At 34.5% G+C, this 72,089-nt stretch overlaps 2 protein-coding genes and 2 long non-coding RNA genes across 4 annotated transcripts in view; 2 read left to right on the forward strand and 2 right to left on the reverse strand.

Annotated features, from left to right (window-relative positions):
- The window catches only part of LOC109183545 (bifunctional dTDP-4-dehydrorhamnose 3,5-epimerase/dTDP-4-dehydrorhamnose reductase-like), a 2,742-nt gene extending 25 nt beyond the window's left edge, over positions 1–2,717 (reverse strand). Inside the window, exons 1-2 of the mRNA XM_019333650.1 lie at positions 2,185–2,717; positions 1–622 (exon numbers count right to left, since the gene is read on the reverse strand). The exon at positions 1–622 is cut by the window's left edge and continues 25 nt beyond it. Coding sequence (XP_019189195.1) covers positions 170–622; positions 2,185–2,634 — 903 coding nt within the window. The 5' untranslated portion in view covers positions 2,635–2,717 and the 3' untranslated portion in view covers positions 1–169. The remainder of the gene's footprint in view (positions 623–2,184) is intronic.
- An 8,737-nt stretch (positions 2,718–11,454) lies between these two features.
- On the forward strand, positions 11,455–34,101 carry LOC109183510. The gene is made up of 3 exons (XR_002054556.1): positions 11,455–11,471; positions 29,668–29,786; positions 34,091–34,101. It is a non-coding gene; the product is annotated as an uncharacterized LOC109183510 (long non-coding RNA).
- Positions 34,102–36,158: 2,057 nt separating this feature from the next.
- LOC109183544 lies at positions 36,159–57,925 on the forward strand. The gene is made up of 3 exons (XR_002054570.1): positions 36,159–36,223; positions 44,138–44,146; positions 57,914–57,925. It is a non-coding gene; the product is annotated as an uncharacterized LOC109183544 (long non-coding RNA).
- An 11,451-nt stretch (positions 57,926–69,376) lies between these two features.
- Positions 69,377–72,089, reverse strand: part of LOC109183543 (homeobox protein HD1) — a 5,926-nt gene continuing 3,213 nt past the window's right edge. Inside the window, exons 3-5 of the mRNA XM_019333649.1 lie at positions 71,342–71,538; positions 70,145–70,276; positions 69,377–69,987 (exon numbers count right to left, since the gene is read on the reverse strand). Of these exons, the coding sequence (XP_019189194.1) occupies positions 69,847–69,987; positions 70,145–70,276; positions 71,342–71,538 (470 nt within the window). The 3' untranslated portion in view covers positions 69,377–69,846. The remainder of the gene's footprint in view (positions 69,988–70,144; positions 70,277–71,341; positions 71,539–72,089) is intronic.

Consider the following 72,089-nt stretch of genomic DNA (forward strand, 5'->3'; position numbering starts at 1 on the left):
CCAAATTATTCATATTGAAATATGAGAGAAGATACAACATTCAATACACAACAAGCCTACATTTGGATAAACAGAACCTGTGAAATGTAGACTTCACACCGATCAACATTGTACCAAAATCAGAAAAAAATATAAATTCTTGAAATAAAATTCAAACCACTTATAAGGTTCAAGCAACGGGGGTCTTACGATTTGGCTTGAACACGTATTGTATGAGGGACTCCTTGATCGACATGAGTTCCGGGAATTCCTTCTTTAGCTTGGTAGCGTCAAGCTCATTGTTGCTTCTTGGAGCAACTATAACCTTTGCCTGCTCCTCGAGGGTAAAGTTCTTCCACGTAAAACATGGATCAATGTATTCCCTGTACATCTCCAGAATCTCGTTATGGCTGACCACTCCAGGGTTCGTGAAGTTCCATATCCCGGTGAGGTTTCTCTTTGCCATCTCGATGGATATAGGGAGGAGCTCGTCTAATATTGTCATCGAGTTTGGAATGTTAACCACCTTCTCGTAGCGAGCGATCTTGGTGATGAAGTTACGAGGGTTGGATAGATCAGATGAGATAGGCATCCTCACTCGTAATGTGCAGACATTCTCATAGTTCTTGAGCAAATCCTCCACCTAATAAAGATAATCCAAACACATTTAATATGCAACTATGATTCTCCCATATGCAGCCCAACATTTTCTAATTACAACTGTAAAAGATTAACAAATATTCCGAGGAAAACAAATATAACTTTGCTTTAGTTTTATACTTGCCCCAAAAGGTTGAATCCCCAATCCCAATGGCCTCCTACACCCCCGGCCTGACAGAGCATTTGGGAAGATGTAAATCACGGTAACTCAGTGGCTCAGCAAATCGGGCCAAATTGCCGGTGTGGACAAGAGATCTGCCCACTTTGGGCTTTAGTTTTATGCTTCTTTCTAGGTTTGGTTGTGCATTATCACTCGACAAGAAGTCCATCAACAACAAATTATCGTTCTTATGATCAGGTGGTAATAAAACAGGAATGATGAACCACCATGAATTTAGCCCCATTAATCAGTAAAAAGTTCAAGATGGATAAAAGAAACCATGGGCAAGAACTACATAAGCAAAAATGTGGTTTTGATCATTACTTTCATGCTTGCAGTCCCAAATCAATTCATGTTATTAGACTCCTAAAAACCAGAATCAATCTGAATACATTGAAGTAACTTCACTAACATAGATTGATATGAACACAAGACCAAGGGCAAAGCGATACTACCAGACTAGATTATCTAAAATTATAGGCAAAGTAACCAAAACCAAGAACTACGTTTGCAGTCCCAGATCACCCCATGTTATGACTCCTAAAAACCAGAATATGAACACATTGGGGGTAATCCCAGCCAAGATGACTAAGGATACAAACTTGTGGTGTCACGAGTTCAAATCCTAGCCTTCTTGGTTTGAGCCGTTCAGCTATGGGCAACCTAGTCTGGTTTACCTCCTGGTGGTCCTTTGCCGACTAGAGTCACAAGACGACATTTATCCTGCACACCCTCGAATAGTTTCTGCGTGTTTCCCTCATCACCCCAGAATATGAACACATTGGGGGTAATCATCCCAGCCAAGATGGCTAAGGATACAAACTTGTAACCACAAGGTCATGTTCGAATCCCAGGCTTCTTGGTTTGAGCCGTTCAGCTATGGGCAACCTAGCCTGGTTTAGGACCTTTGCCGGCTAGGATCACAAAGGCAGGATTTATCTCGTGCACACCCTCGAATAGTGGCTGCCTGTTTCTCTCGTCAACACAGAATATGAACACATTGAAGTAGAGTTCACTAACAAAGATTGATATGGCAACTGAAGACCAAACAAACACAAGGGAATACAATCAGACTAGATTATCTAAATTAAATTGCATCACCTCAAAGCAACCAACCAACCTAGTACCCTACTAGGATCACCTGGATAATAAGCTCCACATTACCTAAAAAGACATGCCCTTTCCGACTACCCACATTAAACAGATTAGATCACAGAAAGAATTGAAGCTCACATTGGAAATGCATTCAAAATGTAATCAATAACTAAACAGCAGATCTTGAATTTCAACAGCTTAGTGCGCATTGTAGCATACTGGATCTTAACCACACAAATATACTCACAGGATAAGGAAATGGGCAAGAAACGAAACAAAAAGAAACTCACCATGGCTTTGGTCTTGGAATAGAAGGACCCAATGAAATTAGGAGTGTCCTCCTCCTTGAAGCCGACGCCGGATCCGAGAACGTGGCCGGAATCGTACTCGAAAATGCAGCCGGTGGCGAAGTTAATGAGCACCAGCCCCTTCTCCCTGCAGACGTCGGCGAGCGTGAGCGTGCCCACAACGTTGGCCCGGATGGTCTCCACCTTGTGGGACTCGCACCAGTCGACGTTCGGGCGGCCGGTGACTCCGGCGGCGTTGAATACGTGGGTCGGGTTGACGGATGCGATGTCGGACTCCAAAGATACCCGGTTCTCCAACCGCCCAGACCCGTAAGCGTAGTGGATCCCCTGAGCCTCGCACAGTTTGCCCAGCACACCGCCAATCCACCCGGTGCGGCCATAGATCAAGAACTTATACTGCTTGGTTTCTGAGCCACTAACCGGGAAACCCATTGCGCCAAAAGCTGCTCAAATCAAATGGAAAACGTATGTTCAATATAGACTATACTGCATACACCTAGCTAGCTCTTCGTGCGTATATATGTATATATATATATATATATATATATAATATGGCAGTGGGGGCGAATGTTCCTAGATTGGATCTATAAAAGCTTGCTGACACTATTTTTCTCCTCTCAACTATTGCGTTTAACCTTCGCAAGAACACAGCGCATTAATAATAAATTATAATTAAGAATGATAGATTATCCATATCCGTGGGGTAGGTTTAATTATTTAAACCTCTTTGGGGAATAAAACTTTCAGGGGGGGGGGGGGGGGGGTGGGGGGGGATTACAATTTACAACTCCTTTGGTGAGTTGGTCCCAAATTTTATAAAATTAAATTTTTCATACATTGATTGTGATAGAATTGTTTTTTTAATGAAATTGTTTTTTTTTTTTTTTTTCATTTTGAGCAATTAAGATCCCTAAAGTCTCATCGGAATTGTAATTTCATGAAAGATGAGGAAAAAAAAAAAGAAGTTAAACATGTTAGAAAAAAAAATTATAATTTTTGAAAATGTGAGAAATTCGCAAATATTAGTCGAGAGTATACATAGGATAACTTATACTTCTATGTAATAGTTCACAACCCACAGAAGAGTATTCATCACTTTTTTTTTTTTTTTTGTGCAAGAGATTTAATCACATTAAGAAAATCTTGTGCGACAAAGTTTGACTGAAAAAAGTGTTGGCAAGAATAAAATATTACCTTAAGGGGGCGTTTGATTCATGTTATATAAGATAACCAAAGTTATATTTGCTTGGTAATATAAGATTATCATATTTGGTTCAGGTTATGTAACTTTCCTAGGGAATGTCTTCATTAAGTTTTTAGCTATTGAAAGGGAATGTGATATACCCTACAATTTCTTAGGTAATCTCACATTCCATTGTCTTATTATTATTTATTACTAATGTTAGGCTTTAGACGTTTTAATCAATTTATCTTATTACCGTTGTCTTATTTACATATCTTAATTTTAAACCAAACACGAGAATATAACATTCCCAGCAATCTAACATACATATATACATATTGGACCTTAAAGAGATTGAGAAGGCAACTAGACCCTAATCTTGGTTCCAAGAATTGAAGAGATTAGAGGGGATGGAATTTCACCAACTCCCTCTTACTCATGTAATTTAATTACAGAGTTAATTCTCAAAATGGTCCTTCGACTATAGCATTTTTTTTAAATTGGTTCCTTAACTTTTAATTGCACCCAAAGTGATCCTCTGACTATTGAATTTTAAGTCAAAATGGTCATCTGTTAGCTTTGGCGTGAAGTATGTGTTAAAATGAAGGGTAAAATGTGTAGTTCGGGTTTAGCATTCCAATTTAATGAATTTACGACTCCCTTTAATTTGTGAAATCTTTGTCTTGGGAAGTTTGTAGATGAAGTTGAAGATTAACTTTTTTGACCTTCTAGCTGATTATCCCACATTTTAATCATAGATTAAGGAGATCAAAAACCTAATTTGAAGAAAATCGTGCGCAGACTGTTGAAAGGGAGTTACAAATTCATTAATTTGAAGTGCAAAACCTGAATTACCCATTTTACCCTTCATTATAACACTCACTTATAGAATACAATAAAGAGGATATATGTTGAATTATAATAGCTTTGTGTTTTTTCTCTTTCTTTTGGAGACTTTTATATTGTAGTATCTGTTCATCTATACTTTTTCAACCGGAGTCAGTACATGCCATCTGAGCACAAGATGCTTGGCTATGTATAAATACACGTATATGTTACAAATATTATTATTATGGACATTATTGTATATATGGTAGTAGTTGTAATTGATAGGTTACTACCTTTTATATGTATAGTTATTGCCTTATATTTGATGTGATACCTTTGTATATTGATTCTAATGATGAATGAGAAATGGGCTGATCTTCCTCTTTCTTCTCTTCTCTGTCTATTCCTTCTCCCTAATTTTTGTATAACACGTTATCAGCACGAGATGCTCTAACCATCCAGATCCTCGGTGAACAGCCGATAGTGAATCAGGCTAACTCCATGTCTGTCCATTGTTTAGAGAAGGAATACTGATAAGCGCAAAAGACCAATTCTGCTTCGATCTCTAAAATCAGTGCCGCCTTCGCCGTTTCTACTCGTCATAGCGCTAGGTCCTCCGTCTCGCCTGACTAAATGACGCCGCGTCACCACCCCCGTTCGCTGAACAATAATGGAGAGGTTATTGACCTGCAAGGTGCCAATCTCCATGGATGAAGGAGACTCCGAGGAGTTCACTGTCGAGGAGCGAAACCACCGCATCCACCGCGAAACTACCGCCGGTTTGGCCATGGCTTCCTGCCCAACCGATTTGAGCTCAGTTCGACGATCCCCTCACGATTCCTTTGCTCCGGGCGCAGATGATTCTTCGACCGTGGATGCCAAGGAAAGCTGCCTGTCGTCCAGAAGGCTGGAGACTTCTGTTGTTAATGGAGAATCCGGCCTGCCGATACTTGCAAAAGATCGATCAGAACATCAGATCGAGATAGTGATGGTTTCGATTATATTCCATCCTCTTCATGCGTATAATAAAAGGTTTGGGTCGTGGGCCGCAAGTGATACCAAGGAGACCTGTGAAGAGAAGAGCCCTGAGATTAGCGCTAATAATAAGCTGATGAGCACGGCTTTCGCGGTGGCGTGGAAGAACATGACCGGACGCCATTTCCCAGTCGGATGCTCCATTGATGATCTTCCGATCCGATCAACCAAATCCCTCCTCCATTGATGATCTTCAATTCAATTCGATGAAAATTCTTATATTAGGTATGCAACTATACGTTTGCTCCACTGTACTGGACGTGTCAAGCATGCATACTAGCAACGATCCAAAAACCGCGTACGTGTTAAAGGAGATCCCAAAATGTACGTACGTGTACAAACAATTGCAGATCAAAGAATCGAAGCTGCAAAATTTTTGACAACCGTTAATACTACAAATCCCACCAGGTTTTATCTTGTCATCATCTCATAATGCGATTTAGTTTTCCTAACTAATACGTGCCATGATGCTTATTCTTATGTGCTATACTCTCTGATATATATTTGACTACTCTATTTAATATAACTTTTGTTTTTAACCTTACAAACAAAAGCAATGTGTTAGAGGTTTAATTTATGTCAGATATATACCACTAATATCAGCTTGAGTTATATGCACCATTTTCATCATGGGTAATTGTCACAATGATTTTATCTCATTGCATGAGAAGATTTTATACAGCGGCCTATTTATATTTGAAATTTATAAATTTGTGAGGCTAGATATTATGTTAGGATGATCTAGTTGGGTTATGCATCCAAGTATTATACTCATGATTCAAAATGCAAGACTCGATCGAATAGTACTAAACCCCTTTAGAAGTCGAGTCTAAATAGCCACGGTAAAACCTCTGGTGGCTAGAAACCTCACTGCATGAATATGCATATTTGAAGCTATGTTGGATCTCTTCTCATCGGACTATATATTGCTGTTTTCATGGTCATTATAAATGCAAATTAAAGTTTTAATGAACATGAGATGACCTTCATAATCCCAAATAAGCTGAGGTGAGGTGCATGACTCAATTGAGATTTTGGTGTCCAAGACATAAGAGACAATTATATCACATTAGGCTCATATAAGAGAATTTATTATTTTTTTTGCTGGCAATTAATTATTTGCTATAGGCCACTGAAACATGATTTTGTTAGGTTGCACCTGTTGTTGCTAAACCTTAACTTGTTCTTGTTATAACAATTACATGACATGCATGATATGAGCCTGAATGTTGTGATATAACTCACATCCTACGTTTTAAGAGAGATTATAGCTTCAATTTTTAGACATAGCATTGCCCAGAAGGCGACAAGTCATAACACTAATTAGAATATAACAGCACTAGGACAATCTCTTAATGAAAATTGACTTGGTATTTATTTAGAAGTCAATTGATTATTTGTCCAAGTTTAAGCTTATTTATGGTGCTAGTCTTTATTTTAGAAATCTATATATACGAGTCTCAGACATTGAAATAAATCTCAAATCCGAATATCCAAACAAGATGATAGTGCTTAATCTTTAATATAGTTTTGCCCTGAAGGGAAACACTAAGAGTACTAATTTTTATTTGTCACCTTTATTTTGGCCTAAACCCACGGTTATGAATATTTGATCGAAAAAGATCCATAGAGCCTAAGTTGATCCCTGAAGGATCGTATGACCCTACGATCAATAAATTATTGTGATCCATTAATGTATAAAATGGACGCATGATCTGAGAAGTTAATTCTCGTGGGTCACCCTGAATTATTTGACAATTCAGAATTTACTTCTCTATGTTTAATTTTTTTTGGACGGGTTTTACTTCCCATATGGTATATTTCGGATGGTACATGAATCCGTTGTACTCCAGTAGAAGTACATAACTAAATTTATCTTAAAATAGTGTGGGTCTCATTGTCATATGTGATAGTCACCTTGTACTTCTGCAGTAGTACATGACCAGATTATAATAAGTATTTTTGAATGTCATTGATTTTTTTAAAGAGACATCAACATTTTAGTTTTTGTAGGAATGTACTTTATGAGTTCCGAGCCTTTCCTACTTAGTAATGTGCCTGGTCATTGAATTTTTTTAATAAAAGTCTGGACGATCTTATATGAAATTGATTTTTGAACTAACAATGACTCATGAAAAAGTATTGAATCTCTATCATTAGTGTCATGCTATTCAGTACAAAATATTTTATGATCATTTCACATAGTGATCATGATATAGTTATTTAAAACGCTATGTGTTTGAAAGCTGGAAATAAATTATGTCATGATAATTTGCCTGAAGCAAATTAGTTGTAAAATATTTCATAATGATCACTCCTCATAAGTTGAGAACATGTTTTTAGAGATCCTGAATGGTCTCACTATTTAGACTTCTTTTGGCTCTTCACCCCCTAAGATGGTTGCGTACTCGTATTTTTTTTTTCATTTAATTAATATGTATGTTCTCTCTATTTGGACATATATGATTGCATATACCTTTGAGTATTTATATTTTGCGATTTTTTAAAAATTTTAAAGGCCCATTTTTTTTAAATTATGGCATGAGCGATTGGGTCGTTTTGGGTAAACATAATGAGTTAGAGATTATAATTTCTTATCCACATGAGTATTTTATAGAGCATGTGTGAAGGAGAAATATTGAATTATATGTTTTGGGGATATACTTTTGTTTGAAATCCAAATCTAACTCACTGCATATCACAAACCAATCCCTCAAGGATTGTTATACCTAGTACATGGTTTCAAAATAAACATTTCCATATCTGCGTTATTATTTATAGTGCGCAGTCTATTTCAATACATCACCACCTCAGCGTATACCTCTAAAAAGGCTGCCAAAAAAGCCTTAGTCTCTTGATTAATTAATGTGCCAACAGCACATGATAGGAGACTAATATACATATCCTTAGGTACGCTGACTGCATACTTAATTAATGAAGATTGTTTCTCGGCATTAGGGGGAGATAAGAGTTCAAATTTAATAGAATGCCAAGAAATTCCATAGAATAAAAGTATCTTCATTATTTAATCCATGTACTAGTTAGACTGAACTGAAAGTTCAGAAGATGATATATTTGCGATATTAGCAAATAATCTGCCAAATACATCTATTGATCATACTGATCATAAAAGAGTGACTAGGTCCATATATCATCCCCAATTTGGACCAAATATATCTATCGATACTTCTTGATGTCAGAAGTGTAGGAGATCTATCGGTGTAAGAGATAAGAATCATTATACTAGATCTAGTAAATAAACATTGTCACTCTTGTTATACATTGAATAATTATGTCTTGGAGACGTTCGTCCAGATGACGAAAAACCCTAGTCAATTTATAGGTGCACCAAACAAACATAATACTAGGGATGCGGGACAACCAGATGTGAACTGAATAAGTTCTGGGAAATGTCTAGAATCTGGTTGACTTAAATATTGCCATAAACAATTATAAATATGGGAGAGATTTATGAAAGTATTATAGTTGTCGACAACACAATAGTCTGTACAAATTGCTCCATTATATGATAATCTGGATCCAGAGTTATGCACCGGAAGTGCCATGACTATTTATTTAACGTATAAAAGAGCAATTAAGGCATAGATCGACTCGCTAATTATTAATAATTCTCTTTATAACCATACACCATTGAGAGTTAACCCCGAAGGTTACAAGTGGGTGTGTGCACGAAAGAGAAATAAGAATAATGAGGTGATATGATATAAAGCAAGTTTGTAGTCTTATGGGTTCACGCAGATACCCTTGATTGATTTTAATCAAACATATCTTCCCACGATAAATGGCATTAAGTTCCGCTACATCATTGGTAGAATAATAAATTAGATATGCAACTAATATTAAATTCAAGAGTTCCCGAAGGATTTTAAGTTCTCAAAATGAGAAAAAGTGAAAATCGCACATTAAAATATTAAGGTCTTTATAGGACCTAAAATAGTTAATATTTATTTTGAGAAATCTCTGATGGATTTATAATTCCCGAAATGAGAATTTAAGTGTCATTATATTTACTCTTTAAAGGGTTACGAATGGAGTTAATATCCTCATTGAAGGAATAATATGTACCATTGTGTGCTCGATAAAGAGTTGATAATGAACTTACTTATTATTTATTCTCTAAGTCAATATTGATGGTGGAAAACATCAATGAAATATATAAAGGGTTTGATGATGTCAGCCCATATCTAAAGACGGAGATTTTGAAACAAAAGCTTGAGAAAGCCAAGTATTATCTCAACTCCAGAAGATAGAGTTTTTCCTTGAAGAAATTTTATACACCAGTTAGTCAGTATATGATATATGATTTTGATTGGATACTTAGACAAACAAATATATAATGGCTACTTGGGTACTGGCCATTACTTTTGTAACTCCATAATGCCAGGTTCCAAAATTGGTTGTACTATTTTTACCTCATTGTCCCATAGAGGGTCAATAAAAGGATATATAATGAAATCCTTTTGACTAGATACTATGATATTAATATTATACCACGTGAACTCCAGAAGAGTCACAAGATTATTATAGAGTATATTTATTCAAATGACAGTTGTATATATTTATTTACAAAATCCCTCTATACCCGTACAGTTTGGAAATTTAATGTATGGGACTTAAAGATTGTTATCTTGAGGGGGAGTATCATTTTGCATGAATCAATCCTGAAGATTGGGTCTTGAAGACTAACAGATGTACTCGTTTCCTTAGTTAAGTTTTCCCTACGGGGTTTTATCTTAAATCTAAAGTTTTTAATGAGGCAGCTAATCTAAAACAAGAATACGCATACATCATGCACTCTTTTCCTCAACTAATTTTTCCCACTGGGTTTTCTAGTGAGGTTTTTAACGAGACATGAGTATGATATAGTAATGTAAATGGGGAAAAGTTGCAAAATAATTGCTTAAGTAGACAAACCCCAAAAATCCTGAAGATTATGTCGATTGTGCCCTGAAGGTTTTGGTTGTACTCTTTTTCCCTTAACTAAGTTTTTCCCATAGGGTTTTTTTTAAGTTAAGGTTTTTAACGAGGCAATCAGTACAATATATGTTCTTACAAATATCATGTACTCTTTTCTTCAACTAGGTTTTTTCCCACGAGGTTTTCCTAGTGAAGTTTTTAACGAGGCATGAATATATACATATATACTTTTTGTCTAGGTTTTTCCCACAGGGTTTTCCTAGCAAGTTTTGAAGAGGCAGGATCATGTCAAATAATGTCCAAGGGGGAGTGTTACAAATATTATTATTATGGACATTATTGTATATATGGTAGTAGTTGTAATTGATAGGTTACTACCTTTTATATGTATAGTTATTGCCTTATATTTGATGTGATACCTTTGTATATTGATTCTAATGATGAATGAGAAATGGGCTGATCTTCCTCTTTCTTCTCTTCTCTGTCTATTCCTTCTCCCTAATTTTTGTATAACAGTATATGTATAATTAATTTAAGGAGCAAATACTCATGGTATATTATAATATAAGATAATGAGATCAATCTCTTTTTTTTTTCCCCTCTAAGAATCTTGGATGATTCTTTTCTTAATTATCTCATAAAGATGGAACACAAACAGCACACATCAATGTAATCCTACAGACAAACCCTTATACTATAATGACATTATTAATTACAGAGAATATCATAATATTTTATTATTTTATAGGATTATGGTTGATTTTGTGTCTTGTTGGATTGATATGGAAATCAAATCGTGTGGAGTAATGCTTTCCTTTTTTTTTTTTTTTGTCTAGATTTACGTAACTAATCTCTTCACTTTGGGAGATACGAAAACTGACCTAAAGAAAATCTTCACTTATGAGAATCGAACCGGGATTATAACGAAATTTCCTCCAACAATACTTTCGGTAGTTTTGCATGTGCCCAAAAATTCCTTTTCTTTTCACTTATTACATGTGATAATTTTAGCATATCAAATCATTACTATTGACAAAACCAAATCACAACGGCACCACCCACTCAACATAATCCCTTGTTTCGTATGCGCCTACTTAATTATTATGGATATTAACAATTTGAAAAAGATAACGAAAATTATAATGGTAGAGATATTTTTATTAAAAAAAATTTATAATACAATTCTAAAAGTACAATGTATAAAAATATCAACACTAAAAATATGGATATATATATATATATATATATATATATATATATATATATATAGAGAGAGAGAGAGAGAGTTAATACCACAAATGGTCCTCTGACTATTGGGATAGTACTCATTTTAGTCCTCGACTTTCAATTCGACCAAAACACATATCTCGACTTTTATTTTTTACCACAAATAGTCCTCCGTTAATCTTTTTATTAAGTGAGAGTTAAATTTAAGGGTATTATCGTCAAAATAAAAAAAATAGGTAACAACAAATAAAAAAGAAGCCTCAATTCCTACTACCCATTCGGTTATCACATGGATCAATTTCAAATATATTCTTACATAAAGATTGGAATGGAAAAGTAAAACACGCCATTGCACCAACCACCATCCCCTCCCAACAAAAGAAAAATAAAGAAAGCAAACAACTACATGAACAGATGTCAAATTTCATGGCAAGTAAGCTTCAAGTTCCCTCAATTTCCCAACACAATAAACACACATTCAATATCAAGCAAGCCATAGAGTTCCCCCTCAACCATGAAATAACTATGCTACTGTTTTTCATTATTTTGGCATAGTAAAAATGAATTAAAATGAAACTTCTACTAATTCATCAATTGCAGCAAAGCTTGAATAATCGAGCCTATTGATGGAAATACATCTGTTTAGTTTGCCCCAAGCTTTCCATGGGAGTGAAACTTGAGCTTTCTAGAATGCTTGAAATGGTTTCATGTTAACCTCTCCATTTGAACCATATGCCCCGTATAAAAGAGCCCCTTTCTCAGCTTTCCTACCGCATTTTCGAATTGCAACATCAAGAAAGGTAGCTCAGATCATCAAATGGACTTGTTAACTATTTTATTTTTTTCTTTATTTTGACGATTATACTCTTAAATTTAACTCTCACTTAACATAAAGACTAACGGAGGACCATTTGTTATCAAAAATGAAAGTCGAGGTATGTGTTTTTGTCGAATTGAAAGTCGAAGACTAAAAGGAGTACTACCCCAATAGTCAGAGACTCAGAGGGCTTAGATTCTTTGGGCTAAAAATGTTTAAGAAAGTAAAATGTTTGAAAAAATATAGAACAAATATTATCTTGTAAAGAATCATGAGTATATATATATATATATATAATGGTGCTTTTCAGTATTCAGTAACCAAATGCTGGAACAAAGACAAATAAATAAGTAAAATTCAGTTGGTTATGCCTCGTTACTCGTTAGGACTAAAATAAAAAATTCAGTTGGTTCTGCCTAAGATCATCTAAAGTGAGATGAATTTTAAATATATAATACTGTATATTTTAGTAAAATTGTAATATTTTTATGAGTAAAAAGGTATTATATTTTTCCTATAAATATTACAATTAATACATTTTTAAGTGAGAAATCGGAGTAGTAGCAAGGCCCGGGCTTGCCAAAATGACATCGTGTGCAAGGCGATGAGGCATCCCAAAGTCCTCGTAGGCGAGAGAGATCCCGACCTCAATTCGTCCAAATGGAGTTACAAATCCTGGCATCGCCTATTGCTACGCAAAAAAAGGATTAATTCTTAGCCGAGGTCAAAGCGCGCCAACCTTGAATTTGATTATCCTTATGGGCATTATGAGGTTAAACGTCACCTAGTGACGAATGAAGAATTGGGAGGGGCCATAGATCGTGGCAGCCGTGGTCCGACCTAGCATCTATGAGTTAAAGACCCAAAAGGGAAAGCTAGTAGATAGGGTTTGGAACCCCGAGCACCTGCTCAAAATTTTTTAGTGATTTATTTTGTAAGGTGGTCCGACCACTTCATGCTCATTATCCTTAATAAAATAGCAAAATTAAATCTCGTCATGGAACTCATTTTACTACTTGAAAGGGCGAGGTAGGGGAAGTGGCCGACCTCTAAGGTGGCCTAAGAAACCCCTAACCGACCTCACACTAATTCCCTAGGTGCGTAACGGGGCCCGACCTCATTGGCGCTGAACGGGAGAATATTCTCTAGGGGTGATACGAGGCTCAACCTCGTTCATCACTGAACGGAATAGCTCGTTCTTTGCCAAGGTAACCCTTGACCATGAAAAAGTTAAGCTTTCCCTAAGGACGTTAGTACGGGGTCCGACCTCGCTAGCACTGAACGGGAAAATATTCCCTAGGGGTGGTACGATATCTGACCTCGCTCATCACTGAACGAAAGAGCTAGTTCATGGCCAAGGCAACCCTTGATCGAGAAAAAGCTAAGCTTTCCCAATGGGCGTTACACGGTCCGACCTCGTTGGCACTGAATGGGAAAGTATTCCCTAGGGTTTGTACAAGGTTCGACCTCACTCTTGAAGAGCTCGTTCTTGGACAAGGGAACCCTTGATCGAGAAAAAGCTAAGCTTTCCATAGGGGAATTACCGGATCCGACCTCGCTAACGCCGAACGTGAGAGTATTTCCTAGGGGTGATACGAGACTCGACCTCGCCTATCACCGAACGGAAGAGTCTTTTGGTTCGAGGTTAAAACCTTGCCCAAGAACGACTAACTCATACAAAAAAAAAAAAAAAAAAAAAAATAAAAAAAATAAAAAACTTGCCCATAAACCATGACGCAAACTAAACCATCGAACTACAAAAAAATGTCCACATTAGACCTCACACTCTTTAAAAAAAATACAATTAGAGCTTTTATATATGTAAGTTACCAACTGGAATTAATACCATATGAGGTCCTTCCATTCGAATATAGTGGTTTTATCATATTTAGTCTTTCGACTTTCAAATTGACTATTTTTGGTCATTCGACTTTTTAAATTGCTACCATCTATGCTAATGTAAATTATGTTGATGTAACTTCCACATTTTTTTTTTCATTTCACACATGAAAATTTCTTTCTATATAAGGATGTTACGTATTAATTATGTCAATATAAATAGTAATTTTCTTTAAATAAAGAAAGATGTTTTTAAGAAATTAAAATAATTTATGTGGTGTCTATGCATACAAAGAAAAATATACATTGAAGTCACACCAATATAACATGCAATAGCAAGTAAACTAATTTAAGGTACCTTTAAAAAAAAAGTAATTTAAGGTAAAAATATTTTAATTGTACAATTTTTTAGAGGTTTTTTATTTTTTAAGAAAATTTTTTAGAGGTTGATAATTAATATGAATTTTTTTTGTAATTTGATGGGACAATGAACTGCTCTTAAATGGTTTGCCACTTTGCCCTAAATATGATACGGAGTATATTTTATTTACATTAGGCATTCCGAGTGGGCCACATTGGAAACAATGCTATGTACTAAATATATGGCAAGTATAAATTATATCAAATATACTTGCAAGTTACTAAAACCTTTAACACTCCATTTGTCCAACTTGATTTGTATGGTTATAACTCATAATTTAAAAAAAAAATTCCTAAAATATTATTTATTACTTAAAAAGTATTAGTTGAAATAATGAAATGTATTTATATTAGTTCAAATTCATATATATTTTCCATGTTGACAAAGGCTTATACAAAGTCTGAGAAAATTTCAATTTTGGTCCATTGACTATTAGGGTAGTGTTAATTGCAACACTTGACTTTCAAAAATGTTAATTTAATACCTTGACTATGCAATTTCTATCAATTTTGGTCACGCCAGCCAAATTATCGGCAAATTGTGACCGGAAAATCTTAACTCATTAAAAAAAAGGGCAAGAGCGTCATTCCATGTTATTCAAACCTCCTTTGGCTTCCTTCTCTTCTCCGACCTCGTTCCCCTCCTTGCCGTCAGCGCCTTCATGAAGAGCCGTTTTCAGAAATCGAAATTACATTGCTGCCGGTTTCTGAGTCTTAAAACCAACTCAGAACCCAGTTCAAATAACAATTCTAAAAGATAGCATTTGCAGCACTGCGATCCTAGGCCAAAAGTCAGCACATTCCTTCCAAATAGGTCCAGTAATGGCAGATCCTTTCATTTCACCCTTAGGATTCACAATGACACCAGCATTATCTTCGAAATACATAAAAACGCCATCCTTTCGGCGCCATGGCTTGCGTTCACAGAGACCATGTCTTCTACGCAAGCATCATGAACTTGTTCCCGGCGGAACCTCCGCGTCCTCGCTTCGACATCGTGAATCCTCTGCTCTCCAAAAACTAAAGATTAAAAATTATTACATTTTCTCCCTAAACCAAATACTCACTCTCCGATATTCTCTGCAAAGATTAGCCACCCCATTCTCTGCAAAACCAAATACTCACTCTCCGATATTCCCGACTTCCGCCCAGCGGCGAAGCTCACCAAGAACTGACGTCCACGCGCATCATCATAACCATTGTCGCCTCCTCCAAGCTCCCGTTCAAACACGATGACCACATGTCAGCTCCTCCGCTTGATACGCAGGTCCAAGCTCACCCCACTCTGCCATTATGTTCTCCGGTCTCGTGCCAAGCTTCAGCTACGTCGTTCACTGTGACTCCACAAACGGAATCGACTTTCAAGTGTCGAGGTCCAATGAAGCCGTGACTCCAATGATCCAATATCGAAAGTGCAGATGACTGTACTTGCGTTTCCGGAAGAAGAAGCAAAGAAGGAGAAAGAAAATGGCGATTTCTTCTCCGAGCTTCTCTCAATTTCCTGAATCTGCCCCTGCGGCCCAGTATTATTTTCGTTGAGAGATAGAGGTCTAATGTGTTTTGGCAGTGATACCAAATGTTTCAAATTTGAAGCAACTAATTGCAACCAGATTATTGACCTTCACCGTATGCATGAGATTCGAATTTTAAAGCGAGTTTGGAAGCACGCGATTCAAATTTTAAAGCTAGTTTGTGTAAAGAGTGAAAGCCGTCGATGAGTATTGACGTACCTGCGAAGAAGAAATCCTGAACTTTCCTTCGGAAGTCGCAAAACACAAGCTTCAGATGGCGACGCAGGCCGCCATAGACGGTGCGATGAAGCACCGGTGAAGAAATCGTCAAGCTGAAAGAGAAAATGGAGTGAAATGACTAAACTACCCTTATTATTTGACCAATTTAATTTTGACCAAAATTGATAGAAATTACATAGTCAAGGTACTAAATTATCATTTTTGAAAGTCAAGTGTTGCAATTAAAACAACCATAATAGCCCCCCACACTCCGACCCGACAGAGCATTGTGGGAAGTTGTAAATCACGGTGACTCAATGGTTCAGCAGACAGGGCCAAATGCTGATACGCACAAGGAATCTGCCCACTTTGGACATAATTCCCGCATTGCCGCCGCCGAGGTTCAAACCTTCGTCTCTTCTCCCAAATACTACCCACTAAACCATTGAGCTAAGCCCGTGCAGGTTAAATAGGTAATTCTAAGTTTACAAATGCAAGATAATATAGTCAAGATTGATTATAATTGTCAATAAAATAATTGTATAGGTATGGTTGAAACCAAATACGGGACATAAGGGAGAACAAATAAAAATTAGGACATAGAATATTAAATATATACTAATATTGTTTGAAGAGATTCCGACATTAGGATTTGTGGTTAAGTTATATTAAGACTTTAATATTAGAATTAGATTAATGGTGTAGTTATAATTCTATATTAGACTTTAATATTAGAATTAGACTAACGGTGAATTAACGGAAAAGTTAAATGGATAATCATATAATTAAGGATAAATTAGAGAATCTTAAAAGAAAAAATTAAAACTTGAACAATATGAACCATTCATTTGATTTAATAATTTGGCGGTCATTTTTTCTACCCAATGTTAATAATTAAATAAATTCGCTGGTCAAATCCGCTAGTATAATCCGCTAACGCTAACCGCTAACTGCTGATTGTCAAACAAGGACATTGCGAGGTAGTTCTCACTTCAATTTGTTGTGTGATTTGAATACTCTCGTTGTCACAAAATCTCTCAAGTAGTTAATATGGTTGGCTTTATTAATTATATTTTTTTAATTTTTTCATGGTATTAATAAAATACTTGGTAAATAAATATATAGCATTATTTTGTATTATAACTTTGATATTTAATTAGAAAAATAGTGCACAAAAAAGATAATAGATAATGTAGTGAATATAATCAATTGATGAATTTGAATTAAAAATTTTTACATTTGAGAAAAATAAAGACAATATAACTAATGAAAATATTTCTTTTAATTAATTTATTGATAATTAATAAAAATTTTTTCACTGAATAAAGACATTGTAAGGATAATGTAGCGAATATAATCAATTAATAAATTTGAATATAAAGAATTTTTATATTGAAGAAAAATAAAGACAATATAACTAATAAAATTATTTCTCTTATTTAATTGATTGATAATGAATAATTTTTTTTTTTTTGAATAAAGGCATTGTGGACACATAATTCTAAATTAAAGAAATGCATATATATTATTTTTTGTTGTAACTACTAAATTATTATTTATATAATTTAATAAGAGTAAAATAGAGTACTAATTATGCCAACTTTGATTGGGATGAGGTTCGAACCTAAGACCTTTTTTTATTGAAATCAATGAGTAAGTTAACGGTGAACTAACGGCAATTCTTAAAATTTTAACGGAATTAGTAACGGTGTGTGGGTATTTTAGGAAATTTTAGTGTAAAATTTAAATCTGATCAATCTTTTAATTAATCTAAGCCATTCATTTGATTAAAATCTGTGACCGCCATTTTTTCTACCCATTATAGACCTAACTCTCTTGGGCTCTTATTAGTATACTAGTTTTTTTACGCGCTTTGCGCGAATGGGATAATGCCCAATGATTATTTTTAAATAAATATTTTAAAGTATATCAACGCAATATTATATCAGAGATGGTCATGCATATGTAAATAAATATTGAATTTGTTTATTTAAATCGGTAATTCAAAATATATAGATGCAAGATAATATTTATTAAATTTTCTAATCGATATTTGGTAGTGGTAGTTTTCCCCTACATGTTTTATGCATTGTGAGATGTGTGTCGTAGGTTATCATGTAAAAGTATTGAACAAAACATTAATATTTATTATATTTGTATTAAATACTTGGTAAATAAATATATATAATGTATTTTGTATTCTAACTTTGATATTTAATTACAAGATAATGTAAAAAGAAGACAATGGACAATGCAGTAAATATAATAAATTAATAAATTTGAAGGTAATGAAACTTTGAATTGTAGAAAATAAAGATAATATAACTAATGAAATTATATCTACTTTTAAATTTTTTATAATGAATAATTTTTTTTTTAAAATAAAAGCATTATAGACATCTAATTCTAAATTAATTAAATGCATATGTATTATTTTTTGTTGTAGCTACTACTTTATTTAGTTTAAGAGCAATAAAGTGGGCAAATTATGCTATGGAACCGTGTCCACCTTGCAAGGTGGACATGCATATCGGAGATGTTCATGCATATGTAAATAAATATTGAATTTGTTTATTTAAATCGGTAATTCAAAATATATAAATGCAAGATAATATTTATTGAATTTTCTAATCAATATTTTGTAGTGGTAGTTTTCCCCTACATGTTTCATGCATTGTGAGATGTGTGTCGTAGGTTATCATGTGAAAATATTGAACAAAATATTAATATTTATTATATTTGTATAAAATACTTGGTAAATAAATATATATAATATAACTTTGATATTTAATTACAAGATAATGTAAAAAGAAGACAATGGACAATGCAGTGAATATAATAAATTGATAAATTTGAAGGTAATGAATCTTTGAATTGTAGAAAATAAAGATAATATAACTAATGAAATTATATGTATTTTTAAATTTTTTATAATGAATATTTTTTTTTTAAATAAAGGCATTATAGACATCTAATTCTAAATTGATTTAATGCATATGTATTATTTTTTGTTGTAGCTACTACTTTATTTAATTTAATAAGAGTAATAAAGTGGCTATATACTTTTCATCAACAATAATGCAATCATTGATTTAAAAAAAAAATACATACAAAAAATATTAATGTAAAAGTATAATTGAAATATTAAGTTTTTTTCTGATCTAAATAATCAAAAGAATGTTAAGTTTTTTTCTGATCAAATGATTTTTAAAATTCTTGATTTATAATCTTTGATGCTTAACTTTGAATGTCATGTATTTAGTCAGACTAATTATTTGAACAAAGTTTATGTTAAATTTTAATTATATATATTTTAACATATTCGTAGTATATGTTTAACAATTATGCCAACTCTAATTGGGACGTGGTTCGAAACTAAGACTTTTCTTATAGAAATTAATGTGTAAGTTAAAATAATAAATACTTAACGGAATATTCCGTTACTAAAGTTTATGCTAACGGAATTTAGGTTATTTAAGGGAAGAAAATAATATAATAGAGGGTAAATAAGGAAAATCAATAAAAAAATACTAAAATAAAAATAATATGAACCATTCATTTTAAGAAACAATAGTATAATATGAACCATTCATTTTAAGAAACAATAAGACCGACATTTTTTTGTTCCAGTTAAGGGCCTAACATTATTGGCTCTTATTAGAATTGTAGATGTAGATGTAGATGTAGATATAGTATAGTAGATAGTAGATTTTGATAAACAAAATTTAATACATTTAATATTTATTTTGAATGTATAAATATATGAAATTTATCTTTTCACATAAGAGAACTCGAACCCACTTCAATTTGATTTCAATTTGGTATTGAATCTCATTCAAAATAAATCTCAAAATGCCAATTTAATGCATATTTTCCAATATTCTTTTATTTACTAGTTATAATACACATGTCACACATTTAATTAAATGCCCAAGAATAAAATTATATGATCAAATAAATGAAGAACTACATACACTCAACTCTTTCTCGACGATATTTAATTTTTGGATTTCTCACACGCACTCAACTCTTTCTCTCTCTTTAAGTGGTGTCAAATAATTAAGATAGTTAGTCCATCATATGCTCGGTTCCTATTAGGAGTGGACCAAACTTGCCAAATTAAAATTTAGATCATGTTGGACCCAAAAAAAAAAAATCTAGTCCGCTTGGCTCATAGTCTTTTTCTTTTTTTTTTTTTTTTTTTTTTTTTTTTTTATTAATTTTTTTTTTTCAATTTCTTTAATTAGTCAATCCGGGGTCGTGATGGACCAAACTAAACAATAAAGTCTGTTTACTAACTAGAGAATTTCTCTAATTTTCTAGAAAACTAGAGAATTAGAGAATAGAAAACAAAAAATATGTTTAATAGCAGAATTTCAATTTTGAAAATTGGAAACATTTTTCAATATATTTAGAAAATTGAAAAACTTTTAAAAACTGTTTTCTAAATCAAAAATAGAATCATCTATCGATCATTTATTTGGCTATATATATATATATATATATATATATATATATATATATATATATATATATATATATATATATATATATATATTTATATATATACATACATACATATATATATATATATACATACATATATATATATACATACATACATACATACATACATACATACATACATACATACATATATATATATATATATATATATATATATATATATATATATATATATATATATATATATATATATATATATATATATATACACACACATACATACATACATACATATATATATATATATATATATATATATATATATATATGTATGTATGTATGTATGTATGTATGTATGTATGTATGTATGTATGCATGTATGCATGTATGTATGTATGTATGTAATCATAGTAAAGAATAAATATGTAAGTAGATAATGGTGAGAATGTGGTTATAGTGATATATATATATATATATATATATATATATATATATATATATATATATATATATATATATATATATATATCACTATAACCACATTCTCACCATTATCTACTTACATATTTATTCTTTACTATGATTACATTTATCTTCTTTTACTTATCACCATCTTTTATCTTTTGTACTCGCATTTAACTTATATAAACATAACTTATTTGCTTAAACTTAAAATTAGACATTATTCACATTATCAAAATTAAAACTTAAACTCTACACCAAATTTTAGATTTTGATTAAACACAATAGATTATTGGTTCAGATATTATTAGTTATATTACATCATAATACAAGTTTGGTCCGGATATCGGATATTGAAATTTCACATATATTATATTAGATTTCAAAGTAACACACACACACACACACACACACACACACACACACACACACACACACACACACACACACATATATATATAGTTTTGATATCAAATGTAAAAATCTTACATTTATTAGACTTAAAGGAAAAAAATTATATTTATTCCATTTAAACTAAACCTATCCGTTTTCAAAAAATTAAAATTAAATTAAACTAAACTAAACCTATCCAAAAGTATTTTAATATAAGGTCTAAAAATCACCCAAAATTAAACTTGTGTTAATTTTATAACATTAGTTTAAAAAAAAATTAAAAAAAAAAGTGTTAGTAAACAAGTTTTCTAAATAGAAAAACAAAAAATGAAAACTGAAAAATTAGAAAATAGAAAACATAAAACAATTTCCTGAAGTAAACGAGCCCTTAAAGTCTAGGTCCAGCCCAACCCATAGCTTAAATTAAAGAAAAAGAAATTATGTTTTTATATATATATATTTTTTTTATTTCTTTAGTTTTGAGTTCATAGTTTATCAATTTTCATTTTATTTGTATTTATATAACTAGTAATTCACCCGCGCGATGCACGGGAAAAATTTATGTTATTATAAATATAAATAAAAAATAAAAAAACTAAAATATTTTAAATTGTTTAATATAATAATATTTTTGAGCTTTCATCGGTCAAGTATTTATTATATTTATAGAATACAAAATTAAAATTAAAATTTTGTATGGTTAATATAATCTATATTTATGTGCATATTCAAATAAACTTATAGAGAGAATTTTCAAAATTACATCGATTTATTCTTAATTGTATTTCATCTATATTATAATTTTAACAATACGAATAATAACTAAGATAATTTGTAAAGCAAATTTCAAATTTTGTATGAGTAAATTTAAACTCTAATTGAACACATTTTTTATATGATTATATAATATATAGCTATTTTATTTTTCAAAAGTACATTTTTTATATGATTATATAATATATAGCTATTTTATTTTTCAAATGTTGTCATTTTTTTTTTTAATAAAGGATGTTGTGGCATTAATTGTAACATTAATTATTTCCCAAACCATATAGCTTTATTATAGTTAAGATAAGATGAGTTACAACTTAAAAATTTTTTATTTACATCTATTTATTATATTTATTGTTAGTTTTTATAACTAGCTAATATATAAACTTTAATTTATAACTATTTTAATAAAAATCAAATCATAACATAATACAAAGATAAAAAAAAAAAGTTTAATTTCTTAGAATAATAAATACTTATTGAATTAATAATTATTTATTTTACAAATTAATTAAAATAACTTACAAAAAGTTTTACAACGAATAAATAATGTAGTTAACTATTAACTAGTAATTGTAAGTTAACAAAAAACAAATACTAAGGGGGTGTATTCAATCATGACTTTTGTAGAGTTTTAAAGACTTTTAAAATGATAGGTTTTAATAAACTTTGATTGACTTTCATAGAGTTGTTCAAAACTTTTTAAAACTTTATAAGACTCTATAAAAGTCTATATAAAAAGACATTCATATATAGACTTTTATCAACTTTTTATTTTAAAAAGTCTACAAAAGTCATTGAAATAATTCTAAATTGAATACATCCTTACAAACTTTCAATGATTTTGATTTTTATCATTTATAATTTTCTTACAAAACATTTATAATATATCATAAAATTCTTCTTATTATATTGTTCTTCACCCACATCAACATTCTCAACATTATTATTTTTATCCATAGTAACATTATTATTTTGATCCATAGTATGCTGAGACTTATATGCTAATTACTTATATATATTATTAATAAACATCAACAAAAAAAATTATTTCATTAGAAATTCATAACAATATTGAACAATAAAATTTATAATAAAAGACTTGATCAAATAAAATATTTAAAAATAATATTCAAAAAAATAAAATATTTAAAAATATAATTACAAGTTGCATAAAATAAAAAAATAAAAATCTAATATTAATAATATATATAAAATTATCCTTGATATATTGCTAGGCATCACGCAAAGAACTATTATTTGCAATAGCAATTTAAGACTGCAAACAACAACAATGTGCTACTGTTTGTAACTCCAAATTGTTGTTGCGAATAGTAATTCGCTATACATAGTAACCTGTTGTTAGAAAAAAAATGGAAAAATATATATTACGAATATAAACATAAAAATAATAAAAAAATCAAAATATATAAGTATTTATATGAATATTATGAAACATATACTAAAATTTGACGATGAAAAAATTTGCTTTGTTCATGTATTTAGGAAGAATTAGAGAAAGTTAGGGATAAAAAATTCATAGAAAAAAATAAGAACCAATATAAGCAAGCAATAATGAAGTAAAAATATTATTATTTCGAATTTTTAGATGAAGATTTTAAAGTTTATGAGAGAGAGAAAAATTGGTAGAGTTTAGGTATGAGGAAAATATAGGATAATGAATAAAAAAATAATTTTATTGAATTTAGATAGGTTTATAGAGTTTAAATAGGGAGAAAAAAAATAGAGTTTAAACAGAGAGAGAAAACATTCAAAGTTGTTAGAAAGAAAATTTGAAATCTTGGGGTTGATGGTTGGATTTCAACTATTTATATTTGAGAAGGAAAAGTCTACAAAAGTCTTAAAATTAAAAAGTCTACAAAAGTTCATAAATTTTTGAATACCACATAACTTTTAAAGACTCTTTAAAAGTCTTAATTGAATACCTCACGACTTTTAAAGACTCTTTAAAAATCTTGATTGAATACCGCATGATTTTTAAAGACTCTCTAAAAGTTTGAATTGAATACCTCCAAACTTTTAAAGTTCATAAAAGTCTTTAAAATTCTATGAAAGTCATGATTGAATACACCCTAAGTATTAATAGAAGTTACAATTTAAAATAAATAAATAAATTTTGTAACTATAAAATATTTTTCAATCTTCATTTAAATCATTTTATTACTTATGGCTATGGTAATGAGACTTTATTAATTGGGAAAAAGTGTCAAATTGGCACCCTAAGTCGAGTGGATACTGTAATTGGGTCTCCTAAGTAAAAAAAAAAAAATAAATTCATTCAAGTCGCTTAAATCAGTAAAATTGTTCAATTAAGTTTAAATTGACTTGTTTATCAGGTTAAACCTATGTAGCGGGTTGACACCTGCCCTTTTAATTTTATTTTATTTTTAATTAATTTATTTATTTATTAAAATTAAAAATATTATTATTATAAATAAATTTAAAAAAAACAACCACCAGTTTTTCGCGCCGAACAATCGGTGGCTATCGGACAGAGGAAGACGGCCACAGCCGTCTAAGGAAGACGGCCATGACCGTCTTCTAGATTTGGAACGAGGGCGGCGACCAAGCCTTCATCGGCCAGGGCCGTCCTGCCGGACAACCACGGCTGTCCGTGAAGAAGACAGCCACCGGCTGTCCGACGCGGACAACCAGTGGCTATTTTTATTTTTTATTTTTTTTATATAATTATAATAACTAATGTTTTTAATTTTAGTAAATAAAAAAAACATTTTAAAAAAAATAAAATAAAAAGGACACGTGTCAACGCCGCATAGGTTTAACCTGATAAACAAGTCAATTTGGACTTGATTGAACAATTTTACTGGTTTAGGGGACTTGAATGAAGTTTTTTTTTTTGTTTTTTTTTTTTTCTATTACAAGGTAATATGTGTTATATACTTTCTTTAACTAGTGCAGCTTAAAGAGTCAATACCCCATCACCAAGGTTCGATCCTGTGACATTCCCTCAAGGGGAACCACAGAGGTGTCATCTGAGTAAAGGGTACTTGGCAAGCCTTCTTTATTTAGTTGAGCAAGAAAGTTTATTAGTTATGTTAGAGAATGAATTTAATTTTATTGTATTAAATTCTAATATATAGTTATAAATTTTTATTTGTGATTGGTTTATCTAATTAATATTACCATGTCCCCGAAGGGATTAAAGGGGTGTTTGATAAATAACTGTTAGTTGATTGGGTTAGTGAATTTGACTAATTGATAACATTAGCTGATTGTAAATTAGCTGATAACTGATTAAATGTAAAATTATTTTCTCAAAAAGCTTATCGAAAAAGCTGTTTTGAATAGTTTTTTGAATTTTTGTATTTTGGAGTGATAAGTCATTACAAAAATACTAATTAATCAAGCACTCATATTGATATTTAACCAAGTCAAACAACTAATACTTACCAAATAAGTTAAAATTAACTAATAAGTTAACTATGTTACCAAACAAGGTGCATTCAAAAAAAATAAAAATGTTACCAAACAAGGTCAAAATTGAAAACGCAGAACCCATGCCCGGTAGTCAATACTCAATAGTGGGAATGGGATTGGAAATGTGATACTTCGTTGGGCGAAGTTTCGTATTGTTCAGACATGCTTGTACACTTGTACGTATTATTATTTATTATCTATTTATATTTTAACAAGTAACATTATATTACATTTATTGTTACTTTTGACCTTTAAAAGAAAAAAACCCTGATATGTCCAGATTGATTAAGAAATATAGTAGTGGATCCCGTGTTATTACTTTACTATTTTATCTGACCATTTTATATATTAGACAATCTGTCAAACGGAAAAAGCTTCATCTGGCTGGCGCCGTCCCATTATACTATTTCATTAGATAAAAAATTTGACACATGGTCAATATATAAGTGTTATATATTAGTGGTGAACTATAACATGACATACCATTATAAAAGAAAAAAAAAGTGACAAATAAACTTTTAATTGTCAATACGATAGTGGACAAATTATACTATGGACCATGACTCAAATTGTGAATAATTGATAAATGTTTTTTTTTAATATACTGAAGATTCATTTTTATTACGTTGAATGTTCATTTTTCAAGTAATACACTAAAAATGAATCTTTAATATATTAAAAATAAATTGTATGTTTTAGTCCACCTTGTAAGGTAGATCATAATCCATGACATAATGATTGCAATAGTTATATCATGAACTAGGATGCACGTAGTAAAATGCACTCAAACACATCCCTATTTTTTTCTTTATGCATTTCTTTCAACTTAAATTTATTTTAATCTTTTTCTCTTTATACAAATAAAATTATGTTGAGAGAATATCTAGAATAGAGATAAGGGATAGAATGAGGATCATTTTCTTATTCGTCATCATAGTACAATGATGATATATATACAAGATACAATAAAGACATACAATAATGAAGAATAATTACATCCGTTACAGACGTTACAAAGCTATTATTAATGTCCACCATAACTCTATTTATAATACTTTTCCTTGGACATTATTTGACCATGATCTTGCCTCGTTAAAAACTTGCTAGGAAAACTTTGTGGGAAAAACCTAGACAAGAAAAGAGTATAATAGATAATATATTTAAATATATTCATGCCTCATTTAAAAATTTCACTAGGAAAATCACGTGGGGAAAAACCTAGTTGAAGAAAATAGTACATGATATATGTAAAAACATATATTGTATTGGCCGCCTCATTAAAAACCTTAACTTAAGAAAAACCCTGTGGGAAAAAAACTTACTTAAGGGAAAAATAGTATAATCATAAGCCTTCAAGGCATAATCGGCATAATCTTTAGGATTTTTGGAGTTTGTCTACTTAAGCAACTATTTTGCAACATTTCCCAATTGTCATTACTATATCATACTCATGCCTCGTTAAAAACCTCACTAGAAAACCCAGTGGAAAAAACTAGTTGAGGAAAAAAGAGTGCATGATGTATGTGTATTCTTGTTTTAGATTAGCTGCCTCATTAAAAACCTTAGATTTAAGGAAAAACCTTGTGGGAAAAAACTTAACTAAGGAAAAGAGTACAACTGTTAGTCGTCAAGACCCAATCTTCAGGATTGATTCATGTAAAATGATACTTCCTCTCAAGATAACAATCTTTAAGTCTCATACATTAAATTTCCAAAATGTATAGAGGAATTTTGTAAATAAATATGTACAACTGTCAATGGAATGAATATACTCTATAATAATCTCGTGACTCTTCTGGAGTTCACGTGAGTATAATATTGACATCATAATATCTAGTCAAAGAGATTTCATTATATATCATTTTATCTTTTGTCCAACTCAATCTTTATTCTCCCTTTATAGAACAATGAGGGTAAATATAGTACAACCAGTTTTGAAACTTGGCATTATGGGGATACAAAAATAATAGCCAGTACCCAATTAAGTAGCCATTATATATTGGTTTGTCTAAGGGTCAAATCAAAATCATATATTGGCTAACTGGTGTATAAAAATTCGATCTTCAAGTCGAGATAATACTTAGCTTTCACAAGTTTTTTATTTTGAAATCTCCATCTTTAGACATGGACTGACATCATCAAGCTCTTTATATATTTCATTGATGTTTACACCATCAATATTGACTGAGATAATAAATAATAAATAAGTTCATTATCAACTCTTTATTGAGCACATAATGGTACATATTATTCCTTCTTCATGAGGATAATAACTCCATTCGCAACTCTTTAAAGAGTACATAATGACACATAATAAATGCATCTTCGTTCTTCAAGAGGAAAAATAACCCAGTCAATTATTAACTTTTCAGGTCATATAAAGACCTTAATATTTTTAATGTTGCAATTTTCACTTTTTCTAATTTTGAGAACTTAAAATCCTTCAGGGACTTTTGAAAAATTAATATTAGTTGCACATTTAAGTTTACTATTTTGCTAATAATATTATGTAGTGGAACTTAATGACATTTACCGTGGGAGAATATATTTGATTAGAATCAATCAAGGGTATTTGTGTGAACCCATAGGCTACAAACTCGCTTTATATCCTATCACCTCGTTATTCTTATTTCTCTTTTGTGCACACACCCATTTGTAACCTTCGGGGTTAACACTCAATGGTGCATTGTTATAAAGAGAATATATATATTTTAGCGAGTTGAGCTATGCCTTAATTACTCCTTTATACGTTAAATAGTCATGACACTTTCGGTGCCTAACTCTGGATCCAGATTATCATATAATGGAGTAATTTGTAAAGGCAATTGTGTTGTCGACAACTATAATACTTTCATAAATCTCTCCTATATTTATAATTGTTTATGGCAATATTTGAGTCAACCAGATTCTATACATTTCCCAAAACTATTTAGATCACATCTGGTTATCCCGCATCCCTAGTATTATGTTTGTTTGGTGCACCTATGAATTGACTAGGGTTTCTCGTCATCTGGACGAGTGTCTCCAGGACTAAATTATTCAAGATTTTCCATGACAATGTTTATTTACTAGATCTAGTATAATGATTCTTATCTCTTATACCGATGGATCTCCTATACTTCTGGCGTCAAGGAGTATCAGTCGATTTAATAAGCAATATTACTGGTATATTGCATTATGCTCAAAATTTGAGAACTTCTATTTGCTCAAATTTGCTTTGTAGCTATGTGAACCATACAACAGAGAGAGTTTGCTGTTTTTCTCTTGTTGGTAACAATTATTCGCTATAGGCCATAACTGCTACAACATGAAGTAAACTTTTAGGACAAATATTGTTAAAAGCATAGTATGTGGTATCTTATTATTGAGTTTTAAACCACAAAATTCTGACATGGTTCTGATTTATTTTGGGGACATCTGTTTTGATATACTGATATACTATACTCCAAATCTGATTCACTGCATATCACAAATCAATCCCTCAAGAATTGCTATACCCCATTTTTCACCTAGTACGTGATTTCGGAATTTTCCTATTTGTGTCATTATTTTTAGTGCGCAGTCTATTTTTATATATCACCACCACAACGTACCTCTAAAAGTGCTATCAAAGAAACCTCCGTCTATCGATTAAATACCAAAAGCCCATTATAGGGGATCAATACATATAATTGGGTACGTTGACTGCATTCCCAACGAAGATTATTTCTTGGCATTAGGGGGAGATAATATACTAACTTTTAATGGAATGCCAAGAAATTTCATAGAATGAAAATATCTTCATTATTTAAATCCATGTACTAGTTAGATTGAACCAAAAGTTCAAAAGATATCAATTTGCTATTTTAGCAAATAATCTGCCAAATATATCTATTGATAATACTAATCATAAAAAGAAGAGTTAATTCCAGCAATGGTCCCCCGAGTATGTTGATTTTCCACATTTAGTTCCCGTCTTTTAATTTGGACAATTTAACCATCTGACTATTAAATTTTTTCTAATTGAGGTCCTTCCGTCAAGTGCGGGTTAAGTGGTGTCAATTCGAGGGATAAAATCATCCTTTTCTTACCCAACGTATAAATCCTCTTCGTTCCCATTATGTATGCGAAATAAATACACATACAATTTCTGTTCTCCAAATTCTTGATATTCAACCAAATTTTGGGCATGGATTTTCTTAAATCAGCTCAGATAACCCAAATTCGTAAGTTTTTTTTTTTTTTTTTTTGGTTGATTTCTCACCCAATTTCTAGGGTTGTTTAGTCAACCCGACCCTCGTCGAGAACGTGTAATTGAGCCAACTGGGTGAGTCCGAACCCAGTCGTTATATTATAGACCGCGGTGCATGTGCACCGCGATAAAAAACGGCGCCGTTTCTTTAAGTAAAGAAACGGCCCGTCGTTAGAGAGTTAACGGAGTCCGCTTGTTTGGTGTATTAAATACCAACTGACACTAGTATATCTAAACCGACACTGCAGTTATATCAAAATGATACTGTAGTTATAGTGAAATGAAACTGCAGTGTATATAAAATGAAACTGAATAACATTTCACATATTTGAGTGTATATTGTACAATGAAGCTGTAATTATATCAAAATGATCATGTAGTTGTGTTTTAATGAAACTATAGTGTATATAAAATAAAATTAAATAACATTTTCACATATTTGAGTCTATAAATATCAAATGAAACTATAGTTATATCGAAATGAAACTGTAGTTGTGTTGAACTGAAACTGCAGTGTATACAAAATGACACTGAATAACAGAGTTACTTTTTGCAAAAGGGTGCGAAACGGCGGAAACAAACACTGTTTATTTTCATTTAAAAAAAAAGATGCGCGGTGCATAATCTTTAAAAAAAAAGACGCGCGGTGCATAATCGATTATGTACTGCGGTGCATAATATAATTTGCCGTCCGAACCGTACAAAACTTGGTTAGAAAGCAATATGGATCCTCAAAAGGAGGCTCTACTGTGTCAACTCACCGAGTTAATCTCGGCCATTTCGTCGTTGCCCGAGTGCCAGACAGTCTCCAAAAAGATGTGCAGTAATTTGGTGCGCAGGGTGAAGCTTTGAGTCCTCTGTTTAAGGATTTGAAGGATAGTGATGAGGGAGATAAGCTCGGAGATGACGTCGTTTACGGGCTTGAGTTGGAACTGCTGCAAAGGAATTATTTAAATCAAAAGACTTTGTAAATTGAGAAAGAAAAATTAGGAAAATTACGATGTCCAGGAATTCTAGGCTTCACGTACCAACATTATAAGAATTATTTTGGTTTGATAGAAAAGAGTACATATTAAAATGTAAAGTTTTTCAAACTTTGGTTTTTTTTGTGTGATTGAGAATGAAAAGAGAATTTTCAGAAAATAGAATGGACCAATGAATTAAATAAATGAGCAAGCTTAAAAAGGAAAAACAAACGAAATAATAAGAAAGAGATAGCATTAAAGAATCAAGCAGTTAAGAAATGAGAAAATTAAATAAAAAGAATAACGAAAGCAAAAACAAATATAAAGCAGTTTTTAAATGGACGAATAACTTAAATAAAATGTAAGATTAAAAACGAAGAAGATGACAATAATGAAAGGATAGCGAAAAATAAAATAAAAAAAATCAAGCAATTAAAGAAAGAAAAAGAACACAGCAAATTAAATTGCAAAATAAACAATTCCCCGGCAACGGCGAAAAAATTGATGGACATTAAAGGAATTACAACTTTTGCTTGTAATTAGCAAATAGGAATTTAAGAAACCATAAAGCCAGATAATTCAAGAAAAGAGAAAAGAACCAGAAAGTATCTGCTAGGATTAATTCGCCTGAGACTGAACAAAGGACTGCGCCTAGTACCGAAGCTATCGCCGTTGTGGTAACGCCGGCGAACAAGAATTGAAATTGCTGAACAGAAAATCTGAGCTCACCGTCTCCGGAACGTTGTCGCAGGACGCCGAACCGCCAGAGCAGACTCGGCCGTTGTTCCGAATGGAATCGTTGTTGCCACCGCCAAACACCAGAAACAGACCGCCACCTATCGGAAGCCTCCAGAAGTGGTCCGGAGCCAAATTGATGAAGCCTTCTCTGATTTTGCCGGCATTTATACTGCTTGAACTCCAATAATTTTTCCATGTTCTGCGCTCCTCCTAAGCTTTGCATCATTTGCGATCTTCTTTCTCGTTCATTGGTTGTTGACTGACTTTGTTGAATGAGTTTCGACCAAAGTGAAAAAAATAACTATTTTCTTTAATTAAATAAAACACATCTAAAAACATAAGCAAATTAGAACCCAATAAAATCCTACCATTATTAAAACTCTATACTGACCAAGTATAACTATACTACTACTATTATTAGTTTTATTATAAAAATTATTACAAAAATATAATGTAAATAAAAGTGTAATAATTTAATAAAATAAGATAAAAATATAACTAATTAATAAGAATTATTAAATCAAACATTATGAAATAAAATATAAAAATTGCACTTATCAAATTTCCCCACACTTGTCCTCAAGCAAAGGCATTATTAAAAAGGAAAAGATAAAGAAGTTTGAAATAAAACCAAAAATAAAACCAACATTAAACTGAGCTTTACCCGAATAGCTTTTCAAATTTATTACCACCAATGCAAAGTTAGTGCCAACTGAAAGAATGTATAAAACATTTCACTAGAAATTAAAAACTTTAACAACTAAAATAAATATAAAACTTGTGCTCGTGTGCTGACACCCCTTATATGAGCTATACAAAATCTCAATAAACAAATATGAAAATTTCACCAAATTCAACATAAACCAAATTCAGAAATATTCTATCACTGTGCAGGTGCAAAACATGAAGGAAATAAGGATCAAGACATTTATTAAAATTGAAATGGAATTGCTCGTCTCTTCTAAAATTCACTCATTATTTTTCTATTTTGACTTTTTCAAAGAGAACTTCCCCAAAAACCTCGCCATTTTACGCCAGACTTGTTTGGGTTTTCAATTTTTTGTGTACTCATAAACCAGACCACGACACTTATTTATTTATGGTACATGTGTATAGGTGACTGATTCAGAGGAGTAGAATCTCTGAATTATTGCAAATAAATAAATAAAACACTCATTTTTATTTTTAAATATTTTTTAAATCTTTTTTTTTTTAAAAGATTTTTCACCTCACTTATGCCACAAAGATGATCCTTGAACCAACACACTACACCACAATTTATAGCACTCAAAAATTATTTAAGAATTTGAGAAAAGGTAAAATAAAATGAAAGATGCATATAAAGTACTAAAGAAATTGTATAGAACACATAAAGGGGTATTTGTGATTTTCAAATTCTATTTATTTTTTTATTTTTTTTTTTTGTTTTTTGATTTTTTTTGACAATTCAAAATATAAAGAAATTAACAACTAGTCACATGCATATACACACTAAGAGCGGACAAAAACCTGCATTATTTTTTATCACCGAGTATTTAAAAGACTCATAAAGGTAAAGCTCAAGCTAATGCTAGAATTTTAAAATAAAAAGGTTTAAGAAAATATAATAAACATAAGAAAATTAAAAAGTTTGAAATTAAAAAAGAAATTAAAAAAGTTAAAGAAAGTATACATAAGAAAATTAAAAAGTTTAAAATTTTTCAATTATTTGTGATTTGTGGGTAGAATCACTTCCCCACACTTATTTTCAACATTGTCCCCAATGTTGTGAGAGGAAAGAAAAGAAGACAAAGAGAGTCCTCCTTTATTATATTTTGTTTTTGTGCAATTTTCATTTAGTCAAGCAGTTTGAGAATAACAAGAATAACATTCTTTATTATCAACGTCATTCAAAAGATTTTCTTTTTGTAGTTTTTCAAACTCCAACTTACCATCCTCGGCAAAATTCAACCCCTTAACTGCAAAACACTGGTTAGCTCTATCAAACAAATTCATAGACATAAAAATTGGAACTGAATAGTTTCATCAAGCACATTTTTGGTCAATTTATCGTTTTGAACATCAAAAGGGATTGTGGGCAATTCTTTTTGTAGCACTACACTTACAGGCACACAACTTTTGAGCCTATTTGGAAATGGAATTGGCAGCACATAAGGCTGGGGTGGTACATAAAGCTCTTCTTCCTCAAAATCTTCATTTTGTATAGGGGTGGTTTCAAAGCTTTCATCAACAAGGATTGGGGGCACATAAGGATGATCAATTTATGCAATTGAGGCTCATTTTCAACAATAATATCAACATCATTATGCAATTTTTCAATTATTTCAATTTGTTTAGAAGTGATATTATCTTTTAACGTGCTTTCAGCATTCAGAGCTTCTTCAGGTTAACTAGGTAACTTACCTGGCACGTGCACTTGCACAAATTTAGCAATTTGCTCTAAATGTGCTTCTATTCTTTTAAAGCAAGCCTCATTTTCTTCAAATCGTTGTTCATCTGTTTCTTGGGGCTCAGAAGCTTCTTGTTGCATCTGCAACCATTGATCATGTTCTTCTTTTTGCTTTTGGAACCATTGATCATGTTCTTCTTGTTGCTTTTGAAACCGTAGATCATTTGCTTCTTGCCGCATATTGCAAGCCTGTATATAATCATTCAAGGAGTCCTCCAAAGATGGTTTTTTAGGTTGGGGTGGAGTTGGTTGAAAATCATTCTGACCATTACCCCAATAAAAATTAGGATGACTTGATTGATAATCATGTTGATTATCATCCCAAGAAAAATTAGAATGATTCAGTTGAAAATCATTTTGATTATAATCACAATGAAAATTGGGATAGTTTGGCTCAAAATCATTTTGATTATTCCCAAAAAAATTCGGGTGATTTTCCCAACCCGAATTATAAGAATTATAAAACAGGTCGAGCACAGGCTTTTGATTAGAAACATTAATTGAATTTGCCTGTACAAAATCATCATTATAAGAATTATTTTGGTTTGATAAAAAAGAGTACATATTAAAATGTAAAGTTTTTCAAACTTTGGTTTTTTTGTGTGATTGAGAATGAAAATAGAATTTTCAGAAAATAGAATGGACCAATGAATTAAATAAATGAGCAAGCTTAAAAAGGAAAAACAAACGAAATAATAAGAAAGAGATAGCATTAAAGAATCAAGCAGTTAAGAAATGAGAAAATTAAATAAAGAGAATAACGAAAGCAAAAACAAATATAAAACAGTTTTTAAATGGACGAATGACTTAAATAAAATGTAAGACTAAAAATGAAGAAGATGACAATAATGAAAGGATAGCGAAAAATAAAATAAAAAAATCAAGCAATTAAAGAAAGAAAAAGAACACAGCAAATTAAACAATTCTCCGGCAAGGGCGCCAAAATTGATGGACATTAAAGGAATTACAACTTTTGCTTGTAATTAGCAAATAGGAATTTTTTTTTTTTGAAAGATACTGGTTCTATTACATTGTAGTATCTGTTCATATACTTTCTCAACCTACTGAAACACAAAGAACCAATAACGCCTCCACTGAGGCTCAAACTCATAATCTTCCAAATGGAAGTCCAACCCAGGTACCATTAGACCACATAGTCCTGGTAGCAAATAGGAATTTAAGAAACCATAAAGCCTGATAATTCAAGAAAAGAGAAAAGAACAGAAAGTATATGCTGGGATTAATTCGCCTGAGACTGAACAAAGGACTTCGCCTGGTACCGAAGCTATCGCCATTGTAGTAACGCAGGCGAACAAGAATTGAAATTGCTGAACAGAAAATCTGAGCTCACTGTCGCCGGACGCCAAACCGCCAGAGCAGACTAAAACTCTATACTGACCAAGTATAACTATACTACTACTATTATTAGTTTTATTATAAAAATTATTACAAAAATATAATGTAAATAAAAGTGCAATAATTTAATAAAATAAGATAAAAATATAACTAATTAATAAGAATTATTAAATCAAACATTATGAAATAAAATATAAAAATTGCACTTATCAAGGAGGCTCTACTGTGTCAACTCACCGAGTTAATCTCGGCCATTTCGTTGTTGCCCGAGTGCCATACAGTCTCTAAAAAGATGTGCAGTAATTTGGTGCGCAGGGTGAAGCTTTTGAGTCCTCTGTTTAAGGATTGAAGGATAGTGATGAGGGAGATAAGCTCGGAGATGACGTCGTTTACGGGCTTGAGTTGTTGAGGCTCGCTCTTGGCTCAGCTCTAGAGCTTCTTCAATCAGTCCACGAAGGCAGTAAGATTTTTCAGGTATCACTTTTTACAGTTTTTAGTTTATTCTCTATAAATTTTTAGTTTGATTATCCCCTTAAGTTGCTGCTATTCATCTAATCATATGGTGAGTGAAAATATGTATAGGAAATTATAGATGCTTAAAATATAGCTTGTTGAGAAATGAGAATTGGAATGAATTCCATTTTCTATTTGCAATTTGCTTGTGGTTCGTCCAGAGATAATCCCATTTTCCTCCATGAAAGGAGTCAAAGGATGTTTGTTTTAGGAATAAGAGTCAAATTAGCCATCGAACGTAACGTGAAAGTGTAATTGGGCCACTCAACTAAAAAAGTGCAATCAGATCATTCAACATAGTAAAATCATGCAATTTGTCCCAAGTGACCTGCAGTGGTAGGTTACCAACAAGTAATTGATTAAGTTTTTTTAAAAAGAATTAAAAATTATTTCAAAACAAAAGAAAAAAGAAAAAGAAAAAAAAAACAGGGGGTCTCCGTCAGAGAGGGGACAACTGGTTCCGGCGAGGCAGAGCAGGTGGCGGTGGATGGCGAGTGTTCCCGGCGAGGTAAGGCAGTGCACAGTAGCGGCAGTTCGGCGTAGGCAGTTTCTGGCGGAGCAGTGGTTCCCGTCTGCAACAACATCCACACAGCAGTTCCAGCGATGGTTTCTCCTCCGGCGAAGGCTTGATGCGGCGACCTCTGGTCTTCTTCCGGTACTGTTGTTCTGCAAATCGCCGATTGGCTGGCGTTGCGACGGTGGGCGGCGACCACGAGGCGAATGGAGACGGCGACAACGACAGCAGTAGGATGTTTGGCCATGGCGGTGGTGCTACTCCGATCTCCGGCTCGGTTCGGGGTGGTAGCGCTGATGGCGGTGTTTTGGGTGGGAGAGAAGGCTGAGTGTTCGATGGTGGCAAAGCTTTCGGCCGGTGACCATGGATGTCAGCGTCCGTCTCTCTCTCGTTGTTGGTGTTGCGTGAACTTGCGTCGGTGTTTAGCTTAAGTTCCATGGAGACGATACGCAGATCTTTTTTTTTTTTTTTTTTTTTTTTAATAATTACCTGTTGGTAACCTACTAATGCAGGCCACTTGGGACAAATGGCATGATTTTACAATGTTGAATGGTCTTATTGCACTTTTTTTTAGTTGAGTGGTCCAATTGCATTTTCACGTTACGTTCGATGACTAATTTGACCCTTATTTCTTTGTTTTATAAATTCTGGTTCGGATTTATACGCTGAGTAAGAAAAAGACGATTTTATCCCTCGAATTAACAATCACTTAACCAGCACTTGACGGAAGGACCTCAATTAGAAAAAATTTAATAGTCGGATGGTTAAATTGTCTAAATTAAAAGACGGGGACTAAATGTGGAAAATTCAACATACTTGGGGGGACCATTGCTGGAATTAACTCTAAAAGAATGACTAGGTCTCATATACCTTCCCCAAATTGGACCAAACATATCTACCGATACTCCTTGAATTGACAGAAGTGTAGGACATCTATTGGTGAAAAAAATAAGAATCATAATACTAGATCTAGTAAAGAAAATGATCATCATTCTCTCCCTTATCTCTATTTTGGATATGCTCTCAACAAATTAAAATATAAAAAATATATCATTAAAAAATTCTAATTAAGTTCTTTTAGATAACACTCATATTAATATATTTATTTTAAAAAATAACTATATAGGTATATAAAGTCATTACTTTATTGTAATGTTTATGTACATTAAACTTTGTTTTTATAAATATATAGAAGGAACTTTATGAACATATTATAAACTGAATGAGAATATATTAATGGCCCGGTTTGGTAAATGACTGTTAGCTGATAGTTGTTAGTTGTTAGCTTATTGGGTCAATTAGAGGGTATAACTAGTTGATAACATTAGCTGATTGTAGAAAGATGTTTGGCAAATTAGCTGATAGCTGATAGCTGTTTGGTATAATTTCTTTTTCTCAAAAAGCTAATTGAAAAAGTTGCTTTGAGCAGTTTTTTGAATTTTAGCATTTTGGAGTTATAAAAAGCTAATTAACTAAACATTTATATTAATTTTTTAACCAAGTCAAACAATTAATAGTGGTCAAATAAGCCAAAATTGACATATAGGCTAACTATTTTACCAAACAGGGCCTACGTATATTTAGTTTAGTATTTGTAGACACTAAGGTTTAGGTTTATGGACATATATAACAAATATTATGAACATAATACAAGATGTATGTTATTAAACATTATGCCGTATGTACATTAAGTTTTGTTTTTATGAACATACAGAAGAAACAGTATTAACCTATTATAAATTGAATGTAAATACATATAATGTATATTTAGTTTAGTATTTATAGACATTATGATTTAGATTTATGGATATATAAAACAGAAAATAATGAACATAGTACACGATGAATGTTATTAGACATGATGTGTCTTTAATATATAATGTCTATGTACATTAAGCTTTGTTTTAACGAACACATAGAACATTATGAACCTACCATATATAGACTGAATGAAAATACATATGATATACATTTACGTGACGCTTGGTTTGTGAAATACATTGAGAATATCATTCTGTGGAATAAATCTATTCCGCTGTTTGGTTAGGATTTTTCAACAAGGAATAGAATTCAGCGAAATAGCCTATTCCCTTTGCAATGGGTATAGTGATTCCCAAGGCCCCCATTGTTATAAGTTATTCCTAACCATTTGGAATAACTATATTTTTATTATTTCAAAAATACCCTTAAAACACCTTAATAAATACATATATTACCAAGTTTCTTTTGAGTTCGGTTCGATTTTTCAATTAAATCGAATCGAAACCATTCATTATAAAATATAGAACAATTTGGTTTTTTAATAATAAACCAAAACCTAACCGTTCGGTTCGACGTCACTACAGTGACCGCAGGGCAGGGTGGTTGCTCAGAGATTCTGCTCGACCACGTGTATCTAAACTCGGCTGCTAGCCAAGAATCACTGGCCCAGATGGGGACATCAGGGTGTCCGGGCTGCCCGAGGGCCATTAGGTGGATCTAGAGGATGAAGATGCCAATCAGTCCGCCAGCCTAGAACGACGAAAACGCCCGATTGCCAACCCAGAGGTGCAACTAAGAACCCGCCGGCCAGCTAGGATATTTTGATAGGACTTTAATGAACTAGATAGCCCCCCGCCCTTTTGCAATATTAATGACTCCTCTTCAAACTGGCCAGCCTCCAGGCCGACTACCCACTTACCAACCATCTTCCACACAAAGACCCTAGCATGACCATCCTACCTTTGCGAGAAAATGACTTAGCCTTGCCCTTACTAACCATCTCCTACGCTTGAGGAAGCGTGGTTAACCAATTTTTGTGTCCCGTCAGGTTTTAACCTATCTTCAATGCCAAACATGCGTGGGGCGGCCTGGTCGCCCGGCTAGCCGCCAGGACGCCTGCAAGCCCCTTCGACTACTAGGTCGATAATCCCCCTCCTTTCAAATAGACGCTTGAAGAAGCATGGTCAGCCGGCCTCGTCGCGAGGGGTTACTGGTCGGCTCCCGACCCATCTGAACGCCATGAATGTGTTGTGTGGAACAGCCTAGTTGCCCGACTTGTTGTCAGGATGCCTGCACGCCCCATTCGACGACTAAGTCGGTAATCCCACTCCTTTTAAATAGACACTTGAGGAAGCATGGTGAACCGACTGATAAGTGCCAAAATGTGCTACTTTTGTGGGGGTACTTGGGAGACATATCGTGCTATAATTGGAGTCTTTTGAGCCTATTTCATGCTTAGAATAGCTTATTTTGATAAAAAAAAAAAAAGGAACAAGGACTAATTGTGGTTGCATGTGTAGAATATAGCAAAACATTGACATTTTTAGGGCATTTCGGCGACAATTTGGTAATTTGAACATATCTGGAACTAGGGGTGTCCAAATGAGCTTATTTCAGTGGCATTAAAACGAAAACTCAAAGGAATACAACTTTTTATGAAGACCACAGAGATTGATTTAGGCGTCTCTCAGCCACGATGCAACTACGATCGTGACAACATAGTGGCAAAACATCTGAGAGTTGTCACGAAATTTGTCACGCGCGTGACTCCCAGTCACGATGGGTGCGAATTGTTTTTAAAAATCTAATTGGGATGATACTAAAGGGGGTTAGATAAGATTTTTAGGCATCAAATCACTTTTAGACTTTTCCCCATTATATTAGAATTTTTTCTCTCTAGGTTAGTTACACTTCTAGCTCAAGCTCTCTCTAATCTCTCAATTTTCTAGAAAGAGGAAGTTCAATTATTGTAGGAGGAATTGACAACTTCTTCATTGATGATTGAATGAAATTTCTATTGAGGTAGGTAACTTCATTGCATTTAATTCTTCTAATTTCCTCCATTGATTGCTCAATTGCTTTTGTTATTCAATCTAGATCAATAATGCTTGTCTAGAATCTTCATGTGAATTGGATCTTATTTCCTTGTGTTGTGTATGAATTGATCAAGGTAGTTGTGACTATGTGTTGATGTCTTGTTGGAAGAGGAATGCTTATATTGACTCTTGTGTGTGAAGTGCACCACATGCATGAAGGTTTAGGAAGGATTATGATTGCAAGAGATTGATGCATAATCCTAGACTCCTTCCCCTTGAAATTCCCGCCCTAGATTCGAGAGGACAAGGTCTGGAATGGGATGTAGACAACATGTTTGATTAAATACCTCATAGGGAATGTTGACCCTGAGGTGCTACATTTCCCTATGATATGCCTTAGAGACCAAAATTGGGGCTAATGCATTAGAAGTCATCTCACATAGACCTCAATTCATCACATAGCTTCACTTCTTACCTAGGTTTATTCATTTCACATGATCAAGGGTAGGCAATCAAATTCACCTCACATCCTCTTTGTTAACTTCGTTTCTTTGTTTGCACCTTTACTTACATTGCTCTTCACCTTTTGCAATCCTTACCATGAACCTTCATAACTTTCTAGTGCAGATGTCTGATTGTGTTTGATAATACAACATTCAATTCCAAGTGTCCATCCTTGTGAGGACGACATCCCGGGAATCTTCATTCCCAACCTTCTTTCCATCCATCGCTTAACTACCACACGTCACCGGCCTTGTTGCGAGGGGTGACTGGTCGGCTTCCAATTCTTCTGAACACCATGAATGAGTAGTGATGGACGGCAATAGTAGACTTGCAATTTTAGGGAAACAGATTAAACGAATTCTATTGTGATGTAACTAAGTAGATAGTTTGGTAGTCGATTGCCTACATAGTGTGCTCAAATGAAACATGACTACTGATAAAACCTTTTCAGGTGATGTGTGTTCCATATATGATCCACTGGTCAGCTTTCCATGGTCTCTAGTCGGTAAGTTCCTTGGTACACGATTGCTGCGATATTGTAGGGGCATTCGCACTTAGCTGCCAATTTTCCTCCCTTAGTCGGTTGATTGGTCCCAATCTCTTGATACCAAGTTGCCCACTTGAAAGTATCTTAGTACTGCTGGACCTGCAGGTACTCGGCCATTCGGGCATAAGCAACATCTCTCCTTTCTTCTAAAAATTTCTTCTCAATCTGCATGCTCTCTTCGTTCCCTTCTTCATACTATAAATAGAACTCTCTTGGTAGTTCTAAAATCATCAAAAAACAAAATGATCTTTCTTTTCTTCCTTCCTCTTTATTAATTCCTGAACAGTGTTTTGTGCATTTCAACTTTAATTAATGAGTGCAACAATAGAATAGTTGTGTAACCTTGGGGAACAATGTCAATATATATATATATATATATATATATATATATATATATATATATATATATATATATATATATATATATATATGGCCAAGTTCCAGTGCGGCCAAGCCTTAACCTGCAGTCAGTGCGCCCACACTATTAGGTATGAAAACACACACCAATAGTGTTAGTAAATGCACAACAAAAGAATGCACTAGTGCACCAAAAAACGCCCCATTAGGTACGCATCACTAAAAAACGCACCATTAGGTATGCATAGAAGCACCACACAATTAGGTGTGGGAAGGTATGATGCATTTTTTCGGGTGTGGTGCGTTTTGTGGTGCATTTGTGCATTTTATTGTTGTGCGTTTTTACACACCTAATGGTGCGGCTGCACCGATCGCACGTTAAGACATGGCCGCATTTGAGCTGACACGTGAACATTGCAAGGTGGAGACAGTTCCACGATAACAATTGGTGCAATCCCTATACCATGGACTAGGATTCACATTGAGGACCCTGGTGCATGTGTGTGTGTTTTTATTTTGTGAGTTTTTGTGTCCTGTGTTATAAAATTGTGTACCTTAACAGGGCGTTTGGTTGGAGGGAATTAGAATTCCATTCCCACTTAATTCCCACCTAATTCCGAAGGCAACTAAATTCCTTAGTTTGGTTGGAGGGAATTGTAATTCCATGGAATTGCAATTCCTTCATTTTCATGGAATTAGAATCCCACGCCCCCATTGGGATTTTAATTCCATGGATTTTAGGAAGAAAAAAGAAAGATAATCCTGAGACAAAATTACCCCTCCCTTTTTAACCTAAAATTGATGCCTGACTTTCCCTTCTAGATAGTAACGTGATTCTTCTTAGACTATTGTCAATAGAGAACGTTGTTCCTAAGCAATAATCATTCTATGCCAACCTTAATCAAGTATGTTTTCTCAAAACTCTCAAGTATTTAAATTTGATGTGTGTATATAGTGTATTTGCCTAAATTTTGAACAACAAAATTTTCATTTTGTGCGCCGATGGTGGGTGTGTTGTATAATGTTCATTTTGTTCGCCGATGAGTGGTATTTGAATTTAATATGTTATATTTTTTTTTTTTTTTTGTGTTTGAATATGCAAATGGGTCCAAGAAATACTTGTCATTTAAGATTATTAACAACAACAACAACAATAGGTATTTTGGACTTTATACTACTTATTCCCCCTCAATTCCCATGTATACCAAACATTGGAATTGAAATTTCCAGTAATTTTATTCTTGCAAACCAAACACTGGAATTTAAACTCCAACTTTATTCCCACATTATTCTTTTCCCATGGAATTACAATTCATTTTCCACCTAATTCCTTACCTCCAACCAAACGTCTTGTAAGAGTACGAATTATGTACCTGAAACAAATTAGAAATTTGTACTTGAATTTTTGTTTCTTGTGTTGTAAAATTATGTGCCTATGAACACAAATTGTGTACCTAAATTAGATTAGAAAAATAAGTAAATATATAACATGTGTATGTATCTTGTTTTGTGTTTTTGTGTCTCGTGTTATGAAATTTTGTACCTTATGAGTATGAATTATGTACTTCGCCGTTTCGATCTAGATCCAAAATGCTATGTGGGAGTTGTTATACCATGGACCAAGGTCCACGTTACAAGGTGGACCCTGGTCCAAAACAACGTATAAATTGTGTGTTTTTAATATTAGAATTGTGAACTTCTAGAATATAACTTGTGTACATAACAACTGTAAAAGAGAATTTGTGGATACTATACAAGGTTACCAAATCCTAAGATGTTAATATTGTATGACTGCAGTATTGGAAATGAACTTGTGAATACAAAACAATGTAATGAATTACATATATGTTAACATTGTGCGTTCGTAGTATACAAATTATGAATTTTTAAAAGGTAAATTGTTAACATTTAGTACGTAAATTATGAACATTTAGACCCGAGTCCACTTTACAAGGTGGACTCGGGTCCACAGAATAATTTGCGGCTACGTGAACCTTGATCCATAATATAAATTGCCATTGAAGTAGTTTTGGGCTCATGGGAAATTTTACTATGGGCCTAATTTGTGGAGAATGGAGATGAACCTGGATATAATATCATTTGAGTTTAAAGTATCTTTCGTTAGCTAAGTTTCGAGACTTTCTCATTCCAAACACATTAAGCAACATGTCTAAGCAAGTCTTGGGACCTTTGGGCAATCATTATACCCTGCACCACGATGCACTGTGCACTGTACTTCTCGCGCCTCCCAAAAAGACATCGTTTTGGGAGGCGTGGTAGGAAGTTGACATGATCATGTATATTTGTTTATACAATTATGTATATTTTTTATTATGTACATTTTTTATACAATTATGTACAATTTTTTTTATACAATTATGTACATCCGAATCAGGAAATTTTTGTGTATTATGTTAAGAGTTGATGTGTATTATGTTAAAAGTTTATGTTTATTATGTATTATGTTAGATTATGTGTATTATCTTTTAAAAAAGAGTATGTGTATTTTGTTATATAATTATGTACATTCATGTATACAATTATGTGTATTCTAGTATAACATTATGTACATTTTTTAACATGAGATTTTTTTTAAGGAAAATTAACTGCCAAACACTGGGTAGCGAAATTTAAAAAAAAAAAATTAAAATGACGGCATTTTGCATCTAGGCACACAATGCAACGCGCGCCGTGGTGTAGGATATAAATTGCCGCCTTTAGGAGAGCAATTTGTAGACATAAAAAGATTGGAAACTACACATGGACTGATAAAACTAGGCAAATTATGCCCTGGACCCGTGTCCACATTGAATTGTGGACACGGGCCAAAAACGACGTCGTTTTTTAAAAAAAACGCGTCATTTAGTTAAAAAAAAAAAATCGCGCGCGTTTTGCCGTTAACGGCGTTAACGGCGTTATTTTTTTTTTTTTGGATTATGAATGTACAGTTATGCCGTTATGAATGTACAGTTATGCCGTTATGAATATACAGTTATGCAATTATGAAATTATGAACACAGAGCTCTAACATTATGAACTTACAATTATGAACATATATAATGATAAAATTATGACCATGGAGCTTTAAAATTGTGAATATAGAGCTTCGAAGATTATGAATGTACAGTTATGGAGTTATGAATGTACAGTTATAGAGTTATGAATCTACAGTTATGGAGTCATGAATCTACAGTTATGAGATTATGAATCTACAGTTATGGAATTATGAATGTACAATTATTGATCGAATTATGAACAAAGAGCTCTAACATTATGAACTTACAATTATGAACATATAGTGATAAAATTATGAACATAGAGCTCTAAAATTGTGAACATAGAGCTTCGAAAATTATGAATGTACAATTATGGAGTTATGAATGTACAGTTATGACGTTATGAATGTACAGTTATAGAGTTATGAATGTACAGTTATAGAGTTATGAACGTACAGTTATGGAGTTATGAATGTATAGTTATTAACATATAGTAATAAAATTATGAACATATACTTCTATAACAAAGTGGTCTGAAATTAAAAAAAAAAAAAAAAAAAAAAAAAAAAAAAAAGAAGATAACAGTGCCTAACGGCACTGTTACCCGTGTCCAGCAAGCATGCTGGACACGGGTCCAAGGCATAACGATTGATAAAACTATTATTGGGCCTTACTTTGATATTGGTTATTGGGGTCATGACGTAGTGTTGGGTTAAAATAATTGATTTGATTTTTTTATTTTTTTTATTTTATTACAAAGGAAGGGGAATACCCATACAATCTATGCCTACAATGAGGCTCAAAACCTAAACCTCATACATAGAGGAACAATCCAATACCAATGGACCACAAGCCACTTAGTTATAATTGATTTGATTTGATTAGCCAAAATAAACTTGATTTTGGGTTGTTGAGAAATAATTTGATTAAATTATATTATATTTGAATTTAAATAATTATAATTAAATTGTCAATTACCCTGTAATGTAATAGCATCCCGGTTAACATTCTAAATAGATGGTCATATGTTCAGCCCAGATCAAGGTCCACCCCCATTTTATTAACACTTGTTGTAATTCGATTATCATTTTTTTGTTGTTAAATATATACAAATTCCATTTTCGTGTTTACAGAATCATAAAAATCTAAATTTTCACTTATTCCTAAAACATCATAAGTGATTAAAAGTAGTAATCTAACCTAATTACCTAAATACGTATCATGGGTTACTGTGGATGTGGAGATGTTTTAAGTGTCCAAAATGGTATAACTTTTCGAATAAATTTAAAGAATACGAGTCAAATAGATTATCGAACTACAAATGAAACTACACTTGTGTCATCTAACTTAAAGAAAATTACAATTGAGTCTTTGAATAACGCAAAATCATGCAATTGAATCTAAAATGACTTGTTTACCCAGTATATACAACAGTTATCATATTAAAGAAATTATTTTTTAAAAATTAATTTTAATAACTTTAAATAAAATAAAATTTAAAAAACAAAAACTCACCCACACCCGCTCCTTTTTCTCCATAGTCCATAGTATAATTTGCCCGAAAGCTGGGGTGGGTTTTTGGTTGATTGTTTTTTCTTTTTCTTTTTTTTTTAAAAAATTTTTTTTTTATTTATTTAAAATTATTAAAATAAATTTAAAAAGAAGCGGTCCCTTCGTATACCATGGTTCATAGTATCATTTGCCCGAAGGGTAGGGGTGGGGTTTTTTTTTTTTAACAAATTTATTTTATTTAAAATTATTAAAATAAATTTTAAAATTTTTTTTTTTAATAAGGTAATCACCACATCAGCAAATATCGGGTAAACAGATCATTTTTTGGATGATTTTGCATTATTCAAAGATCCAATTACAATTTTTTTGAGTTGGATGGTCCAATTACAGTTTCGTATATAACTTGATGATCTATTTGACTCTTATTCCTAAGTTTTTACAAAAAAAAAAAAAAAAAAAAAAAAAAAAAAAAAAAAAAAAAAAAAACAAACAAACAAACAAAAAAAAAACAAACCACAAAACCTTATATATTCCTCAAGTCATTACAAAGAGTATGGAAAATAAAAGAAGGGCCGGTATCAAACCAAAACCGACTACCTAACGATAAACTAGCATTTCTAGCTAATAAGTGAGTCACAATATTAGCAGAACGCTTTACAAAACAGAGATTAACATTAGAAAACAAAGCTAAAAGACTATTAATATCACAAAAAATTAAACCATAAGGTGAATCATTATTAGTATGCAATTGAGTAACAAGTTATTGAGCATCGGTCTCAATAAGAACACCATCGTAAGCCTGATCCTTTAACCAGCTCAATGCCTCCCGGACAGCCAAAGCTTCAACTTCTTTTGGTAAAACAACTCCCCTTTTTTCCTACAGCTCCAACTGCTACGATAGTGCCCATATAATCACGAAGTACCCAACCCAGTCCAAGCATATTCCGATCCCCACGAACAGCTGCATCAACATTTAATTTCAACATATCATGATTTATCGCCTTCAACATTTAATTTCAACATTGCATTTCCCAACGGTTGCTGCCTAACCCTCCGCCATTCTCTTAAATACCCCAAGGAGAGACGAACCACCTCTCTCGGATTAATGCTAATTCCCTGCCAAAGCTTCTTATTTTTCACCTCCCAAATACCCCAAAAAATAAGAATAAGATGATATAACTCACCTCCCGTAAGGCATTTAAAACATCCATCTAACGATTCTCGAAACCCATCCTCATCCCCCACATCCCAATTCCACCCATAAGCAGCCTAAACCCGCACAACATAATCACAATAGGGTAAAATATGAGCAGCAGATTCCCTCACCACCCCACACAGTGCACACACAATACCACAATTAAATCATTTTAAAGAAAGTGCCAATTTAGTAGGTAACGAGGCAGTACAAACACTCCAGAAAAAACATTTAACATTTGGAAGAATATGCATTTTCCACATCCTAGTCCAATTACCTCTGTGAACCCCATCTCTCTCCCCAACTAACAAACGATAAGCACTTTTGACCGAATAATTCACATCCCCTTCCCCATCCCAAAACACGTATCAACCCCTTTAGAAATAGAGATATGAACCTTTAAAATCAGCTGCTTGTCCATCTCTAAAAATAGATCATCCAAAATCTCCATATCTCAATCATTCAATTCAGCATTCATAAGACTATCCACAGTAGCATTTTGTAAATGATCAAAAACAAGAGTAGTCACACAAGGATTAACCCGGGAGGGCAACGACGGATCACCCCAAACCCGAATGTCACGCCCAGTGCCCACTCTCCATCTAACCCCCTGACGAATCCTAACCCAAGCTTCCCAAACACTCCTCCAAACATAAGACGGGTCCTTCCCTAACTGGGCAACATAAAATCGCTACCAGGATAATATTAACGAAACACCCTAGGCACTAACGACTCCCTAGTGAGAAATATCCACCCCTGTTTACTCAGCAAAGTAACATTCATGTCATGCAATATCTTAAACCCCAGTCCTCCTAACTTCTTAGGTATACAAAGATCCTCCCACCTCTTTCATCTAATACCACCCCTTCCCTCCCTCCCCTCACACCCCACCAAAAGGAGTTACAATGTCTCTCCAAGTCAGCACAAAGCCCTTTTGGTAGTAAAAAAGAAAAAAAAAAAAAAAAAAAAAAAAAAAAAAAAAAAAAAAACCTGCATAGCATTGTTTGGAATAGTTCGAAGGACAGTTTTTAACATAATTTCCCGCCCTTCCCTAGACATGTACCTATTAGTCCACAAACCAATCCTACACTTTATTCGTTCTTTAATCCACCCCAAAATGTCATTCTTCCTTCTCCCCACCAGCCCCAAAAGACCTAAATACTGCCCCCCTAGAGTGGTACTACGAACTCCCAACTCATTACACAGAACATCCCGCTCTTGCCAAGTTAAGTTCCGTCCAAAACTCACTTCAGATTTATCAAAATTTACCATTTTCCCCGAAGTGCTGCCAACACACGCAACACCTCCCTAATAACCATAGCTTCCATATAATTAGCTTTGACAAACAAAAGAAGGTCATCAACAAAGCATAGATGGGAAATAGAAGGAGCCCCTCTAGCAATTGTAACCCCATGGAGCACACCCCCTATTCCCTCATCCTTAACATACTACTAAACCCCTCCATCACTAACAAAAAGGGATAAGGAGAAAGAAGATCTCCCTAGTAGAGGCCACGACTAGGAATAATAGGTCCCTAATCCCCCCCCCCCCCGCCCCCCCCCCCCCTCCCTCAAGAATAACGTGATAATGAACAGTGTTAATACATTCCATGATCAAAGAAATCCAAGAGCAATTAAACCCCATCCAAGACATAGCCTTCCCAAGGAAATCCCACTAAACCCGATCATAAGCTTTACTCATGTCAAGTTTTAAAGCCCCATACTTCTTACCCCTTTCTCCCATTTGTCTATTCAGAAAATGATTCACCTCATACGCTAGAAGGACATTTATATATCCACAATTAACCGACCAGGCACAAAGGCACTTTGAGCTTCTCCAATGAGACCTCCCAAAATTCCTTTTAGCCTGTTAGCCAACACTTTAGCTACAATTCTATATAAAACATTACACAAAGCAATAGGGCGCAGGTCACTCATAGTCTCATGGTACTTCTTCTTAGGGACGAGGACAATATGAGTCTTATTAATATTCTCCGGCAGCTTACCTTCCTGAATAACCCTCCTAACAGTTAACACAACCTCCTCATCCACAATATTCCAATATTCTTGGTAAAACCCCGAATTAAATCCATTAGGACCCGGCGATTTATCAGGAAACATGGTAAAAAGGGAAGCTTTAACCTCCTCCTCCCTCAGCATACAATTTAACCCCTCATTCTGCGCCCCGAAAATAGAAACCCTTCTTGAAATACACTCAAGCACCGGATCAAACTCACCACAACTAGTCCGAAACAAACCCTCAAAATAACCCTCCCTATCTGACACCCAATCCCAACCTAATTCCGGATACGTTTTATAGCATTTTTATGACGACATGCAGTGGCAGATCTAGTATGAGAGCAGCTGCCCCAGCTCACCCCCACCCCACATATATATATATATATATATATATATATATATATATATATATATATATATATATATATATATATATATATATATAGTACATGTTTTAGTATAAGTATAAAAAATAGATAAAAGTTAATAACAGATAGTTAGATCAGGTGGCAAAGCACGTGATTAGCCTTAAAAATGACCAAGGTTTGAATCTTTTCATATGGTTTTATTCAACATAGCTTTATTATGGCTTTTCTTTTCAACACACACAATTTCTTAATGACTTATAAATATTAATTAATGGTGAGAATTACACACACACACACACACACACACACTGATAAGTGCTTAATTGTCTATATTTTCCCGGCTTTCACTAAGCCATTTTTGCTCATAGATTATTCCAAATTTCAATATATTAGGACTAATTTGTGTTATTTTGCAAAGAATTTGGTTTGAAAAGCTTTGGAAGCAAAAATGAGTACTTTCATGGACTTTGATGGTCATTAGAGTCAAAAGGAGCGTTTTGAATGCATTGGAGTCAATGGGAGCCAAGGAGAAGCTAAGAGGATGGCTAAAACACTTCAAACGGAGCCTAAGAGTGGTGTTTTCAATGGTGTTAGTCATATGGGAAAACCAAAACAAAAGAGGAGCAAAAGATCAATGCATTGCAATGTTTGCTCAAATCGACCATTGTTCGGTATTTTGACTATATCTCAGCCTAGGAGTGTTGAAATGAAGTGATTCTCGTGTCATTGAAAAGAAAACTCAAAGGGATACAATTCTTATAAAAACATGAAAGCCTAAAAAGGAAGCCACAGGGGTCAAAATCGTCCTTGAAGTTGATGTTCCAAACTTACAATTCAAAACTGATAAGTGTTTGGTTTTTGGACCATATCTTGGCGTAGGAATATCCAAATATAGTGATTCGTGCTACATTGGAAAGAAAACTCGAAGGGACACAATTGTTATGAAGACTATAGTTCCAAATTCTGACGTTTGGAAGGCCAAAGACACGGACAAGTGCACGACCGTGTCTTTGGCCGTGTAATTTCTGTGCAAATTCAAGTGTGCACTGCCTTTTTAGACATGGCCAGGGACATGGCCATGTCCCTGTCTGTGTCACCTGCACTATGCTTTATTTATGCACGAATGTTATCATTTTTAACTTGGTTTTGGACCTTGTTCCAACCCTAGACATTCTCTACTCATTTCCTTCATATTTTTAGGTTAGATTAGGCTTAGATTTATGTTTCTTAAAACTTTTGAAGCTTGTAATCTTGGATTTGAAGCTTGGATTCCAACATTTCAAGATTCCACCCTCCATTTTCAATAAAGAAGCTTTCTTTCCCTTATCTCTTTCTTTTTCAAGATTTATGTTTAATGCTTGTGTTTTTGTGTAATTGTGTTCTTTATGCTATTTAATCATGAGTAGTTAGTTTAAGGACTTGAGTTAGGGTTGTATTTTCTATCTTGATGCTTGATTTGTGATTATTGCAAATAGGGGAAGAACTCGAACGTAGGGTTCTTGAGTTTTTGAAGGATTTGTGTTTGCATATTGTTAATGTTTGGTGTACAACATTCATTGGCATGTTTTGGAGGATTCTTGGCCTCAATGAGAGTTGGGTCAAGATTCCAAGCCACTCCTTGCATAAACTTGATTTTTTATATGAAATTGGGGGAAATTGGGGGTTTTAGATGCTTTGTGTTTTTGAAGAACTTGGAGTTGATTCACCAAGAGAGTGGGGCAATTCCTTGTTCTAATCCTTATTAATTTGCTCATGTGAGTGACTTATAGACTAGGATTCCTATGTGCATCCCCTCTATTCCTTAGTTTTGTGATTTTCCCCAATCCTTAGGTTGTGCTATGCATCTAGAAGATAATGTTTTCTAGCTTGAGTCCTATTTCTTTATTTCGTGTTTACATCTTGATAATATGTGTTTGTGTTACTTTGTTTGGTTTCTGTAGTCTCAATCTCGTTATGATTTTCTTAGCTTCTTGTTGATTTCCTTATGCTAGTGCCTAGTTTGTTGTGATTGAAGATTGTGTGCCATAACCCCCAATCCCCTAAGGACGACATTACACACCCGAGCTCACATCTTATTTTTGCTACATCAAAAATTAGCGTCGTTGCCGGGGATTGGCCATTTGGTAGTTCTATGTGATTGCTTGTTTTACTAGCATTGGAGTTTAGGTAATCTTAGGAGACTAAGTTTTTTTTTCTCTTTTTGTTTGTTTTTATTGTTCAAAGAGCTTATTGTCTTACCATGATTGAGTTTTCGTAGAAGGATCTTTACTTGGTGCATTCACTCTTAATTGAAAATGAAGAGTTTTCACCACTCAATCAAGAACTTTGAATTATGGAGGGTTATGATTTCCAAGAACAAAGAATGTCATTGCCCGATCTCATCAAAATGGGTATAAAGACCTTTCAAGGTGGTCCACTTCAACCATTCCTTTCTTATTCTAAATGGTGTTCCTATTGTGGTGAAGTTCATGCATTGGTGAATTGTTACAAGTTAAACTTATCAAGTCAACACCACCTCAAGATTGTCAACCTTTCGCTCAAGAGTGTGGTATCAATATGAGTCAAGAAGTCCCTCAAGAAGAAACTTTTCAAGCTTTGGAGCCATAATCTCCATGGTGTCTTATATGTGGTTGTTCTCATGCTTTGAAAAGTTGCCATATTTTGACTCCCACTTACCAAGTGCCTCATCAAGATGATCAACAACAAGCTTTGGAATATAATGTCAATGTCAATGAAGAAGCTTTTCAAGGAGGTACACCACCAATGTTCATGTCACAACCTCTTTGGTGTGCCATATTTAGAGGACCACATGAAGCCGAATGATGCTACATCTTTGATCCTAATTTCCAATATCAAGGCCAAGTTCAAGAACTTCCACATCAAGAACCTCAACAACAATATGAAGACCAATTTCAAGAAGTCCATTACCAAGAACCTCAACAAGAATGACAACCATTTGATCAAGAGCCTGAGATGAAGTTCATGATGGCCAACATGCTTATGCAATTGAATGAGTTAGAAAATCAAATGGATCATATAATGGCTCAAAGGCAAGGTTGACAACTCAAGAACCCATTAAAGATTCATCTTCCAATGAAGAGGTTCTACAAGAGTTGCTCTTGCCAAATGAACGTTATGTGGTTGATGGAAATGAAAAGGAGGGTGAGGACCTTGAAGATAAAGATGAAGATGATGAGTGCATTGAGATGGAGACACCAAGTTGGGGAAGTGTAGAATTGCAAGGGAATGGTGATAAGAGCAACTTGGAGATGGTCCAAGTGAAGAAGTGCTCAAGAATGATGAAATTTGTGGCACACATGAGGAATGCCCTTCAATGGATGATACTCCCTTGGATGAGGACTTTAGAGTGATTTGGGAACCAGGAAGAGTCAATATTCTTAAAAGTGTAAGCCCTCATTGGCATATATTCATATCCAAGGATTCTAACTTCCTATTGGTGCATGACGAAGACCCAAGGTTTCCATTACTTGCTCAAGAAAAGGAAATTCAAGAAGAAGAAAAATGTGGAGATCAAGAAAAGAATCAAGCTCATGACTACTATCTTGATCCAAAGTTTAGGAAGAAATCCTTGATTGATTTATGGATCAAGAATGGATTTGAGGAAAGAGGCATGAAACTTGGAACGAAGAATGAGGGAATCCTAGCAATGGGAGTGGTGAACTTGATTTTAAAGGAACTTATTGATGGTCACCACTTAAAGTTATTTAGAAGAAAAGGTTGAAGAAAAAAGAAAAAGAGATGAACAATGAAGAAGATATCATAGTCTTGAAAGTGTATCATTGCAATTTCTTTGAAGAGAATATGCTACTTTTGAGCTTAAAAGAGTTCCTTAATGCTTGGCATTTAAGGACATTTTTTGAAGATAAAGTGGATGGAGAAAATGAACTCATCTTCATCCAATCATGCATGGATAGTTCCTTGAGAGGTTGAGTCGAGCTAGTGACGCTAAAATTAGCGCTTCATGGTAGGCACCCCATGTTATCTTTCATTTTATTGCACTTTACTTTCTTCTTTATTTTTCTTTACACTTTTAATTTTGATATATCATGTTTTCACTTGTGCTTTCATGTATATATGCTCTTGACTCTAGGAATGACACTAAGGATTATACTCAATTCCAAGAAGGCTTCATGATGATTCTTTAGCACAAGAAGATCCATTAGGGGAGTCTCATCTACCTTCTCTACTTTCTTTAATTATGTATAGTGTTTTACTTAGTGTAGATAGTAGAGATTGTGGTCCTTGTGCTTATTGTGCTATCCCTCGCCCTTGTTCTTTGTTGTCTTTCACATCGAGGACGATGTAATTTCTTTGTGTGTGTGTGTGGGGGGGGGGGGGGGGGGGGGGGACAAAAATTGAGAAATTTTTGAAAATTTCTCAAACTTTACTTGGATGACTCATTGTGCATTTTGACTATATCTCAGCCTAGGAGTGTTGAAATGAAGTGATTCTTGTGTAATTGAAAAGAAGACTCAAAGGGATAAAATTCTTATACGAACATGAAAGCCTAAAAAAGAAGCCACATGGGTCAAAATCGTCCTTGAAGTTGAAGTTCCAAACTTACTATCTAAAATTGACCACTGTTTGGTTTTTGGACCATATCTTGGCCTAGGAATGTCCAAATAAAGTGATTCTTGCTCCATTGGAAAGAAGACTCGGGATACAATTATAATGAAGACCATAGTTCCAAGTTATGAAGTTTTGAAGGCCAAAAGACATGGCCAAGTGCAAGGCTGTGTAATTTCAGTGCAAATTCCAGTGTGCACTGCCTTTTTGGACACGGCCACGGACATGGCCATGTCCCTGTCTGTGTCACCTGCGCTATACTTTATTTATGCACGAATTTTGTCATTTTTAACTTGGTTTTGGACCTTGTTCCAACCCTAGGCATTCTCTACTCATTTCTTTCATATTTTTAGGTTAGATTAGACTTAGATTTATGTTTCTTAACACTTTTGAAGCTTGTAATCTTGGATTTGAAGCTTGGATTCCAACATTTCAAGATTCCACCATCCATTTTCAATAGAGTAGCTGTCTTCCCCTTATATCTTTCTTTTGCAAGATTTATGTTTAATGCTTGTGTTTTTGTATTCTTTATGCTATTTAATCATGAGTAGTTAGTTTATGGACTTGAGTTAGAGTTGTATTTTCTATCTTGATGCTTGATTTGTGATTATTGCAAAAAGAGGAAGAACTCGAACGTAGGGTTCTTGAGTTTTTGAAGGATTTGTGTTTGTATATTGTTAATGCTTGGTGTACAACATTCATTGGCATGTTTTGGAGGATTCTTGGCCTCAATGAGAGTTGGGTCAAGATTCCAAGCCACTCCTTACATAAACTTGATTTTTTCTATGAAAATGGGGGAAATTGGGGGTTTTAGATGCTTTGTATTTTTGAAGAACTTGGAGTTGATTCACCAAGAGAGTGGGGCAATTCCTTGTTCTAATCCTTATTAATTTGCTCATGTGAGTGACTTATAGACTAGGATTCCTATGTGCATCCCCTCTATTCCTTAGTTTTGTGATTTTCCCCAATCCTTAGGTTGTGCTATGCATCTAGAAGATAATGTTTTCTAGCTTGAGTCCTATTTCTTTATTTCGTCTTTACATCTTGTTAATATGTGTTTGTGTTACTTTGTTTAGTTATCGTAGCCTCAATCTCGTTATGATTTGCTTAGCTTCTTATTGATTTCCTTATGCTAGTGCCTAGTTTCTTGTGATTGCATATTGCGTGCCATAACCCCCAATCCCTTGAGGACGACAGTACATTACACACTCGAGCTCACATCTTAGTTTTGCTACACACACACACACACACACACACACACACACACACACACACACACACACACACATATATATATATATATATATATATATATATATATATATATATATATATATATATATATATATATATATATTATATATATATATATATAAAATAATAATAATAATAATAATCTGTTTTCTATTCCAATTATTTTATCAAATTAATTATGTTTCATATTTTGTTGTGAATATTTTTATAAAGTTTTGATGTGTTTTATTTTTCGCACATATCTAACAATATTTATGGCTATACTTCTTTTAAGTGTTTCATTTTTTTTTTTCTTCAAACTATCTCTTTTGTTATATTTCACCCCCACTGAAAAAAGTTTCTGGATCCGCCCCTGACAACATGCCTTAGCATGATTATGAAAAAAAATGGGTATTCATATCCCCCTCCTTAAGCCAAAAATGCTTAGCACGACGCCGGCAATACCCACTCACTCCCTAACAACCCCATATAAGCCCTATGAGCATCCTCAATCTCCCTCAACCCTCTCATATCCCATCTACCCCGTAACTTCTCCATACGAGTCCTCTCCTACCTAAACTCCTTCTTACGCTGCCCACCCCACACTTTCAACCTTTCCCCACATCCATTAATTTTTTGCGTAATAGCCTCCACTACCACACTCCCTCAAGCATCCGCCTCCAACTCCCTGCACCCATCCTCCTTTACCCAGGTTTGTTCGAACCGAAAGGAAACCCCTGCCTCGCTTCCCGTACTGGAACAAGAAGCAAAGGCAGGTGGTCGTTGCCCACACATTGTATCGACGTAGCCCAAGCCCCTCTAAACATATTTCCCCAATCGGCAGAAACCAGAATGCCATGCATTTTTTCCTGGACCTAGCTAGCATAACCACGCCCACTCTCCCAAGTAAATTGTTACCCGCCGAAAGGAAAATCAATTAATCCACAATCCCTCACTGCCTCCCCTAAACCCCTTAACAAATACCCTGGATGAGGAACCCTTCCCACTTGTCCATATGATCAGGAATGTCATTAAAATCCCCCATGATTACCCAAGGTAAGGAAAAAAGTGAGGACGAATGTTGTGGCCACGTGAATTGTTGAGAATATTTTAGAGCTAGTTATATTAATTAATTAATTAGGATGATTATCTTTAAATTATTTTAGATTTAGTTTGTTAGAATTATATTATTGTTTAAGTTTATCCTAGTTTGTTGATTAGGATTAGTTTATTTTATTTTTAATAATGATCTCATTTATGTGGTTGTAATATGTTTGTTAATGGCTATTTAAGGTCATTGCATGTCAAATAAAATACAGAGTTCAGATTGAATTTTTGAGTTAGAAAACTGAGCGTTTTCTGGAACTCGGATGAGTTCAGCCGTGAGTTGGTCATGGCAAACCTGACTTATCAAGTGTGGAACCTCACTTGTGGCGTCGTTCCTGCTCCTACGTATCACCTTATAACCCGGTGTGGTCGAGGACTTATCAAAACCCAAAAATTAACCCTTTTTTCAACCCAATTTAAACCTCCATATTCAATTTCACCTAGCCTAATAAATGATTTTTAAAATACTCTTTAAATTAGAGTGTCAAGAGAAGATCGGGCCAACTAGATTCGCATCATTTGGTATCAGAGCTTTAATTTGAGTCAAATCCTTATATGAACAGTTTACAATCATTCCCATAAATTTTGAGCTTATTCTAAGTGTCATATACGAACTTCATTCATATATTCTACCATATGATCTCGATCCCATCTTTCTACTTGGTTTAATTCATAAATTGTTTTTACATTAATTAGTAACTACCCCAAACAAACATAGATTCTGCAGAAATTTTCAGTCTACCCAGTTAGAGAAAAAAATTCCAAAAAAATACTTCCGGTTGTCCTTTTGCCTTGAAAATTTTTGTGGACATAGCCAGCCTATTTTTCTTTCTGACCAAAAAAAATTTTCAAAATATTATTCTCAGAAATACAGAAAAAATCTGTGAATCCACCCTACTGAATGAAAATTTCTGTGTATTGTCTGTTGTATTCTATACTGTCTTATGATTGATATCACCTCGATTTGTTGCTAGTATGATGAAAAAAGAAAAAGTCAAGGAAAGAAGATTGAAAAAAAAAAGAAGAAAAAAAAAACAAAAAAAAAAGTGAGAAACAACATTTGGAATTCCTTGTCTCATATTGATCATTTGTTTTTTCCCAAATATTAACCTTTCTGTGAGTTTAGTCATTTTTGGGTTAAGTTTCTTGACTTAGTCTTAAACTCTGAAAGAACTCCACAGGACAAGACTTGTTTTACTACTTGAGTGAATTTTATTTGTGAGATCATTAGAGCGTTTTATTATACATGAGTGGTAAAATAACTAGTGATCACCCCATTAAAGAGTGCAAGTGAGGGAGTGACGTGAGGTCCAATTCTCATACTTGGGGCGGGTTAGGAAAATGTCGAGTCCTAGTGAGATTGATGAGCAAGAATTAAGTCTTGACATGCGTCTCATGATGAGAGCCATTAAGGGACAATTTGCTAAAATGACCGATGTGATTGAGGGGTTGAACGGTCGAATAGAGATAATGGAGGGAGATAGGAGACCAAATCAGCAAAATGAAGGTCAAAATGAGAGGCAAAATGAGAGGGTGAATGTGAGAGCTAATGAGAGAAGGGAAAAAGGCAGTACAAGTGAGGGAGAAGAATATGATAGGAGAAGAAGAGGAAATAGAGGATATAGGAGGGATAGGGATGAGAAAGATGATGACATTGGGAACATTAATGCACATATTCATAACTTTACCGGTAAGAGAGATCCTGATGTTTATTTAGAATGGGAGAGGAAGGTAGACAGAATTTTTGATTGCCATAACTACTCTGAAAGAAAAAAACTTAAGATGGTGATACTAGAATTTAGTGATTTTGCTACTCTTTGGTGGGATAAAAAGGTGTTGGATAGGAGAAGGGGTGGGGTTAGAGAGGTAAGAAGTTGGAGAGAAATGAAGGTGATGATGAGAAAGAAATGGGTCCCTGCTTCATGCCAACGAGAATTACATCAACAATTACAAGAACTTGTACAAGGCAGAATGTCTGTAGCTGAGTATGACCATGAGGAGCAGAAACTCTTGACAAACTTGGAATTACAGAAGAGCCTGAAACTACTATCTCTAGGTTTATCAAGGGGTTGAATTGGGACATTCAAGATGAAATTGAAATGTGTGACTTCTTGGATTATGAAGAGATGGTTCAAATGGCCATCCAAGTTGGAAAAAAAAAACCTTAAGAAAAAGAAACTAAGGGCTTAGAACTGGAGGTCAAGCAGAGAAGTGAAAAGAGACTTCAAGCCCAAAGGAGAAGCGAGCAAGTCTATTAACAAAGGTAAGGACAAGGTCGATATTGCTACCAACCGGACTAGCAACATCAAATGTTTCAAATGCCAAGGTAAAGATTGTCCTAACAAAAGAAATGTGATTTTGCTTGATTCAAGGGAATTTGAAACTGATCCAGAATCTGAGGAGGAATCTAGAGCTCCTAGTGGAGGTGAAGATAAAATTCTATGTCCCACTGAAGGAGATATGTTGATGGTGAGAAGATTGTTGAGCTTGCAAGCTAGAGGGGAAGAAGAGCAAAGAGAAATCATATTTCACACTAGATGTCACATTGATAACAAAGTGTGTAAGCTTATAATTGACGAGGACAGTTGTACTAATGTAGCTAGTACTGAACTAGTTACAAAGCTAAGATTGAATACTACTGAGCATCCTATGCCATACTCTCTACAATGGCTAAACAAAAATGGAGAAATCAAGGTTGACAAGCAGGTGCTAGTTCCGCTCTCCATTGGAAGGTATACTGATGAAATTTTATTTGACGTAGTCCCCATGCAGGCTGCACATGTGCTCTTAGGGAGGCCTTGGCAATTCGATAAGAAGACCATCCATGAAGGTTTTAGTAATAAATACTCAATTGTACATGAAGGAAAGAAAGTAACTCTTGTACCTTTGACTCCTAGTCAAATTCATGATGATGAGAAAAAAAAAAACAAAAGAAAAAGAGAAAAAAGAAAAATAAGATAGAAATGAAAAGAAAAAAAGTAAGCAAAAGAAAGAGAGAAGAAAAAAATCAAACATATTCTGCAAAAGAAAAGAAATTGAGAGAGTTATTGATGTCGGACATTGTATAATTCTTATGCTTTACAAAGGGTCTGAACTAGCCAACCTTGAGCATTTGCCCGAGGCTATTTCTTCTTTAATGCAGGTTTTTGATGATGTATTTCCAGAGGAGATTCCAAGTGGGTTACCTCCTATGAGAGGAATAGAGCACCAAATAGACTTGATACCCGGGGCTCCTATTCCAAATAGACCTGCTTACAGATGCAACCCCGAAGAAACTAAAGAAATTCATAAACAAGTGGATGAGTTAATGGAAAAAGGACAAATAAGGGAGAGTTTAAGTCCTAGTGCTGTACCAGTATTGCTGGTGCCCAAAAGGATGGGTCATGGAGGATGTGCATAAACTGCCGAGCTATAAACAAGATTACGGTGAAATTGATTCGTGGACGAATCTTTCTAAGGGGGAGGGAGATGTTGAGGACAACTATGAGGATGAGAATAAAGAAATAGATCATTTGCCAACCTTGGGAGGTCCAATGACGAGAGCAAAGACGAAGATATTTCATGAATCTTTGAATGGCCTTATTAAAGGAGTAAGTGAAGCTAATCAAGAATATGAAGATGGAATTGAGTTGAAGGTGGTCAATCTGATTCATGAATAATTTGAGGAATAAAGATCGAGTGGAGGTTCATACCTTATAAATTGACACTTTGGAGTATTTCTTTCTTGCAAATAAAAGTTTAAAACTATTTTAGACCGTCCTTATGCTATTTAATTTGTAAAGTCCAAATTAGGCTATAAAATCCTAAATTCAATTATAATTTAGTTTTTTTTTAAAAAAAAAAACATATTTGACTTAGTAGTTATTCTAGTCTTGTTGCTAGTTGCATCTTTTAAGCTAGTATAGCACTAGAATAGCTCATTTTGAACTTAAAAGCTATTGATGTAGGGGCTTGCTAAAGTGTATAAATAGCCTTGCCATTAATTTGTTTGACAGACAACTTTGATAGTAGTAAATTCAAGAATATTGTTGTGCCAATTTTTTTTTCCTTGAGTTCTTGAGGAGTATTTTGACTTATCTTGAAATTTATCTCCTAAGTGGCGTCAACTCTTATCTCCATCCGTGGAGTGGCGAGACTTCACACCACCACCTTCCTTCCTTTGCTTCCATCGCCCAACCATCTTGCTTTCTTAACCGGAGCCCACAACAATTTTGGTACCAGAGCCCACGGTTGTCTCTTCACGAAGACTCATGGAGCTTTAGCGGCGCATGGAACGTGGATCCGAGGACAAATCTGTCTAAAGAGAGAGGAAATGTTGTGGCCACGTGAATTGTTGAGAATATTTTAGAACTAATTATATTAATTAATTAATTAATTAGGATGATTATCTTTACATTATTTTAGATTTAGTTTGTTAGAATTATATTATTATTTAATTTTATCCTAGTTTGTTGGTTAGGATTAGTTTATTATATTTTTAATAATTATCTCATTTATGTGGTTGTAATATGTTTCTTAATGGCTATTTAAGGCTATTGCATGCCAAATAAAATACAGAGTTCATATTGAATTTTTAAGTTAGAAAATTGATTGTTTTCTGGAACTTGGATGTGTTCGGCCGTGAGTTGGTCATGGCAAACCTGACTTATCAAGTGTGGAACCTCACTTGTGGTTAGTGTTGCAAAAATCACGCCTAGGCACTCTAGGCGTCCTAGGCAGTCCCCAGGCGCCTAGCGATTTTTTCAACATTGCTTGTGGCGTCGTTCCTACTCCTACGTATCACCTTATAAGCCGGTGTGGTCGAGGACTTATCAAAACTCAAAAATTAGCCCTTTTTCCAACCCAATTTAAACCTCCATATTCAATTTCACCTAGCCTAATAAATGATTTTTGAAATACTCTTTAAATTAGAGTGTCAAGAGAAGATCGGGCCAACCAGATTCGCATCAAGGCACCTTAGCCGATTCCAAGACTCCAACCGGTTGGACCGATTCGGACATCCATAGAAGTCAGTAAAACGCCATGGGGCTTGGTCAGCTGCTTCACGGATCATCGAATCTATGAAGTAATGAGAGAACCCCAAAATCTCTAGCTCAATATCATCTCTTCATAACAGTGCCAGACCGCCGCTCCTCCCTATCGCATCCCCACACAAACAACTTATAAACCCCAATTGCGCGCACACACACCTTCCATAAAACTCTTATTTAATAGTTTCATATTAAAAAAAAAAAGAAAAGAAAAGAAAAAAAAAAAACTAGGCTTATGTTTTCGGACCAAGTCCAATAAAACTTGAATTGTCACAGGCGGGCCAAGCCCATAATAATTCCAAGCTAAGGTACTCATTGGGCCTGGCGGGCCTACTCAGCAGCACCCGCCCCATGAGAAGAAAAGACAAGAAGATCCATATGCATTGGGCTGTTAATGGACTTAGGCCCATTAATATCCTCCTCAGTGCCCACACGTCAACGCTTCTGCTCAACCATCACCACGCCCTCATCCCTCAACTCTTTCCCCATTAAAGGCATTAAAATGTCATTATTCACTCCCCTGTTCCGCACCCACAACCCCTTTCATTTTATCATTAATGGAGACATTAATGCCAGAGCCGTTACAACCCTCCGTTCCCTGTTTCTCGGCCTCCGGTCTATTAGACGACTAGTTTAGCACCAGCGACTTGTTCGTCATCGACGCCGCCACATTCCGACCACCAGCCCGGAGCTTCGGACCAAAACTCCCAACAATCTCAGCCTCACTCTTACCAAACACAGAAGGACAAAAACGTTCAGAATGTCCAATAATGCCGCATGCAAAACAAAAATTTGGAAGTCTTTCATACTTGAGTTCCACCCAGAACCATTCGCCGCCCGATCGCTTCATTTTCATAGTCTTCTTGAGAGGTTTTGTAACATCAATAGAGACACGAACACGAAGAAACTTCTTCCATATCACATTGAAATCCACCGGGTCCGAATGAATAAAACCGCTAATATAATTACCCACCACCTTCACCACTTTCTCTTACATAAATCCGATGGGCAGCTTGTGGATTTTGAACCCAAAAATTCGTACTAGTCAACGGACTGTTTCGAGATTCTCATCATGGTGAACAGGCCGAAGAACTACCAAGTTCTGATCAAAAGACCATGGACCGTCTTCAAGAACTCTAGCAATGTCCATTTCGTGGTAAAACTGGAATAGGAAACGGTAAGCACCAATCTCCTTCACACTCACTCCTCTCGCTGGACACCACACAGTAGCCATGACATCTCTAAAGACAGGAAATCGCACCGAGCGATCCATCACTAGCCTACCCACCGCAGCAAAACGTAAGTCAACCGAAGAAACATCACCATCATCCAACCCAACAATCTGTTAGGAAAAATCCCACTACCTGTGACAAATAAAATCACAGGAATGACAAGAGCGCAATTACGAAATGATACAAAATAGCCAAAATAAATAGCAAACACAAGGGACACACAATTTACGTGAAAAACCCCAAATCGGGGAAAAACCACGGGACCACCACCAACAAAGTTTCCACTATAACAAATCTCGGGTAAAAAGTTTCAGACTATCACACGAGTCATACATCCATAAAATCATCAAATACAACAATACTAGGCCAAATACATTCTATCATGTTCACAGGCTAAAAGGAATAATATCTTGTACTCAAAATATTCAACCACTACAAATATGATAAAATGAATATAAATAGTACGAGATTACCCAAACGATGCCTGGAACAAACAAGCTGATTGACCTCTACAAATATTTGATGAAGTACCCAAGAGCTTCGGCAAACCAACGCCACGAACTACGCCAAAATGGAAGATGAAACAAAATGAATATATTTGATTTACCCTCAATGCTGAATGAAAGAAAACTAAGAGAAAATGGAATTTCTCTCTCTATTTTCTACTACTTTCTGCCACACCACAATGAAAGTAGTAGAGTATGTATATATCAACCAAAGGCAATTAATTTTCCCTCTTTCAAGCTGACAATCGAAATGGGAATTGAATAAGGAAATCCATTTTTCAACCTTGTCACATCTATGCGGCAAAAGTAGTGTGAAACAAAGAAAAAAGAAACTTCCTTCTTCTTGACTTTTGCTGAACAGCTCCACCACCAAGCAACGTTCAAAAAATTCAAATGACATTTAATGAATGTCGGCAGGTGCAGGCTGAATAAATATTTGTTATCGTGGATACAAAAATATGCTTGGTCCAGATTGGGCTATTTACCACATAGGAGGGAAGCCCGGCTCAACAAATCTCCCCCTCCCGACTATGTGGAGGATATCGCCATCCCGGCGATAAAGCAACACACCTCAAACTTTCCTCTTGGCAACGATTTGGTCATCATATCAGACCCATTATCATCAGTATGAATCTTTTCAAGTTCAAGCATCTTGCATTCCAAGGTATCTCTAATTAATGATATCTCGTGTCAATATGTTTTGACCTGTAATGGAACGTGGAGTTCTTTGCAAGATGAACTGCACTCTGACTATCACAATAGAGCACATACTTGTCCTGAACAAACCCGAGCTCCTGAATAAACTTCTTCATCCATAGCATTTCTTTACTGGCCTCAACAGATGCTATGAACCCAGTTTCAGTGGTAGACAAAGTAACGCACTTTTGCAATCTTGATTGCCACGAAACTGCTCCCCATGCATAGGTAATCAGATAACCTGAAGTTGATTTCCTGGTATCAATGTCTCCGGCCATATTTGAATCAGTGTACCTGGTAAGAATAGGTTTCCCCGTACCAAAACACAAACTCAGACTTGAAGTACCCCGAAGATATCTCAGAATCCACTTCACAGCATCCCAATGTTTTTTCCCTGGATTTGAAAGAAATCTGCTAAAAACACCCACTGCATGAGCAATATCTGGTCTCGTGCATACCATCGCATACATCAAACTACCAACAGCTGGAGAATAAGGAACTCTTTACATTTCTTCCTTCTCTTTTTCACTAGAAGCACATTGCTTCTTGCTCAACTTGAAATGCTTACCAAGAGGTGTATTCACTGGCTTAGCTTCATCCATATTGAATCTCTGAAGTACTTTCTCTATGTACTTCTCTTGAGATAACCACAGCTTCTTATTCTGTCTGTCACGGATGATCTTCATCCCAAGAATCTGTTTCGCTGGTCCCATGTCCTTCATAGAAAAGGACTTACTCAACTCTTGTTTCAATTGTTGAATTCTTGAAACATTGCGACCAACAATCAACATATCATCAACATAAAGCAACAATATAACAAAGTCATCATCAGAGAATCTGTTTACAAAAACACAGTGGTCTGAAGAAGTCTTCTTGTACCCACGATTACTCATAACGGAAGTAAACTTTTTATACCACTGCCTCGGAGCTTGTTTCAAACCATACAAACTCTTCTTTAATCTGCAAATATAATCCTCTTTCCCTTTGACTTTGAATCCCTCAAGTTGCTCCATATATATCTCATCATCTAAATCACCATGGAGAAAAGCTGTCTTCACATCCATGTGCTCAATTTCTAAATCCAAACGAGCTTCTAGACCCAACACAACTCTAATGGATGAAAATTTTACAACAGGAGAGAAATTTTCATCAAAATCAATACCTTTCTTCTAGCCAAAACCTTTCACCACCAGCCGAGCTTTGAATCGTGGAACTGAAGTGCCTTCTTCATGTTTTGATATGTAGATCCACCTGTTTTTTGGTGCCTTCACCAACTCAAAGGTATCATTTGCATATAGGGAGTTCATTTCATCCTGCATAGCCTCAAGCCATTGTCTCTTTTGCTCACTCTCCATAGCTTCTTCATATGACTCAGGTTCTCCCCCATCAGTCAAGAGCACATACTGACTAGAAGAGTAATGAGTAGATGGTTTCCGTTCCCTGTTAGACCTTCTAGGAGGATCAACTGGAACCTGCAAAGGAACTTCTTGTTCCTGGTGCGCAACATCATCAACATAACCATCCACATCGGTTGTATCATCCTGGGTGTCGGGTACAGGATCACCATTCTGGCCATTCTCTTGAACCTCATTAACATCATGTGTATCTCTGCTGGAAACTGGCTCAAAGTCAACCAAACTTCCGCTGTCTTGAGATTCTGGCTTTCTCAATTTGTCAACATCTTCAATGGTTTGATCTTCAAAGAACACTACATCACGGCTTCTCACAAGCTTCTTCTCAACTGGATCATACAGCTTGTAGAAAAATTCATCAAGACCATAACCAATGAAAATGCACTGTCTAGTCTTCGAGTAGTCCAACTTAGATCTCTCATCTCTTGGGACATGCACAAATGCCTTGCAACCGAAGACTCTGAGGTGATCATAAGAAACTTCCTTTCCACACCAAACCTTATCAGGAACTTCATTATTTAAAGCAATAACGGGAGATAAGTTGATAACATGAACAGCTGTGGAAACTGACTCTACCCAAAAAGAACTAGGCAACTTTGCATCATCAGGCATGCATCTGACTCTCTCCATAATTGTCCGGTTCATCCTCTCTGCTAAGTCATTTAACTGAGGAGTTTTAGGAGGAGTTTTTTTATGTCTAATACCGTGCATTCTGCAGTACTCATCAAAAGGGCCACGGTATTCACTGTCATTATCAGTACGGATGCACTTCAATTTCTTCCCTGTCTGTCTCTCAACAAGGGCATGAAACTCCTTAAACACACTAAGCATATCACTTTTGTGCTTCAAAGTGTAAATCCAGAGTTTCCTAGAATAATCATCAATGAAGGTCACAAAGTAAGATGCACCTCCAAGTGATCTAACCTTCATTGCTCCACACACATCAGAATGTATCAACTCAAGTGGCTCTGGCCTCTTCGAATGAGAATTGCTCATAAAAGAAACTCTTTTTTGTTTCCCCGTCAGGCAATGAACACACCTGTCCAATCTAGCTTCTTTTACCCCTGAAAGCTTATTCTTCTTGGCAAGTGATCAATCCCCTTCACACTCATGTGGCCAAGTCGTTTATGCCACAATTCTGATGCACATTCTTTTGCTACAACATTCACTGAATCACCAGAAATAGAGCTTTGCAAATAATACAAGTTAGAAGACTTGTTACCTCGTGCAGTAACCATCGAGCCTTTAGTGATGTTCCAATGTCCATCACCAAAGAAACAACAGAAACCATAATCATCGAGTTTTATTATAGAAATGAGATTCAGTCTGATACCCGGTGCATGCTTTACATTTTTAAGTACCAGCTTTGTGACATTGCTGGTCTCAAGACAAACTGTACCAGTACCAATCACCTCACCTGACCATCATCACCCATTCTTAGCTCTCCAAAGTCGCCTGAAGTATATGAAGTAAAGAATTCCTTCCTTGGTGTAACATGGTAAGATGCGTCTGAATCCACAATCCAAGTTGTCTCATGGCATGCAACATTGACGGCGTTCTCATCCACAAGCAAGAAGTAAATCTGCTCTAACTGTTGCAACCTGGTTCTCTGTGTGATCATCTTTTTTGTCTTGCTTCATGTCTCTCTTCAACTTGAAGCAATATTTCTTGATGTGCCCCTTCTTGCCACAATGATGACATTCAAGATCCTTGTACCTTGACCTTGACTTGCTTCTGTTTTTATATCTACCCTTCTGACCCCTTTGCTTGTTTCTCCCCTTATCGTCTGTAACCAAAATATCTGACTGAGAAGTGGAGGTGTCTTGAGATCTTCTTCTTGATTCTTCATTCAAGATACCACTCTTGACATACTCCATGGTCACAACACCGTTGGGAGCAGAGTTGGTCAAAGAAACCCGAAATGTTTCCCAAGAATCAGGTAGAGTATTAAGCAACCAGAGACCAAGTACCTCATCCTTAAATTTGATGCACATGCTAGACAACTGATCAAGGACACCCTAAAAATCATTAACATGATCATTGATCAATGTCCCTTCCCTGTATCTTAGATTCATCAACTGCTTTAACAAGAACAGCTTGTTGTTGCCTGTTTTGGAAGCATACATGGTCTCAAGTTTATCCCATAGGCTCCTGGCATGTGTCTCAGTGACAATGTGATTCAGAACATTGTCTTTGACCCATTGTCGAATATAACCACACACTTGTTGGTACTCAAAGTCTCACTCCTCTTCTGACATATTTTCTGGCCTTGCACTTGCAAACACAGGTAGATGCATGCAATTTCTTCACGAACAGGAGATCCTTCATCTTGGTCTTCCAACTGTGAAAATTTCTACCGTTCAATCGTACCATATTAATCGTATTTGCCTCCATGTCAAATATACCTGATCAACAACCAGGGCTCTGATACCACTTTGTTGGGAAAAATCTCATACTTGTGACAAATAAAATCACAGGACCGACAAGAGCGCAAATACGAAATGATACAAAATAGCCAAAATAAATAGCAAACACAAGGGACACACGATTTACGTGGAAAATCCCAAATCGGGAAAAAACCACGGGACCACCACCAACAAAGTTTCCACTATGACAAATCTCGGGTACAAAGTTTCAGACTATCACACGAGTCATACATCCATAAAATCATCAAATACAACAATACTAGGCCAAATACATTCTATCACGTTCACAGACTAAAAGGAATAATATCTCGTACTCAAAATATTAAACCACCACAAATATGATAAAATGAATATAAATAGTACGAGATTACCCAAACGATGCCTGGAACAAATAAGATGATTGACCTCTACAAATATTTGATGAAGTACCCAAGAGCTTCGGCAAACCAACGCCACGAACTGCGCCAAAATGGAGGATGAAACAAAATGAATTGATTTGATTTACCCTCACTGCCGAATGAAAGAAGACTAAGAGAAAATGGAATTTCTCTCTCTATTTTCTACTACTTTCTGCCACACCACAATGAAAGTAGTAGAGTATGTATATATCAATCAAAGGCAATTAATTTTCCCTCTTTCAAGCTTGACAACCGAAATGGGAATTAAATAAGGAAATCCATTTTTCAACCTTGTCGCATCTATGCTGCAAAAGTAGTGTGAAACAAAGAAAAAAGAAATTTCCTTCTTCTTGGCTTCTGCCGAACAGCTCCACCGCCAAGCAACGTTCAAAAAATTCAAATGACATTTAATAAATGTCAGTAAGTACAGGCTGAATAAACATTTGTTATCGTGCTTGGTCCAAATTGGGCTATTTACCACATAGGAGGGAAGCCCGGCCTAACACAATCAAACCTTCTACACCATCTTCTATCATCAAAGCGGCACACTGATTCCCCAACTGCTCAGCGTCAGACGTCGCCATCGCACCGGGGATGAAAACGGTCAAGAAAAGCCAGGAAAGACACGTACTAAGACGAGAGAAGATTTCTTAAGAGAGAGAGAATTTTCCAACAATCATATTCTATTCCTAAGTTTATTAAAAGTTGAACTCATATCACATGAGGTGTGATGAGATAAATTGTAGGTCTAGATTAGGTATATTTGGCTCAAGGTGTACAATGTCACCAATGGATCGGAATTGAGATTTAGAAATTAGAATATCACATCCACATGATTGGTTCATGTTTCATAATAAAGGAGAGAAACGAATATAAATTGAAAAGTGAAAAAGGGTAAAAAATAAAATCTGCAAAGAGTTACAATACAACTTGTTTCCCAATTTCACATATATATATGTATATATATCACTCCAAAAAGCACAAAGTTAGCAGTATAAAGTGATTACATTTACTGGATCAGTGTATACTCCTCCCTCTTACCTCAAAATAGAATATAATGATTTGCCATATGGTAACAGGGAAAGTTCTCAGACCACAAGGCTGGGGTTAGAGTTGAGTGTCCATAGAGAAATTTGCAGGCATTCTACTAAGCACCACAAAATTAAAGTACACATATATTCATTCTTACCTAATCTTGATGAGTAATACGTACGTTATCCAATTAATATAATGGTTTCCATGCCTGCAGATCGAATCGATGACTATCCACATATCAGGCTTGTTGCAAGGTAGCTAAGCTGCTATCTAATTTAAGATCAATATCGTCTATATCAATCTATGGTTTGGATGGGAAGAAATGGTTTGATCGAATTGGATCTGATCTGATCTTATCTCTTGCGCTTGGACTTGAGAGATGTGACTGACTGGGAGGTGCTGTGCCAGTTGCGCTTCCTTTGGTTGATGAACCAGTTGTTTATTTGCTTCAGCTGCAACCCTGTCTCCTCCACTAGCTTTGCCTTGTCATCTTCCTGATGATTTTCACAACATTTTCATGTTTATTGGACAATTAAGTTGATTGGAATGGTATGAATATAATGCTCGCTTTTGTTCCATCTACTTGATCCAACTCCATAGATGTATCTAGTTAATTGATAACTTAATCTATATATATGGTGGGTGACTTACAGTTGGGTATGGCCACTTGGAGTGTTGCTGCCACCAGTTCTTGAGAACAGTGGTAGTGTCACCGGGCAATTTCCCTGCCCTTCTCTTTCTTAATATCTCCTCCCTCACATCTTCAATTCTTGACCTGAATCCCTGCATTATATGCACAAACATAAACATTATAATTAAAGATTCTTGAATTGTTAAGCGGAGGTCGGCCCAAGTAGTCCAACAATAAGAGACTAGGAGATTGTTGGCAAATTTGACTGTGCACCATGGTTCAAAACGGTGCTGTGAAAAGAAACGGCACATTAGTTCAGTTTGTTTGACTATGCACCATGGTTCAAAACGGTGCGGTGAAAAGAAACAATTTTTTTTTCATACTTTCTCAACAGAGACTCGAACTCACAACCTTCCAAATGGAAATCCTACCCAAGTACCATTGGACCACATAGTTCTGGTGGGCCTATACTAATATAAAGAAACTAAAATATTCAGTTTCATTTTATATACATTGTAGTTTCATTTCATCACAGTTAAAGTTTCATTTTGTTTCAACTACAGTTTCATTCGACATTATACATACAATAGTCTTATTATAGTGAGACATGTTATTGAATTTCATTTTATACACACTGTATTCTTATTACAACACTACTAAATTATAATTCTAATTCAACTATTGTTTCATTGGACAATATACACTCAAATATGTGAAACTGTTTATTCAGTTTCATTTTATATACATTGTAGTTTCATTACAACACAACTAAAGTATCATTTTGATATAACGACAGTTTCATTTGACAATATACACTCAATATGCGAGACAAGTTATTTAGTTTCATTTGATAATATAAACACAATATATATGCCAGACAAGTTATTCAGTTTCATTTTAGATACACTGTAGTTTCATTTTTTTATGAACACACAAAAAGTACGAGATTTGTTAAAATTTAACAGCGGCCATTTCTTTACTTAAAGAAACGGCGCCGTTTTTGGACCATGGTCCACGGTATAACAACCGGAGATTGTTAGGAGGAGGTTCCCAAAGGGCGAGTTCAGTACCCTACTTATCGAAAATGTGATAGCTAGGTATAAGGAGATAAAATTGTGCATTCGCTATTAGTTATAGTTTTTGGTATAGTGGTAAGCGTGTGATTATCCTATGAGCATGAATTGAAGTAGGAAGGTAGAGTTGATGGAATTACATACCTGTTTTAACTCAATCTTGAGTTCCTGTCGAACCCTCTCCATTAGAGACCTTTCAGATTCAGTGGGGAGACCAAATCCCATCAAGTCATGCCCCCCATCACCTCCTGCAGATTGGTCCAAAGAGAAATCCATCTGCATCGCTAGCTCATCTTCATCATCTGACATTGTTGCACCTGTTCCTTCACCAAGACTTGCTCCTGCAACACATACAACATGCTATCATTATCAAACTACAGATCAGAAGAAATCATGCATGCATGCATGTTTCACACACTTCTACCTCATATATAGGGTGTGTTTGGTTGGTGGGTTTTGCCCATAGGAATGGGTATGAAAGTGATTGTTGTTGTTTGGTTGATAGGTTTTTAGAACACTACTATGGGTTTCGAATACCCCATCAATTGAAAAACCCATACCCAAATACAATAAGGGCTTCATTCCCTTATTCATTTTCAAGCACTACTATTAGTAACCATTCCCATTCCACCCTACTACCAAACATGTTAAATACTTTCACCAAAACCCATTACCATTACCAAGTATTTGATACCATTCCGATTCCGATTCCTATATGCGAACCAAACACACCCATAGTTCTTACAACAAACCCCATTAGGTTTTCATCTTATTTTGGTTACCCTCATTTTCTTTAATTTGGATGATGAATATAAAAGTGTTTTGACAATTGATAAACATTTTTTTTTAAATATAATTGTGTACCAGCCCACACGGATAGCTCAATTAGTTC

This window comes from Ipomoea nil, unplaced genomic scaffold, assembly GCF_001879475.1.
Source record: "Ipomoea nil cultivar Tokyo-kokei standard unplaced genomic scaffold, Asagao_1.1 scaffold1129, whole genome shotgun sequence".
Taxonomy (NCBI): Eukaryota; Viridiplantae; Streptophyta; class Magnoliopsida; order Solanales; family Convolvulaceae; genus Ipomoea; species Ipomoea nil.